At 48.0% G+C, this 72,089-nt stretch overlaps 1 protein-coding gene and 1 pseudogene across 1 annotated transcript; one reads left to right on the top strand and one right to left on the bottom strand.

The window, feature by feature from the left end:
- Nucleotides 1–7,561: 7,561 nt before the first annotated feature.
- LOC126517642 (uncharacterized) lies at nucleotides 7,562–9,427 on the bottom strand (annotated as a pseudogene).
- A 4,890-nt stretch (nucleotides 9,428–14,317) lies between these two features.
- LOC126517641 (scoloptoxin SSD20-like) lies at nucleotides 14,318–67,132 on the top strand. The gene is made up of 4 exons (XM_050167441.1): nucleotides 14,318–14,322; nucleotides 15,119–15,359; nucleotides 63,294–63,407; nucleotides 67,064–67,132. Exons 1-4 carry the CDS (start codon nucleotides 14,318–14,320, stop codon nucleotides 67,130–67,132), a joined length of 429 nt encoding a protein of 142 aa, XP_050023398.1.
- Nucleotides 67,133–72,089: the final 4,957 nt, after the last annotated feature.

Genomic DNA, 72,089 nt, shown 5'->3' with positions numbered 1-72,089 from the left:
CATGACAGAGTAGTTGGCTCCCGTGTCCACTAAGGCAATGATTCCGTGGCCATGGCGAAGCACGTCGAGATCGGTGGTTCTTTGTCTTTTGTTGCAGTTAGGTTTGGCGTGGGATCACGGCTACGTCGTGTTGAACTGAAGCTGGAACGTCACGTCGCCGGTTCGTCTTTCGTCGGCATATTGTTAGGGAGATGTTGCGAGTATAGAAACACTATATTTACAATATATATAGAAAATGACTCGGAGTAGTCAAGATGGCTGACCAACAACTACACGCAGCAGCCAGCGTGCCGCGATCTTCTTCCTATCTCTTCTTTCACCCTTCCGTAACAGGACCCCCGGGTGGTGAAGCACCATCTCGGCGCATGGTAGGCGTATAATTGTGAGCGAAGTATGGCTTCAACCACGAAACGTGCACGACGTCAACAGGCGTCCGACTTGAGGATGCATCAAACTGTAGGGGTGAAATCTCGTAATTTACGACGTTAACTCGTCGTAGCACTTCATAATGTCCGGTGTAGCGAGAGAGAAGGTTCTGGTAGAGGCCCACCCGACGATGGTGACCAAAGGAGCGCCAAAGCACCGGGCGCGAACTTAACATCGCGATGGCACCGGTCATAACGCTCTTTTTGTATATGCTACGAGGCTAATAAACCAGATCGAGCGACTTGACGTGCCATGTGAGCGCGATCGATGACTTCACGAACGTACTCAGTTGCAACACGCGGCACAGAAGGGAGCATAGTGTCAAACGGCAATGTGGGTTCGCGACCATACAAAAGATAAAAGGTCGAATATCCTGCGGTATCATGTCGGGACGAGTTATACTTGAACTTCACGTAAGCTAGCGTGGCGTCCCAGTCGCGGTTATCGTTGGAGACATACATCGACAGCATCCCTGTGAGTGTTCGTTTGAGACGTTCCGTAACACCGTTCGTTTGTGAGTGGTAGGCTGTGGACAGCTTGTGCTCAGTGGCACAAGAGCGGAGGAGGTTGTCGACAACTCGAGATAAGAACAAGCGGCCGTGGTCTGTAAGTAACTGTCGAGGTGCACCGTAGTGGAGAATGACGTCGTATAGGAAACAATCGGCGACGTCTGTTGCCCAACTACTCGGCAACGCATTTGTTATCGCATAGCGTGTCGCGTAATCAGTAGCGACGACGATCCACTTATTCCCTGTAGTCGACATCGGAAAAGGGCCAAGCAGGTCAAGGCCTGCGCGACAGAACGGTTCAGAGGGAAGTTCAGTGGGATGGAGTCGTCCGACAGGTGGCAGAGGAGGTTTCTTCCGGCGCTAACACAATTCGCAAGTTGCGACATAACGACGCACAGAGCGGTAGAGACCCGCCCAGAAGAACCAGCGTCTTACGCGGTCGTATGTACGCACAACTCCAAGGAGTCCCACCGTCGGTGCGTCGTGAAGTTGTTCGAGAACGATGGGTAGCAGATGCCGAGTAAGGACAAGCAGCAACTCAAGGCCGTCAGGGTTGATATTGCGGCGGCAGAGGATGCCGTCATGCAGCACGAACATGCGGCACGCTCCATCGGTCCTGCCAGATTGCACTTCGGCGATGATGGACTGCAAGGATGCGTCCGTTGTTGCACAGCGCGCATATCGGCTATGTCAGCCAAAGCCATCACGTAGGTCACCGGATGATGCGCAACAGGATCGGGAGGATTCACAGGGTGCGCGAGAGGCAGCCAGCGTCCTTGTGGAGGTGTGCAGTCTTGTAACTGATGATAAATGAAAATTCCTAGAGCCGCAAAGCCCAGCGACCAAGCCGTACAGTCGGGTCCCGAACGGAAGACAGCCAGCACAGTGCGTGATGGTCTGTGACGACCGAAAACGTGCCGCCGTACAAATATGGCAAGAACTTGGCCACAACCCAAACTAAAGCCAAGCACTCCCGCTCGGTGATGGAGTAACTGCTCTCGATAGCAGGCGGTTGGCTTAAGCTATCACGCACTCTGTACCATTCTGTTGTTGGGCGAGAACAGCGCCGATGCCATGCCTGCTTGCTTCAGTGTGGACTTCGGTCGGTGCAGATGGATCAAAGTGGACAGGTATGGGAGGGGTGGTCAAAAACTCGATGAGAGCGGCGGACGCGTGAGCCTGATCCGTGCCCCATGAGAATGGCATGTTCTTTTTTAGAAGATATGTCAAAGACCGAGCAACGTCGGCCAAGTTGTTGACGAAACGGCGAAAGTAAGAACACATGCCGACGAAGCAGCGCACCTCAGAAGCAGAACGTGGCATAGGGAAACTGCGTACGGTGCGAACTTTTGCAGGATGTGGTTGGACACCGCATGCGTCAATGAAGGTGTCCCAACACGGTAATTTGACGGCGCCCGAATTGACACTTGGAGTTCAGTTGAAGGCCGGCTTTTCGGAAGACCGCAACAATTGCACCGAGACGGGTAAGGTGGCTGCCGAACGTGGGAGAAAAAACAATAACCTCCTCAAGGTAACCAAGACAGGGGGTCCATTTGTAGCCTTGCAGAATAGAGTCCATCATACGTTCAAATGTCGCAGGAGCATTGCATAAGCCAAAGGGCCTGACTTTGAACTGATATAAGGCATCTGGCGTGATGATGGCCATTTTCTCACGGTCCATTTCATCAACTGAAATCTTCCAGTAGCCGGATCGAAGACCTATGGACGAGAAGTATTTAGCTCCGTGAAAGCAGCGCAAGGCGTCATCGATGCCTGGTAGTGGGTAGACGTCTTTTCGCGTGATCTTGTTTAAGTGGCGATAATCTACGCAAGAACGCCAGGTACCATCTTTCTTTTTAACAATTATGACAGGCGACGACAGGGCTGGCTGATGGCTTGATGACCACTTTGAAGGGCATTTTGCCCACTTCTGATTGGATGACTCGACATTCAGCATGCGATACCCGATAGGGACGCCGACGAATAAGATTCGTGCCGCCTGCGGTATTTATACGGTGGTAAACATCAGATTTCTGGCCTAAAAGCCTGTCGCCGAAATCAAAGATGTCACCGTACGATTCAAGCAGGTGACGTATGTCCGTGGTCTGTGCACAGGTGAGGTCAAGTGCAATCATTTTCGCGAACTCATCCGTTAAGGAACGAAGCTGTGAGCTGCAATTGGCACTAATAAGCAGATCTCGGCATTCAGACTCTCGATGTCAAATTCGGACCCAGCAGAAACACTGGCCAAGAACATGCCATCCGGAATCACTTGAGGGCACAGGCTGAAATTGAGAAGTGGTAGAATGACGTCGTTATTAGTAACCGTGACCAACGTATGCGGAACAGCAATGTTCCGGTTCAAAATAACGTCGATGATGGGGCGAAACACATATTCACCGTCCGGAACCTGTGGCTGGGCGGTCCAATTGACGTAAGTAACTGCCTCGTGTGGCAGACGCGCATTGTGAAGCGAGCACAAGCGGGATGAGGCGGTGCTCGGAGCCTCGGCGAGTTGAGGCAGTTCCAACTGAAGAACGCCCGACGCGCAGTCGATCAGAGAAGAATGAGGGGATAAAAAGTCCAAGCCAAGAATAACGCCGTCAGGGCAGTTGTTGACCACAGCAAAGAACAGAAATAGGGCGGCCAGCTATAGTTCAATGTGCAGTACACATTCCAAGAACAACCAGCACATTGCTGTCGGCCACACGAAGCATTCAGGCAGCTGCTGGGGTGAGGACCTTTTTTGAACGTCTACGTAGGCTAGCACTCATCACAGAAACGTGGGCTCCATGTCGACGAGCGCTTGGACAGGCACGCCGTGTATTTTCACGTCTATTACACTTCTCCTTGTGGGTGCAGACAGAGGATTTGCTGCGGTAGTAGGCACCACCTCCACACCACCTACGTGGGCTGCATTTTTAAGTTTTCCGAAAGGGTGCAGCCAAACGCCACAGGGGACGAAAGTCGACGTGGCTGCGGCGAACGGGAAGATGGACAATGTGTTTGTGGTAAACGAGACTGGTGTCCGCGCATTGACGGTGAGCGACTGTGCCATGTGTTCCTAGCAGAGTTTTCGGCGCTTTTAGACTCAGCGTTGGGCGAAACATTGCTGGCATTTGCATGAAAACGGCTCAGGTTGGTCGACATGCGAGATGTTGAGGGCCATGAGTTGCGATGGTATCTGCCGACATGACCAATGCGGCGACAGGCGAAACAGATCGGCTGGTCGTCCACAGTTCTCCACTCAGTTGGGTTGCGATAACGCGTAAGGAAGCGTCGGGGTGGAGCGAAATCAGTAGAAGGGCGTTCATTAGCTCTGGGATTGTCGACAGCACATACAATATGTAAACCAATGTTTTGTTTGTTTATTTATACTGTCAGTCCAAGGATGGACCATTACAGGAGTGGATAGAAATACAACAAAAAATATACAAAATATCGGTACATGTAGAACAAAGAACAATACAATAGCATTATCTGTAAAAAGTGACATGCAGTGATCAAAGACAAAACACTCGCAATATGCGCATCAGAAACAAATGCTATGATGCAGTCATATCCGGAAAAATGAGATTCTCCAAACCAGCAGTAAAAGCACTGACAGAGGAACATGTGAAAAGTGGATTGGGCAATTCATTTCATTCTGTGATCACCCTAGGAAAGAAACTGTACTTGAATATATCATTCCGTGTAACTGGCGGGTGTATGTATAAACTGTGCTTGTGTCTGGAGCATTGATCTGGTGAAATTATACAGAAATCAGTGAAATTAAGTTTAACCTGGTTATGAACAATTAGGTATAAAAATTTCAGTCGGTCAAACTTAGTCCTTAGTTCTAAAGCGGAGAGGTTTGCACGTCTGCATAGTTCAGTAGGAGAGTGCACACGCTGATACTTATTAAATATGAATCTGGAGGCGAGTCGTTGTACTCTGTCCAATTTTTTAAAAAAAATTATGGAGTTTTACGTGCCAAAACCACCTTCTGATCATGAGGCACGCCGTAGCGCAGGACTCCTGAAATTTAGACCACCTGGGGATCTTTAACGTGCACCTAAATCTAAGTACACGGGTGTTTTCGCATTTCGCCCCCATCGAAATGCGGCCGCCATGGCCGGGATTCGATCCCGCGACCTCGTGCTCAGCAGCCCAACACCATAGCCACTGAGCAACCACGGCGGGTACTCTGTCCAATTTATGACGGTTGGTTACAGTGTGTGGGTCCCATACAACGTTAGCGTATTCTATAATTGGCCTTACTAATACCTTATATGCCAGGCTTTTCACTTCAGGTGTTGCGCTGTAGAGTCTTCGCCTGAGACCCCATAAGACTTTCTTTGCCCTGCTACACACCTGATTGATATGCGCATTCCATCTCAAATCTCGAGTAAATATTAGTCCTAGATATTTATATTCTGTTACTCGTTTTAGTTCCTGTGGACCAATGCTGTAATTGCACCGTAAAGTCACCTTCTTTCTTGTTATGGTCATACAAACTGATTTTACTGGGTTCAGTGACATTTGCCATTCATTACACCATTTTAATATTCTTTGTAAATTGTTGTTAAGTTCTAACTGGTCACTTAAAGATTCGATCCTATTGTAAATGACGCAGTCGTCTGCAAACAACCTTAGTGGAACAGTTATATCAGAAGGCAAGTCATTAATAAATATAAGAAATAAAAGGGGACCCAGGACACTGCCTTGGGGTACTCCAGACAAAACTGGTTTGGGCATGGATTTAATTTTATTTATTTCAACATACTGCTCACAAGACTGAAGGTAGGATTTAAGCCACTTAGTAATATTTGGATTTCTAAATATTGCATTCGTTTTTTAAGAGGCGTTAAGGATGTGACACTTTGTCGAACGCTTTGGCGAAGTCAAAAGAACAAATAGGTCGACCTGTCCTCGGCGATTTAATGTTTGTGAAAGATCGTGAACGGTTTGAACAAGCTGCGTAATTGTAGACAAGTTCTTGCGAAAACCATATTGTGCTGGTGATAATAACTTGTAAGCTTCCAGGTAATTTGACAGATGTTTACAAACTATATGCTCAAGTAGTTTGGAGCAGGTACTCGTAAGTGAAATAGGCCTGTAGTTTCCTACCTCAGATGCGCTCCCACTTTTGTGAACTGGAATTATTTTAGCTTGCTTCCAGGCTGTAGGAAATGCTCCCTGTGTGAGCGATGACTGAAAGGCTATGGTAAGATATTTAGCAACCCACGCAGCATATCTATATAGGAACTCATTCGGAATGCCATCGGGGCCGGGGGATTTCTTGATGTTAATGCGCAGAAGAGGGTTCAGGACTCCTGCCTCATTGATGAGAAGGTCAGATGCTGAAGGGCGGGCAGAGGTGTCATGAAAGTACGGAAGTGTGCCATCATCATTGGTGAACACGGAGGAAAAAAAGAAATTGAAATTTTCTGTACGTTCTCGGTTAATCCTTTTATCCTCGTCTTTGTGTTGTTTTTAGAAGGGTTTAAATATCTCCAAAATTTACTAGGTGCGTTATGAAGAAAATTTTTCAGTGTTACATTAAAGAATCTCTCCTTGGATTCCTTGATTAGACGGTTTAGGTCGAGCTTCATGTTTTGAAGCAAAGTCTTGTTTTGGGCGCTAGGATCTCAAGAACAAGCTTTTAGTTTCCTTTTTATCCTTCATTTGACATGTTATATTTCCCTTGTAATCCATAGGCTGTTTCGTTTACATTTTTAGACGCCTATAGGGATAAATCGCGTAATGCAATGCATCGTAACCTTGGAAAAGAAGTCCCAGAGATCGTCAGTGCCACCATTGGATTCATAAACAGACATAAAGTTATCAAACGACCTTTCAAGGTAATCCAAGACACTAACATCATCAGCAGCTTGAAAGTTTATATATTGGATGCTTGAATCCTGGTGCAAAGGGTACGGTGACATGTTCAAGGACACAATAACCATTTTGTGGTCAGATAGCCCTTCATCAACAAGACAGTCAATCACTTGCGGTGTTAAAGCATTTGAGATTATTATAAGATCAAGTACAGATGACCTTGTTACACACACCCTAGTATATTGGTTAACAAGCTGGGTTAAATTGTAGGAATATGTTAAATCCAAAAACAACTCAGAAGATGTGACATCTGTGTCACCGACTACATATGAATCCCAATCAATAGCCGGGAAATTAAAATCGCCTAGTAACAGTATGCAATCTTTCTGTTTCACGTGCGTTTCCATGAATTCTCTTAGCAGCATAGTGTGTTCTACTGGGGAGTTCGGAGGCCTGTATACCGCTCCGATGAATACAGTGCGATTATTCAATTTTGTAGTAATTCATACAGCCTCAATATTTCCTGGTAAGTCTAAAGTGGAAAATATGATATTTCCTTTCACCAAAACGGCCTCGCCTCCGCCTCTTCCATCTCGATCCCTCCTAACCAGCGCAAATCCGGGTGGCGCTATTTCGCTATCGAGTATATTTTTATGCATCCAGGTTTCAGTGATTACAGCAATGTCAGAAGCGTGATCAATAACTAGAGCTTCAAGCGCATGCGCTTTGTTTATCAGGCTTCTTGCATTTACGTTGATTATTTTGAAACCAGCATGCTGGCCCTGCATGCGTCAATTATCACTTGCTCATGTATCAGTTCGCAGTTTGCACCTTTCCTCACGTTCTTCATTCCACCTGTACAGCGTATTGTTTATTTTTAATTTATCAAAAAGCAGCATTACCTTCTTTCCTGCCTTCTTCTCCTCACTTGCCCATGCCCATAGCTTTTCTCTTATTCCGTGTACTCTTTTAGAGAAATCTTCGCTTACGCTGTAATACGTGTCTTTCAGTTTTATACAGTTCTGCAAAACATTCATTTTATCCCTATAGTCTGCCACCCTCAGGATGACTGGTCGAGTTCTACCAGAAATCTTCTTGCCTAACCTATGAATTCGTTCAATAGAAGATCCATTCACTTTCAGAATAGCGCTGAAGATACCATTCTTTACTTTGCTTAATGGGGTCTCTTCGTTTTCATGGTCCTCTTCTTTAATTCCTCTAATGATAAGATTATTTTATCGTGAACGATTATCCAGATCATCGAAATGTTTGACCAGAGTAGATGTTTCAACGCTGTGGTCAGCTACAATTCCCTCAAGAGTTTCAAGCCTGTTCCGAGTCTCGTCTGAGCTTTGTACCTTACTCTCGATAAGAAGAATCCGGTTCTGCATGTCTAGGATTCTTGTTTCAAACGAGTCTTGCTTCTCTTGCTTGTCTTGAACCGCAGCGAGTTTAGACAAAATGTCTTTCTGGTTTTGGAGCATTTCCCTGCACATTACTTCTGTTATTGGTCCTGGATTTTTCTCCACGTCCCCAGAGAGACTCAACAACAGGCCCGCAATAGAAAAACAGTCGCATATACAGTCAACGACAACCTGTGGACACGGCAGCACTATAAGACCAAGAACATCACTACGGAAGCCATTTTTTCGGTCACCAACGTGCATGAACAGCGGTACGTCAGGCGACATCGTCACGGCGGTGCTGCCGTGTCCAGTGAAGCTCGTAGGCGATGGGCATGCTTTTATAGCATACAGCTGATCCCTTCTGGGCACGCGTTCTGACGTCATCGTGCCCCCAGATGGTAAGCCGAAAAGACCATCCACGTGTCGATGCCCCTGGATACTGGTGAGGTCAGCAAACTGGCCGAAGTATCCGCCCACGCAGAAGTGTCGCGGCAGGCCAGCATCGTAGCGAAGCGTGATGTTTCCAGCGTCGAAGGGTTTCACAGCGCCTCCGGCGATGAAACTAAGGCACGCGCAGAGAACCTGCATGAACAGCGGTACGTCAGGCGACATCGTCACGGTGGTGCTGCCGTGTCCACTGAAGCTGGTAGGCGATGGGCATGCTTTTATAGCATACAACTGATCCCTTCTGGGCATGCTTCCTGACGTCATCGTGCCCCCAGATGGTGAGCCGAAAAGACCATCCACGTGTCGCTGCCCCTGGATACTGGTGAGGTCAGCAAACTGGCCGAAGTATCCGCCCACGCAGAAGTGTCGCGGCAGGCCAGCATCGTAGCGAAGCGTGATGTTTCCAGCGTCGAAGGGTTTCGCAGCGCCTCCGGCGATGAAACTAAGGCACGCGCAGAGAACCTGCATGAACAGCGGTACGTCAGGCGACATCGTCACGGTGGTGCTGCCGTGTCCACTGAAGCTGGTAGGCGATGGGCATGCTTTTATAGCATACAACTGATCCCTTCTGGGCATGCTTCCTGACGTCATCGTGCCCCCAGATGGTAAGCCGAAAAGACCATCCACGTGTCGCTGCCCCTGGATACTGGTGAGGTCAGCAAACTGGCCGAAGTATCCGCCCACGCAGAAGTGTCGCGGCAGGCCAGCATCGTAGCGAAGCGTGATGTTTCCAGCGTCGAAGGGTTTCGCAGCGCCTCCGGCGATGAAACTAAGGCACGCGCAGAGAACCTGCATGAACAGCGGTACGTCAGGCGACATCGTCACGGCGGTGCTGCCGTGTCCACCAAGTTCCTGGCAAACGATGGCTTGTACGAGAGGAGCAGAAAAAGTTCTAGCATCAGGGCTACGCGAACAGAAAGCTGTAGACGCCATCGCATCCACTTCACGTCAAACGATTCGCTCCACGTCCTCTGATGGCGATGCATGCTGCTGTGTGGGTTGATCTTCACAGGTCGACGTTGCGGCAACATTGGGAAGTCTGGCGAATGGTTGCAAGACGCGTCGGCTTTTCGCCTGCTCAAATTGTTGGCACTCTTTAATGATAATATCAACTGTAGAGCAGCTTTTGCACATGAGCAGATTAAAGGCGTCGTCAGCAATGCCCTTAAGCACGTGCGCGACCTTCTCAGCTTCTGTCATGTCGTGATCGGCTTTACGATAGAGTGCCAGCACGTCCTGGATGTACGAGACATAGGACTCCGTTGGGGATTGGGCACGGGAGGCCAGTTCCTGCTTTGCGGCAATTTCACGGCCGGCTGGTTTGCCAACAACTCTGGGGCTTCTGTTTGTATTGGTCCCACCTTGTTAGCTCCTCTTCGTGGTTTTGGTACCACACCTTCACCGTGCCTCCTAGGTAGAACATGTTAGCTTGCGTTAGCGTTGGGTCTCATCTGTTGATTCCACTCACGCGTTCGTACATAGACACCCACTCTTTGACGTCGACGCCATCGGCCCCGCAGAAAGTTTCAGGATTTTTGGGTTGCACAACCCCAACCGAAGGGGACAGTGATGTAGCTGGCGACGGTGACGTCGGAGGCGTCAACGACGATGATCCCGCGTGCTCACCGTCATTCATGGTGCAGACGGTGATACGACGTCCACTGCGGGGCTTCGTTTCCAGCCGTGGTACCCCGCACATCCCACCAATATGTTACGGGGTGGTTGTGAGCATATAAAGACTGTATTTACAATATATATAGTGACTGAGTCAGAGTAGTTAAGATGGTTGACCAACAACAACACGCAGCAGTCGGCGTCTCCGAACTTCTTCGTCCTCTCTCCTCTTTCATCCTTCCATAACAATATCCTTGACTTTCAGGCATCGTCATGATGGCGTCTTCTCTTTGATATGTCGTCGAAAAATTCTTCGGCGTCTGCGTCGGCGGCGGAGAATATTTGTCAGTTCGACGAACAGCAACCGCACCTCCATCGGTTGCTGCTTTTAGTTTTCCGGATATGAGCTTGCAGACCGGCCCCTGGCTGGGCCAGTTTGCTGTCGGCTATGCGGGTCGGTTATGCGCACAATCCCTCTGATCGTTCTCACGCAGGTCGTCTGTGGCCAGTGATTAAACTCTGGCGTAGTTGGTTGAGTTCATGCGCCGGTTGAATTGTCTCTTCCGCATTTCCAGTGTTTTCTCGATGTTAATCGTCTCGCGAAGAAACTCCGGCGGTCTTCGGTAGGCTTCGTATCATTCCGCCGAAAAGTTCTTCCTTCACACCACGCATGAGCAGGCGGACTTTGTTTTCCTCGCACATTTCCGGGTTGGCCTGGCGGAAGATACGGCTTATTTCTTCCGTAAAGATGGCAACGTTCTCGTTAGGTAGCTGCACTCGGGCGTAAAGTAAAGCTTGGGCTCGTTTTCCGCGTACGACGCTTGTGAATGTCTACAGGAAGTTGCTTCGGAGCAGGTCCCACGTCATTAAGGCGGCTTCTCTATTCTCTAACCGCGTCCTGGCGATGTCTACCAATGCGAAAAAGATATGTCGTAGCTTGTCGTTAGAACCCAGTTGTTGAAGGTCGCGTTTCCTTCATACGTCTCCAGCCAGGTTACTGTGTCTTTAGACTATGAACTGTGGAAGGTTGATAGGTCCCGATGTTGCTGCCCCAGAACGGGGGACGCTGGGGAAGCCATTGGGGTTGCTGACTTGGGCTTGATCCCTCTGGTCTTCTCGCGAAGAGGTCCATATTTCAGTAGCAGTCCTTGCTGCCTACGGCTAGTTCACTGGTCCTTGGCGACGTTGGTGTGGTCCTTGAGTTTCAAGCTTGGATCGCGGCTTTGCGGGGGCGTTCGGTACATGAACGCACTAGCACCTCCCCGAGATGTCACATAGTAGTAACGGTGAAGAAAGCAGCAAAACTGGGGATGAAACTAGCATTTTACTGGGCGAACTTGTGTCCTCAAAACAGGCTACACTCAAACAATGGCGACAGCGTCGAACACAGTCGGCGATCGTCGAAAATCTCCTCAGTGCGTCAAGTTCCTCAGCTTTTATACAGCAGTCATCGAAGGTTCGAGAGTAATCGCTGGTGCCCACGTGTCTTCCAGAAAGTTCTACTTCATTCGCGTCGCGCATACATGAAATCAGATTACACAAGGTTCGGTGACAATAGACATCGGATATATCGGCAACATTCAAGAAACTTCCGATGCAAGCAGACGCGTCCCGCGCTGTGCGATAACACTTCTTACGTGGTGAAAACGGTCCCCTGGAAAAGATAAAGAAGTGCACGTGTCAATATCTAACAATGGTAATCGCATGCTTCTTTTCCTTCGCCGTATTTTTTCACTAGCTCCGGCTGCTTTCAAAGTACTTTTGTATAAAACGGTCGTTCGAACATGGAATATGCGTCTTCCGTATAAGACCCTAATATTTAGTCATTGATTAATGCTCTAAGAACTGTTTAGAATCGTTCAACTCATTTTATTTTGACTAACTACTCTCGTGCGTCTAGTGTCACACTTATGAAAAGAATCCTAGAGCTTCCATATCTTTCCATGCGGCAGTGTCTTTCTCAGCTCTACACTTTCCACAAAATACTACACAAACGAATCGCTCAAAGTGTCTTCACTGCTCCAAATTACGTATCATCCCGCATTGATCATCGATTCAAAGTAGGCATTCCAAGTTGCACAACTAACCAGTATTTTTATTATTTCCTCCCCAAGACCAGCTCAGACTGGAACCACCTGCCCGTCTGCATCGTCTCCATTCCTGAACCTGAAGCTTTCAAATCTGCGCTTCTTCGTCACCTATGTTAAAACTCACCTTTATATGGATTTCTATAAATATTTACCACTCCTATCTGTAACGCCTCAACGGCCCTAATAGTAACCAAATAAATAAATAAGTAAATACTACGCAATTTGCGTCGCGTATGCAATCAGGTTATGCAAGGTTCGGTGAAAACAGACAACGGTTAGAACTACTGATAACATTCGGGAAGGTTTCTGATACATGAAGGCGTGTGCTGCGCCGAGCAAATGCGTTTCATTTTTGTTAGTCAATGAAAATGCGGTCACCGGAGCTAGATAAACTTTCCTACTGAATTTTGGAAAATCGTTCATTTCATCACAATTAGGACATGTTCGCCCTAAAATTCAGGAACTGAAAAGCACATTCCATCCTGCATCGTTACATCCAATTCTGATGCTCCTTGGTACAATACCCATCTTGAGCGCCTATGTAACCGCATAAAACGCCTATATTGCTCCGCAAAACACTCGCCAACTGACACAGGCTGGTCTTCTTATAAGTCCGCATTCGACACGTATGTAACAGCACTAAAGAACGCTACATATAACTTTCTATCTAACGTACGTCCATCAATGTTAAAGACTAAGGTTAAAAAGCTAAAGTTTTGGGGTATAATCAACCCATTGGATGATAAGCACCTAACTCTAGAAGACGCATTGGGCATCCTTATACCGAAGGAAGAGTGCGCTGCCGCCCTTAATAACGCATTTGCGCAAAATATTTCTGTCCTCCGCAAGGACCGCCTACCTCCTACTCGTCAGTACGATCATGATTATGCCTCCAGTGATTGTGAATACGGCTGGCGTTGCGAAATTGATGCCCTGAACCAACACTCATTGTCTGGTTACGACTCTATTAACTCAAAATTTGTTAAATATATCAACGCAGTTACTTCTGTTATACTAACAAAACTTTATCAGCAATCACTGGATACATCTACTCAAGCTAGCCCATGGAAAATCGGGAAAGTTGTTCCGCTGCATAAGTCAAGTAACAAAAATTTAACAGCTAATTATCGCCCCATCTCGCTGTCAAGCACTTGCTGTAAATTGCTAGAACATATAATTCTCAAACATATTCCTAACTTCCTGGAATCCAACGCATTTTTCACACCAGATCAGCATAGATTTAAAAAAAGCAGTTTCATATGAAACTCAGCTTGCAATCTCTACGCACAAATTGCACCGTATTCTCGATCGTTGCTCATTTGCAGATTGCATTTTTTAGACTTTGCTAAAGCATTTGGTAAGGTCTGTCAAAATTTCATTATAAACTAAGTAAGCTGAACCTTGACACTAACATGTTGAAGTGGATTGATGGTGGTAACTAGCAAGGACGACGCAACAGCATGATAGTCAGAACAAGAAGAACAGTTGTTTTATTCAAGAATTTGGTTATTAGGCGCGGGACCGTGCGCCGAGAGTATCTGCGCATTTAGGGTGCACAATCATGCTACAGTTGCCTTGTCGGATACGTACCTTTGCGATAAATAAATTCTACACCTTCCCAAAAAGTTGTTGAAAGTTCATCTCACCACAAGTAAGGATTATACAGACACTTGATTAGACCGTTCGTCATAATGAAGACGTTGCGGTGGCCTCATGGTTCGGGTCGACCTTCTCAAAGCTGGCGGTGGTACAAGCGAGGTCGAAGGGTTGCCCGTTGTCGGTGGTTGACGTGTGACTGTTTGCGAGGTTGGATCTGTCGCTGTTGAATGGTAACCAACGTCCTTGTCCGCTGGGGTGGTATCGCTGTAGTCATCGCTTGCCTCTATAAGCCGTTCCCCGGTTTGCAGTAGGCGACGATGGTTGTGCCTGAGGAGCTTCTGGTCCTCCGTTTTTACCAGGTAAGATCTTGGGTAGGGCAGACCCATCACTTTAGCTTTTCGGGACCATGCAGTATCCCTGAGCGTCCCTACGGTACTCCCTTGGGAGGAGGCAAAGGTCTTCCAGCTTGTTTTTCACTGTGCTTATTGATGTCGGTCGCAATCACAGCACTGAGGTCCGGGAGGTTGGCGCGAAGGTGCCTTCCTTGCAGGAGTTCACCAGGGGATCGCCCCTTCTCCAGTGGGGTAGTGCAGTAAGCCAGCAGGCCCAACCAGAAATCATACCCCAATCTGCAGTTTTCTTCAAGATGCGATTCACAATCTGCACACCTTTTTCCGCAAGCCAGTTAGACTGCGGATAATGAGGGCTGGATGTGACGTGTGTGCAGCCAAATTTCCTTGAAAATAGAGCATATTCATAGCTAGAAAATTGCGGATCATTATCAGTACATACTTCAACTGGCACGCTAAAATTGCACGGATAGCACTGAGGGCTGCAATGGTTGATCGCGCCGACGCGTCTGGCAGTTTCAGGACTTCTGGAAAGTTTGATAAGGCAACAAGAACTATGTACTAGTCTCCTGCACATGAAAAAATATCAGTACAAACTATATGCCATGCACAACCTGGAACGGGTCGCATTTGAAGGTTCCTGCGGCTGTTTGTAAGCGTACTTGCGACATGTCGGACACATTTGCACCATAGAAGTGATCGCCGCGTTGAGCCGTGGCCAAAATACGAGACGTCTGGCTCTTTCCTTGCATTTTCGCATGCCGGGATGACCTGCATGAATTCTTTGTAGCATTGCTTGACGCGTGCTTCTCGGAATAATATGAGATCTTTGACCGATCCCCAACTCTACTGCGCAGTTTTGGGGCACTGGCCATCTCACCATCCACTGGCGTGCTGCTCAACAACGAAATGGACGACTTCGCGAATCCTGGAAAGGCGAACACTTTCGGCCTCGTGTCCAGCGCCACCAATTACATCCGGCCCAAGAAACGACCCACGTCTTCCATGTCGCCGCTCGTGATAACAGACGCCGACGGAAGCGTCGTCATGGCCACCTCGTCCACGGGCGCCTTCTTCATTTGCAGCGGACTGACGCAGGTACGCCATATCAGGCAATTTTCTTGCATTGCCTAATTACATAATTATTCATTTATAATTACATAATTACATAAATAATAATTATTCATTAATTGCCTTTTCTGATATTGAAATCAGAGCATAATCGTAAAGGAGAAAACTGTAGGCCATCATGAACAGTTCCTGACCCATCTTTCTGTTGCTGAATACGTGCTAAATCAAATTTTCTTTCCCGCAAAAGCATGCGAAAAGTGCCGAGCTTGGACAAAACCTTCATATAGCCCGTATAGAGCAATAAAAACCTGCATCGCGAACTTTTCATTGTGGCCCACACGTTTCTGGTTGACAATTTTGATCTGATTAGAATATTTTAGAATTAATTATTCACGACTTTCATACTGACATTGAGCGAAAGATACCCATTGACGCCCTAGTCATTGATTTGGAAAGAGCATTTGACAAAGTCCCACATAAGCGTTTAATATTCAAGTTTGCAAAACTTAACCTACACCCCGTTGTCCTAGAAGCATTAAAGATTTCTCTACTTATGAACAGCAATAAGTGCATGCTAATAATGCTCCAAATCGATCTTCCGTTTTATCTGGCGTGCGACAATTAGGCACTGTAGTTGGCCTACTCATTTCTGTAATTTACATTAACGGCCTACCCATCACTATTGCTTCAAGGATGCGCTTGTTCACAGATTATGGCGTCATTTATCGCCTGATCATTGACGTAACCGATAACATGGCTCTCCAAAAAGATTTATTAAAATAAGGTAAATGGTATCGTGACTGATTAATGGTTGTGAATACTAACAAGATATATTTGCTTGCTTTTCATAAACGGCAAAAGTACCCAACATATACATACTCTATAATGACAACGACATCAATTCACATTCTTGAGAAAGTACCTATGCAATAGTATATCCCAGGACTATGACTTGGACAATGTACATCATCATAGTTACTAACGACGCAAAGGGAACTTTAGGTTACCTCAGGCCTCCCCATCTGCATAGCTACTAGCTTACAAACCCTAATCCTACAAGAAACTGGAATATTCAAGCTATGTTTGTGATCCTACTGAACACGTTCTAACTGGTCTTATTGAATCGATACAAAACCGTGCCCTACGATTCACATGTTCTCATTACTGTTACCCTACTCACGTAACTAATCTAAAATAAAATGCACTTTAACGACATATTCCCGTGGTAATATGTGACAGGAAACACAAGAGGGACAGGATAGATCGCATGGCTTCCAACTAGTTTATTTCAAGGCCACTGCCCAAATATATCAATTTTTCACAGGTATTCCCACACTGAGAGCACAGCACGCGCAAACAAACTAAAGTGCAACGCTACCAAAAACTGCACATTCACTCTTGTAGAACAATATTGAAGGCACCCTGGTGTAGTCATTTTCCTTCTTCTTAATATGAAAGGCTTCGAGCACTTTACGTGTTTCTCTGCTCCTTCTTATCACGCACGTGTCCCCAAATCGCGGTGCGCCGCTGCATGAAGCACAATGGAACGACAGGTGTGAGCCCACAGCATTCTTAGTCGATAATACGTGTTCCCTTAGACGTTGATTAATACAGCGGCCTTTTTGGCCTATGCAAACATTGCCACAGTTCAACGGAATCTTATATACGATGCCCACCACGCAACGCACAAGTGGCCTGCGTGTGCTTCTTTTCGCACACAGGCTTGGTATTCTCGGAAGAAATGCGGGCACGAAGTTTCGACAGCTTATTAGCGGCCGAGAAAATCACCTGGACGTCAGACCTGTTTGCAACTTTTTCCAATTGGTGGGCAACCTTATGCATGTAAGGCAGTGCCAGTGGTCTCTTCTTCTGCATGGCATCACGCTTTCTGCTGCAGCCTTTTAACTTCTGAAGAAAAGCTTCCGATGCACTGCTTAAAACCGTAGAAGGGAAGGTGGCTGGAACCAGTCTCGAGATATGCAAATGGAAAGTGCCGTTTACAGTGCCCTTATATGACTTCATTGAATCGGACCGTATACAAAGCGTCGCAATACTTCTTTTCGCGGTTCTAGATTGAGCAGAATCATAAAGCAGGAGGTCCTTACAGGCACAGGGTTGTACATCCAATACCAATGTGGAGCATTTAGTAGCAAATTGTTGTCTATAAACTACAAATATTTGTCTTTAGGTAGTTCATGGGTAACGTTCGACGTTTTCTATGCTGTCTAAAAACATATAGTACATGACTCACATTGTCCCAGACAGTCACGATGTTACAATTCTTTAAAAAATGCATGAAAATTGACCACATACCTAAATGTTCTAGGAAATAGACCCGAGTCGAGGTTTCTGGCAAGCACCTGGTCAATACAAAAAAGGAATATATTACATAATACAGCAACTCCAAAAGACTCAATAGAGATGCTCTTACGTTGTACACAAAGCAAGTCATTAAAAGAAAGAATTGTGCTACTTAGGTAAAATTCAAGCCGTGTCAAAAAACTTGTCCATCGACAAACCGCAATAACTGGTAAAATCGGTGCTTCCATTATTATTAATACATTATCTAATGCAAAGAACTGGTTCATTGTCGGGAACAGTTTAAAATAAATCCCCGAGATCAATACTGAAAGCATAGCCGAAGGTACTTCCGCTGCTCAAAAACTCCGGGACCACGCCTGAATTTTTTTAGACAACCGGGCTATCCTAGTCAAGCTTGTTTAAGTGCTTCAAATGCAATTGCGGCGTTATTTTTTTTCCTATGTAAAGCTAATGAAATATTTAGGTTCCTGAGACCCCCTGACACGCGTCTGGTAGTAGAATTGTTCCTCAAATCCAAAATTATTTTAAATAAGCAAAAAGCCGCAAGAATGAACCGATAACCTGACCGAGCAGCCGAACGAAGCTCTTCGTGTGACGTCACGGCTGTTACTCCAGTGGCAAAGGCGCGCAAGGCATGCCGAACAAAACCGGTGAGGAGCAGGCGCTCTGCGGATGCGTGACCACGCCGCACGTTTGTGACAATGTCAGCTGCACCACCTCTTCCGATCTGTCAAACCGGTACAGCTCTGATTCTGATGAGCTCAATAGCTACGGATCGCCTTTCGCCTTCAACCCGCCAAAACGAGGGCCAGCACGAATGCGCAACACATCGCGCTGCAACGTGTAGCACTAACCTTTGATTTCATACGTGCTGCTTGTTATTTTAGGTGTTTTACTCCTTCTCAGGGAAGTGCTTCACGTACACACTATAAGTTGTGGACCACGACTTTCCGCATTTGTAACCCGCAAGAGCGCAGCTAACAATCATAAGCACTGATCCGGTGCATTTGATTGCACCGGCAGGTACAGCGACCGCTGGTCGTTCTCTTCAGATATAATCCTAGCCGCTCATCGGTGACATGAATTACTGCCAGAGTATATCAAAACATGCAGATTTTCGGCATGTAAACACCGTTGCATCACCCTGAGTCGCGCTTATATGAGCGCGACTCAGACAATTTCTCACTCAGAACGATGCAGTAACACCTCCGACACACCTTCGAAAACAGAGAGCGGGAGACCGCAGTACGGGAGCGTTGTCATGCTGCCTACTTATCATCGTTAGTATTCTCTTCATGCACACAATGTGTTCCGGGAAGTAGACACAGATGAGGACAGTGCGCATATGATGGTTCATTGAGAAAACGCATAGTTTTCGCACGGAAACACCTATGCTAATATTGACAGCGTTGGCAGCTGAATGAGGCGGTTTACACTGCTATATCGTAGGAGCCTCCGCTTGTTGCCCATTTTCGATACGAGGCAAACACTGCATTTGGGAAGCTAAATAATGAGTCAGCATAACAATTAGTATGTAAAGTACACCAATGTACGTAGTCACATTTAATTTAGGGAAACGCCGGCGAGTGCGACAGACCGCCGTCAAGAACGACAACGTACAAATGTTTATTGTTGTGTCGGCTGGCGCTCATCTTGATAAGAGCACTCTGCGAAGTGCGCATGCGCCACTAAGTGTTAAAAGCAGAGTGCCCCTTGCTAGCGGCCCCCACTTTCTTGCCGAGCCTTAAACCACAAGCATGGGTTAATAAACGTCGTTCACCCGGAACTTGTCAGATCCTTTCGGCACGCCTGGCGCAAAACGTAACACATGGCGACGAAGATGGGATATTGAAGAGTTGCGCAGCGTCAAGGCAGGCAAGTGTTCTCGGTATTCAGCCTCTGTTCAGCATCGACGATTGAAGAGTGCTGCTTTTTCTTTTCTTCGCTGACTGATATCATGAACGAAGAAGCCAGTGCAGGTTCGACGCAGTTTGCTGCTCAACTGGGCCAGATGGAACCATTCGACGTTTCCACGAATGACTGGGCGTCGGACGAAGAACGGCTGACGTCGTTTCTAATCGTCAAGCGCGTTCCCGAAGGTGACAGCGCGCATGCATTCCTGAGAATCATAGCACCCAGTACCTACAGTCTTCTGAAATCACTGGTAGCCCCGGAGCTGCTTTCAGCCAAGAGCTTCGAGGTACTAAAGAAGACGCTGGGGGACGATCTGTCGCCGAAACCATCGGTCATTGGCGAGTGAGCAAAGTTCCACAGGAGGCAGCAAGTCGAAGGCGAGTCCATTTCTGATTACGTTGCCGAGCTACGGAAGCTAGCACGAACCTGTGATTTTGGAAGCGCGTTAGATGAATCCCTCCGGGATCGCTTCGTGTGCGGCTTAAGAGAGGACAAACAGCGAGTGCTGTTCACGGAGGATAGCAAGCTTACGTTTCAGAGAGCGGTAGAGTGCTCTGTGGCTATGGAGGCGGCAACGGAAAGCACTGCGGAAGCCCGCACAGGTGTGTCTACAGCCAACCCCTTGCATAAGGTACAGGCGACTTCGAGTGTCCAGTCGCAGGTATGTTTTCGTTGCGGGTCGCCGAAACATTCCGGCAAAGCGTGTCCCCACGTAAATGACAAATGCTATAAGTGCAACAAAAAGGGGGCACCTGCAACGAGTTTGCCGTAGCACCTCCGGCACGTCGCATGGGAAACGCCCCATCAAGGACACTGTAAAACCGTTATCGGTGGTATCCCGCTCGGAAGTGGTAGCCGTAAAGGGCGTATGTGCTTCCAGTATTGAGCCCATCGTGGTACCGATGAAAGTAAATGATGTGACATTTCCTATGGAGCTAGATACAGGTGCCGCAGTCACAGTCATGCCTTTCAAACAATACCGCCAATTTCTCAACCCAACAGAAGTGAAGCTCCGCACTTATACAGGAGCCCTGGTGATCCCTAAAGGCATCCTACAAGTCAAGAAGCACGGTGGCAACACGGCGAGCCTTCCCCTATACGTCGTCGGCAAGGAGGGGCCGCCGTTGCTGGGTCGGGAATGGCTTCGGGCAATTAGGCTGGAGTGGAGATAAATCTGGAATGTCCACCATCTGCCAAGGTTAGAGCTGCCTTTTTCTTGTCGTTTAGAGGAAAGGCTGCACGCTTTGATCGTAAAGTACGACTCTCCTTTTAAAGATGAGTTAGGCATGATTACAGAAGAAAGGGCCGAGCTGTATTTCAAGCCTAATCAGGCACCGAAGTTTCTCAAAGCAAGAAACGTGCCGTTCGCACTGCAAAAGGCGGTTGAGCTTGAACTTTCGAAATTGGAAAAAATAGGCATCATAACAGCCGTTGCCACATCAGATTACGCAACGCCAGTGGTACCCGTCATCAAGAAAGACGGTGGCATACGCCGCTGTGGCGATTATAAGGTGACAGTGAATCCGTGCCTTCACGTCACATGTTACCCGTTGCCGAAGGTCGATGATTTATTCGCGGTTCTGTCAGGAGGCGCACATTTTTCAAAGATCGACCTGAACCGCGCTTATAAGCAAGTGGTCATGTCTGATGCCTCAAAGCAATACCTAGCCTTGAACACGCACAAGGGATTGTTTGTCGTCAACCGATTACCTTTTGGAATCGCTTCCGCGCTGGGGATTTTCCAAAAGATAATGGACATGATGTTGAAGGACCTCAAGGGTGTTTGCTGCTATCTAGGTGATATTTTGGTAACTGGGAAAACACTACAAGACCACTTAGCTAATCTCGACACGCTGCTGGAGCGTCTTCAAAACCGAGGTGTCAGGGTAAAGAAAGAGATGTGCTCGTTTTTTCAAAGCGAACTTCACTGCCTTGAGCACAAAATCAGCGCTGAAGGCATTTCCCCATTGTCAGATAAAGTTGACGCACTTCTCCAGGCACCAGAGCCGAAATCAAAGAAGCAGCTTCAGTCTTTGTTGGGCGTTGTTAACTATTACAGCAAGTTCGTACCCCAGTTAGCAACGATAGCTCAACCATTTTTCAGACTTCTGCAAAAAAAAGGTAGCGTGGCACTGGGACGAGCGTGCTAGAAAAACGTTCAACCAAGTGAAAGCGCTATTGCCACAACCACCTACGCTCGCACACTATGACCCTGAAAGACAACTTAGGCTGTTATGTGACGCGTCTCAGTATGGTGTAGGAACAGTCCTATTTCATGGCTACGATGACGGAAGGGCACGGCCCATTGCTTAAGCTTCAAGAACGCTATCTGAAGCGGAAAATACAGTCAACTGGAGAAAGAAGCGTTAGGCATCATTTTCGGTGTAAAGAAGTTCCACTTCCATCTTTATGGGCGCTCATTCACATTGGTCACAGATCACAAGCCTCTTCAATCAATATTGGGCCCGACAACCGGGATTCCCACCATCGCGGCTGCTCGTTTGCAACGCTGGGCCATTACGTTGGCAGCCTACTCCTACAATCTTATATTCAAGAAATCGAGCGAGAACGCGGAAGCCTATTTCTGCTCGCGTCTGCCGCTGCCAGATCTTGAAGCGGAATCAAAGAAACAGAAGAAATATTTTATTCGTTGCGATTGGACTCGTTGCCTGTTTCTAGTCGAGATATCGCGGCTGCCACATGTAAAGACCGAATTTTTCGTCAAGTGAAGGAATTCACAAATGTGGAATGGCCCGCGTCGATCAAGGATGAACAGTTGAAGCCTTTTTTCGCAGATGCAGCGAACTGACGGTGCATCAGGGATGCGTCATGCTGGGCGCAAGACTATAGCCATGCCTGCAAAGCTGCAAGGGTTCGTTCTGGACGAACTCCATGACGGCCATCCCGGCATCGTGCGCAGCAAAGAACTAGCACGCAGCTACGTGTGGTGGCCAACTCTTGAGGCGGACCTCGCACTTTGTATCAGAAGCTGCGCTAGTTGTCAAGAGCAACGTAACGCTCCAATCAACGCACCTCTTCACCCGTGGTCATGGCCGACTTCACCGTGGCAGCGTGTTCACGTAGACTTTGCGGGACCTTTTCAGAATACCATGCTTTTAGTGGTGGTCGACGAACATTCTAAATGGCCAGAGGTTTTCGAAATGAGATCGACAACTACGGAAAGCACGATTCATTGTTTGACCGAGCTCTTCGCACGTTTTTGTTTCCCTGAAACAATTGTTTCCGATAATGGACCTCAGTTTGTTTCGCAGGAGTTCAATCACTTCGTGCAGGCAATGGGAGCGTGGCACGTCCTCACGGCTCCCTATACCACCCCAGCTCCAGTGGGTTGGCAAAGCGTTTCATCCAGACCTTAAAGAATGCGCTGCGCAAAGACGGTACGGGAGAAACACTGGAGGTAAAGCTGCATAAATTTTTGCTGTCGTATCGCAACACGCCACATGCGACGGCTCGTGAATCACGAGCGGCATTGCTCCTAGGACGACGCTTACGCAGTCGGCTAGATGCTCTAAAGCCTTCCGTGGGGGAAAGAGTAGCACACAGACAGTGCACTCGGGCACTAAGTCGTCCGCGTCGCGAACGTCACTTCTTGGTAGGCGACAGCTTGTTAGCACGTAATTATTCTGGAAAACCAAAGTGGGCTCCCGCTGTGATTGTTGCTCAAACAGGACCTGTCTCTTTCCAAGTACGTGCAACCACCCCGAGGGGCAGCTTCACCTGGCGTCGTCACCAGGATCAGCTGCTACAGAGGCCTGCAGAGGACGTTACCCCTAGGCATGGAACAGCTGGCGAAGTTACGACCAGCGAGTTCCTTGTTTATGCCGAGACTGCCGGCGCACCAGTTCCTTCCAGTCCACAACCACCCATGGTAACTGCGGTTGCGCAACAGGCAACACCAGCACCCGACGAGGCAAGATGCTACCCCATGCGAAATCGTCGCCCACCAGATAGATTCTAAGCTGGACTCTGAATGACTGTGTGCTCCATTGAAAGGGGAGGTGGTGTTTTGTCGGCTGGTGCTCATGTTGATAAGGGCACTCTGCGAAGTGCGCATGCGCCACTAAGTGTTAAAAGCACAGTGCCCCTTGCTAGCGGCCCCCTCTTTCTTGCCGAGCCTCAACCCACAAGCATGCGTTAATAAACGTCGTTCACCCGGAGCTTGTCTGATCCTTTCGGCACACCTGGCGCGAAACGTAACACGTGGCGACGACGATGGGATTCGAACCCACGCGGGCCGTGTCGTCGCTTCTAGCTTTTTGCGTGCGCACTGTACGAAATGAGGTATGGTTTATTTCAACTCCATATGATCAAAACTAAAATACAGTGGTTTTCTTCATCCTAATGGCTTAATTAGCTTCAGGTCAATTACTGACATCCGCAAGCAGTAGGCGCACGAACTCGGCGGCTGTGATAGGCTTAACCTCGGCGGAACGCAATCGCCATCAGCACAAACTATGTGTGGATGGCGAGGGTTGACGTTCGTGCAGCCAACACCACTTGCCAACCCCCATCACTGGCCCGTTCACAGGGAACGCAACTCCTCGCGACAGGAACTTCTCCCGCCAAGCACTAGCTCACAATCATCGACTCCTCCGCGCTCTCCTCACGGTCGTCTGGATGATTCCGGCATCCTTTGCGTAAAACGCCCCTGACATTATACACAATGTGGCCTGTAGCTGTGGAAGAGGTAAGGTAGAGTGTTCGAGGCAATTAAATTGATTTGTCAAAAAAATCGGTGATACTCTCAAACCTGCTTTTTTGAGAACATTGCAGAAGTGTGAAGAGGAATGCACCCATAGAATTCCATCGACATCCGTTGACATTGACAAATCGTCGGAGTTGCCCTCTAAACAAGCAGCGACTAACCTGAAGCTACCATGTACCCTTCTCTGTCACAATAGACCTAAACGGCCTCTCCGAATTATGTATATTTACGGTGAAAAACACTTATAGGGTAATTCCTTTGCAACCACTAATAGATGTTGCCAGCTTTGCTAAATTTAGTTCCTTGCATAGACACACCACGAATTGTTACCTTGGCAGCCTTTGCTATTGAAGGAACAACGTTCTTAGTAGCGCAGGAGGATTTCTGCAGGAAAAGGCACCGAGGTCATAAAACGAAGGCACCGTCCTTGTCAGACTGCAAAAGAAACAGTTCGTTTACCTTGAAGAAGGCCGCAACGTTTTCCGTGGACAACCTCTTTCTGACTGTGTGCTGGTTTCTCGGGATTGAGTCAGTACCCTCCTGAAGGCAATGCTCATGGTCCTGTTCTTGAGCTCTCAAGAAGACGCGACAGTTCAGAGCCAGAAGTTCATGTTCTGGAACCTTGCGGTTAAGGCAAAACTTTGGCCCTTTCTTCAGAATGGAGGACATATTATCAGCAATGCAAACATTTCAGAGAATGTGCACATTGGGAGGCATCCAACGCAGCTTAAGCGGGCACTTCGGAAGTCGACGCAGGATCCAACGCCACCAGTACTCCGTCGTTTCAGCTGCCAAGCGATGGAAGGACATAACTGCAAAACAGCCACCCACTCCGGAAAACACGAATAGCAGAAGGCGTACAACTAATCCTTGCACAAACGCAAACGTACTTGTCACCAAAGTTCGCACTTCATGATCTGCCAGATACGTTTGATATGGCCAAACGAGGAGTGCACATTGCCAAAACGAAACAAGACATCATGGGGCACAATACCTTTCTTCAAACAATATTCGATTACTCTTACACGGTATACTGAGGAGGCATAATTGTGAGTCAACGCCACTGTCGCATTCATCTTTGCCTAATTCCTTGTCCGTTGGGGCTGTTACATTCCAAAACTCAAGACAATTATACGCAGTTTTTAGACATTAAATTGCTACTAAATGCTACAGATTCGTGTTGTACAATGCACAACCCCCGTGCCTGTAAGGACCTCCTGCCTTATGATTCTGCTCAATCTAAAACGGTGTAAAGAAGTATGGCGACGCTTTGTATCCAGCCTGCTTTAATCAAGTCGTATAAGGGCACTATGAACCACACTTTCCATTTGCGTATCTCGAGACTCGTTGCATCCGCCTTCCCTTCTACGATTTCAAGCGGTGTGACGGAAGCTTTGCCCCGGAAGTTAAAAGGATGCAGCAGAAAGCGTAATGTCATGCAGAAGAAGAGACCACTGGTACTCCCTTACATGCATAAGCTTGCCCACCAATTGAAAAAAGTTGCAAGCAGGCCTGACGCCCAAGTGGTTTTCTCGGCATCTAACACGGTGTCGAAGCTTTGTGCCCGCATTTCTTCCCTAAAGACCTCGCTTGTGTGCGAAGAGAAGCACGCCAGGCCACTTCCGCGTTGCGTGGTGGGTGTCCGTTGAGCTGTGGCAATGTTCACATAGGCCAAACCGGCCGCTCTGCTAATCACCGCCTAAGGGAACACGTATTATCGGTTAAAAATGCTGTGAGCTCACACCTACCGTTCCATTGTGTTTCATGCTGCTGCGTACCAAGGTTCGGGGAAAGGAAGCCGACAAAAAAGAGGGTGTTCATAAGCGTTACATATTTCGGGTTACGTGCAGAAGGGCACGTTAACTTGTTCACGTCAAGTTAATCCTAAGCGTTCAATACTCAATGTTCGAGAACAAAGAGAAACCTAGCGTGTTGCCGGTTTCACAATTATTAACTGTAGTAATTGTATTGTAAGACAGATGACAAAAGGCAAATCAAACTGATCACAACAGTAAGTAAGGCAGGTCTACCAGCTTACGGTAAGAGTCAAGTAAAATGGTTGTCACCTCCTATTTGTAAGAAAGAGACAAGAATCAAACCTGTGTTCTGAGAACGTACTTATTTTTCTGCGAAATTTTTTTTCATCTCATTACTACTATTAGATGCCCAGTTCCAGTGACAACGCGGGCGTGCTTTTCTGCACTCTAGTGACGCTAAACGATCTTTATATACATTTTTAACGTTAAAATTATTTTTTTCGAAACACGTGACACCTTGCAGAATTGAATTTCTTGATCTTCAATCGTCCTTGCTTCTGTTCGGATTTCCACAGCAGTACGTCGCAAGCCACAAACATCATGACCTAGCAACAACAAAAACGTACCCAAAAATAAGCTTAAAAATTATATGAACACAGAAAAACGTTAGGGCAACTTTGTAAGCACGCATGCTGTTCATCAAACACCTCGGCGCGGCATGTCCCGCGAATAGATCCAGACGGCTAAAACTGAACAAGCTGACATTAAATGCCTCCAAAACTACATACATGATATTTCGACCTACCAACGAACCATTGTACAGAAACGTAATGCTAAAATTTGAAGACAGCCTAATTAAACATGTTGAAAAAAAATTTCTCCGGCTATGGTTTCAAGACAAACTAAGTTGGTCTCCACATATAAATTATCTCATTTCAGATTTAGCACGTACAGTTGGATGTTTGTACAGGATAAGCCATCTTATACCACTCTGGCTAAAGCGAACTCTTTATTATTCTCTTTTCTATTCCAAACTTACATATGGTTTTCTTGCCTGGGGGGTACCACTACAAAAACAAATTACAACAAGCTTGTAATACTTCAAAAAAAGATTTTACGGTCTTTTGGAAATTACTATGGTAAAGTACAAGATTTAGGAACGGCTCCTTAATTTATAAAACATGGTATACTGCGGGCAGACCAGTTCTATTATTTCAAGCTATGGCAATTAATACACAAAAACAAACTCTACACAAAAGATGAAATGATTCCTAGCTATTGTCTAAGATTCCAGAAACGACCCACTCCCAAAATACGAACTGAATACGGACGACAGAAAATGGAATATCAGGTAGCTGCTGTATTAGATAAGGTCAAAGAACAATTGAATTTCAGTACCACTATATATATTTTCAAAAATAACAATAAAAATGTAATAATCATTTCTGAATTAAAATACTCTCAGCAATAATGTTTGCTGTGGTTCTTACTATTTGATTTTTTGGTGTGTGTAGATATACAAACGCGTGCACTGTGTATGTGTGTATACAAACATCTTCTGATGTTCTATGAATATAGTTACATAATAAAAACGCGCACGTGAAATGTATGTTTAATGTATATATGTACTTCATACATTATGTAAGTAATATAGAAATTGATACTGTTCTTATAAAAGTGTAAAATGGTTATATTCTATGTGTTTTTTCCGTGTTTTTTGTTCACTTGTTCTGTGATGAAAGCGTGACTGTAATCTTTGCCTAAAACCGCTTGCCAAACTGTAAAGGGTCAGAGGCCTTCGTCAGGCATTTTAAGCCTTTAGCCTCTGCCCCTCAAGCAGGCTCTGTACTAGGTCTGTTGAGAATAAAGCATTCAAACAAACACGGGCTTTCTGCACTGGCCAGCCACAGACTCTCCCGTGATTTACGTCCACTTATGAAGCCTCAGCCACGGATGCACTAAGGCGCGCTCAACACCACCTAACCACATAGTCACCGTCACAGCTGAAGCTTCATGTAACATGTTTGCTTATTAGTCATATCATGAGAAGCCAACAAACACTGACACCAAGGACAACATAGGGGAAATTACTTGTGCTTAATAAATGGAATGAAGAACCGATAAATTAATGGAAATTAAAGTGGATGAAAAAACAACTTACCGCAGGTGGGAACCGAACCCACAACCTTCGCATATCGCACGCGAAATGCCTTAACAGTTTCTCGCAGAGGCCTCGTTTCCGCACGGGTGCCCAAACCCATACTTTGTCGCCGACTTCATAGGTAACTATTCTACGGTGAAGATCGTAGCGGCCTGAGTCGTAGTCTTGCTGCTGGCAGATCCGCAAGCGCGCGAGCTGCCGAGCTTCTTCTGCGCGTTGCGCAAACACATCGGCGTCCTTATCAGTGTCGTCGAAGTCGTGTAGAAGCATCGCATCCAGCATCGTTCGTACATCCCATCCGTGAACAAGGGTGAACGGTGTCATGCGCGTCGTCTCTTGTATCGCCGTGTTATAGGCAAAGGTGATATAAGGTAGGATGTCGTACCAATCTTCAACATCCACGTACATTGATAGCATGTCTTCAATGGTTTACTTTAGGCACTATGTTAATCCATTGGTTTGTGGATGGTAGGCGGTTGACTTCCGATGGGCCGTTCCACTTAGTAGCAAGGCGTGATCTAAGACTTCCGCCGTAAATGCGGTTCCTCGGTCTGTTATTACGACGTTTGGCGCGCCGTGTCGCAACACCACATGCTCAATGAAAAAGCGCGCTGAGCGCGCTTTCAGCGTAGCGTGTGAGATATTCTGTTGCGACGTTAGCAAAGCGATTCCCTGCAGTAGAAGTAGGAAATGAGCTCAAAATATCCATTCCAATTTGATCAAATGGTCTTCGAAGAACCTGGACGGGTGGTAGGAGGCCAGCTGGTTTCGTCGGAAGCGGCTTGCGCCTCTGGCAGTTGAGACAAGTGCGAACGTGGTGTTTCACGGCGGTGGTAAGACTCGGCGAGTAGCACCTTTGCTGCACAGTGATTAATGTTTGCGTGTAGCCTAAGTGACGAGAAGCCACCTTGTTGTGGCAAGCTTGAAGTACTTCCGTTCGCAGAGCTGCAGGGATGACGAGCAGATATGGGGGCCCGGTCAAAGAAAAGTATTTTTTTTTGTGAAGGACCTTGGCCCGTAAACAAAATGACAACAGTCCTCTTGCGACAACTCTAGGCCGTTTCGCAGATCTTCCCTCCAAGTAATTGATTACTTCAAGCAACTCAGGGTCGTGCCGTTGTTTTTGCGCGATGGCGGATATGTCCACAACACAAAGAAATGCTGAGTCTTCTTCTTCGGGCGGAGCAGCTGACTCTATCGGCGATCGGGACAAGCAGTCAGCATCCGTATGTCGTTTCCCCGACTTGTACGTGACAGTCACGTCAAACTCGTGCAGCCTTAGGCTCCAACGCGCCAGTCGTCCAGAAGGATCTTTAAAGGGACACTAAAGGGAAACAATAAATCAGTTTAGACTAATGAAACATTGTTTAAGAACTCTGCAGGCAGTCATTTCAAAAAGATAGTTTGGTTATTAGATGAGAAAATGAAAGTCCAAGTATCAGTATTTGAATTTCGCGCCGAAATCCCAGCGCCGGTACGTCAACGTGACGTCAGGGATTCCAAAGTATGTTTTCGCATTCTGGCCGCGTTGGCTGAGCAAAGGTTCCCGAAACTTGCCATGTTTAATATATGGTTCCTTTAGAACACAATGTAGTCAATCTGTACCGCTATACATAATTAGTAGGCCCTAGAAGATGCCATAAAAATCCATGACGTCACAGACACCAGGTGCGAGAACTTGAGTAGGCGTCGCCACTCGCATTTCGTTCTTGCGCTTTTTCTGGCTTACCAAACGTCTTGTCGTTGTAAGAGTGGTGTTTTTGGTGTTGTAGAAAGGTAATTTACTGATGCAGAAGAAATCATTTTTCACTTTAGTGTCCCTTTAAGGTTTGTCAACCAACAGAGTGAATGGTGGTCGCTGATAACTGTGAAGTGGCGGCCATACAAATATGGGCGAAATTTCATAACGCCCATACCACGGCGAGGCATTCTTTCTCAGATGTGGAGTAATTAGCCTCTGTACGTGAGAGTGTTCTACTTGCATAGGCAAGCACTCTTTCTGTGTCTTTTTGTCGCTGCACAAGAACAGCTCCCAAGCCAACAATGCTGGCATCAGTGTGGAGCAATGCAGCAGCGGTCTCATCAAAGTGAGCAAGCACTGGAGGTGTCTGGAGACGTTGGCGCAAGTCGTTGAATGCACCTTGCTCTTCGTCGCCCCATACAAAAGCAACGTCGTCTCTCGTCCGGCGAGTTAACGGCGATGCAATGCGCGCAATGTCTGCAATAAACCGCCGGTAATAGGCACAGAGGCCGAGGAAGCGCCAGACAGCCTTTTTATCGGATGGTACGGGAAACTGTGCGACGGCTGTAATTTTTTCAGGATCCGGCCAGACACCTGCGTGGCTGACGACGTGAGCGAGAAACTGCAGTTCCGGGAAGCCAGAGTGGCACTTCTGCAGCTTCAGGGTGAGGCCGGCGGACCGTATGGACTGCAGAACCGCTTCAAGCCGTTCGAGGTGCTCTTCAAACGTTGCGGAGAACACGATGACGTCGTCGAGATACACTAAGCAGGTTTTCCACTTCAGACCCGAAAGTATAGTATCCATGAGGCGTTGGAACGTAGTAGGGGCAGAACACAAGCCCAAAGGCAAGACTTTAAATTCGTATAGGCCATCTGGCGTCACGAAAGCAGTTTTTTCGCGGTCTTTCTGGTCTACTTCGAATTGCCAGTATCCGCTTTTTAACTCCATTGAAGAGAAGGAACGTGCCTGTCGAAGCCTGTCGAATGAATCATCTATACGGGCAAGCGGGTATACGTCTTTCTTTGTCACCTCATTTAGCTTTCAGTAGTCCCCACAGAAATGCAAGCTGCCGTCTTCTTTCTTGACCAGAACTACAGGATATTCCAAGGGACTCATTGATGGTTGGATCACGTCTCGTTCTCTAGGAGCCACACGATATGGATTTTGGTGAATTGGTCTTGCCGTATCGTCCGTAATTATTCGGTGCTTTGTTAGAGGCCTCCTACCGACGCTGGACGTCGACGCAAAGCAGTCGTTGAACTTGGCCAATAGCGTAAGAAGGCGCTCTCGTTCGTGCTGCGACAAAGCAGTGCTGACGTCAAGTACAGGAGCTGGGTCTTGCGTAGGCACTTCTTTCAGTACTGAACATTAGCCACGAACATCCGCAACGGCGTCAAAATAAGCCACAGCCGTGCCCTTGGGAAGGTGCCGTCGCTCAGTGGTAAAATTTGTTAGCAACAGGTTTGTGCGCCCGTCGGTGACATTCACGATTCCTCGTGCGACCGAGATACCGTGAGTAAACAACAATGTGGTTATTTTGTTTGCAACTCCTTCGCAACAAAACGGTATGTCACATGCTACCGAAACAAGAGCACACGATCGAGGGGGGATGGCGACGTCGTCTTCTGTTAGACGAAAGGAGTTGTGCTGCGGCGATAAGCAATGGACTAAACCGGAGCTCTTATAAAACGTCACCATGCGGTCCGGGATGTTAATTACGGCGCCATATTCTTTCAGAAAATCCATTCCAATAATCAAATCTTTACAGCACACAGGCAGAACGATGAAAGCGGCCACGAAAGAAGAATCCCAGATATTAATTCTAGAAGTACATCTTCCAGTAGGCATCAGTAATTGGTAGCCTGCCGTCCTTATGTGACGTCCCGTCCATGGCGTCCTTACTTTCTTCAGTCGGAGGACGAGTTCCTGACTCATTATAGAGAAGTCGGCACCAGTGTCGACTAACGCTGTCACCGGCTGCCCATCCACGAAAACATCAATGTCGGCGCTCACAATTTCTTCATTGTTTATCGGCTTCACGTCGTTCTGCAGCGAGAATGTTGGGGGCTTTTCGGTGTCTTGCGACGGGCCTGCAACCTTGCCCCCAGAGGTCGCCGCCTTCAGTTTCCCCGACGGGGGCTGGGCGACCTTCGTCCTCGGAGCTCCGCGAAAGCACGTCCAGTAGATGAAGCCATCTGACGTGGAGGGGTTGGAGAGCGCGACCGACGGCCGAAATCGGACCGATCATTGGTCACGGATTCTTCACTCGGGTGCGCTACTGGGCGTCCCTGAAAAGCAGCGTCGTCGCGCCGTAGCATGGCGTCGTCATTTGCACGTCGACCATAGGACCACGGACGAAGAGGTGAAAATGATGTGTCACGATGCCAGCAATGACGCGAAATATGGCCGGCGTTCGGCAGTGAAAACAGAGTGGACGCCTACCGACAGTGCGCCATACGTGGGTTCTCCAAAGTTGCGGCCGTCCCGCAGCTTCGTTTTGCGGTGGTGACCAAGACGCGGCGAACGACGGCTGGCGGTATGACCGAAGTGGCATAACGGCTGCGCGCTTCGAAGCCTCCTCTTGCGGTGGCGACCAAGGAGCGGCTGTCGGAGGCTGAGGGTACGGCGATGTGGTTGCAACCGGTGGCGGACATCGGACAGCGGCGGCGTAACTCAGGGGTCGCTGGTGGTCTTGAAGATTGGTTACCGAGAACGCCTGCCGGATTTCATCACGCACCGCTTCGGCGATTGACGCGACGGGTCTATCTAGTGTCGGTGTTAGAATCTTTTGAATTTCCTCTCTATTGAGCTCTCTGACCAACTCACGCAAGGAGTTCTGATACTCGGCAGTCACTGCGGCGGCATTGATTGTACTGCTGGTGGACTGTCGATCGTATTGCCTGCATCTTTGATGAAGGGCCCGCTCAATAGTCGTAGCCTCTTTGATAAACTCAGCGACAGTGACTGGCGGATTGGGCACAAGCCCCGTGAACAATTGCTCTTTAACACCTCGCATGAGGTAGCGCAACTTCCTATCTTCGGTCTTGTTCGGGTCGGCTCTACGAAAGAGGCGGGCCATGTCCTCGGCGAACATTGTGACCGACTCATTAGGTTGTTGCACGCGTAGCTCCGTCATTTGCTGGGCGCGATCGCCTCGGTCGGCACTCGCAAAAGTATCCGTGACCCTTTGCCGAAAGTCATGCCAGCTCGTGAGACTACCCTCGCGGTTCTCGAACCAAGTACGGCCACTGTCGTCAAGGGCGAAATAGACGTGGGAGAGCCTTTGCTGCTCAGTCCACTGATTAATCTGTGCGACCGTTCATACTTGTCCAGCCAGTCTTCAATGTCTTCGAAGACTGCACCGCGATAGCGATCGGGAACCAGCGGATGCAGAACGGTTATATTGGTTATTGGAAGGGTTAGCGTCAATATTGAACATTTATGTACAAATGGGAAAAAGCTGTAAGAAACAACAGAGAAACAAAAACAAAGGGAGTGGCCATGCCTGCAGTGACAATACATACATAGTGATGTTAGTTTTGAACGCTTTGAATGATTTACTTTCCTGGATAATATTTACAGCAGGATGGTGATCGTTTAAAAAACTGGAAATCTGTAGCTAAGTTTCTGGGTGCCGTAGTTCGTACGTATTTTTTTCCTTATTGTAACATATGTGCCGGGTGTTGTAGGTGTGTGTTTTCGTTAGATACTGATCAAAGAAAGCCGTAAGATCGGAATGCACTTGTAGGTAACCAGCTAACGCTATGTTTTTGTTTATAACATTCCACGGTGTAAGCAGTGGATGTTTTCTAAAGAATTCACATTGAAAAAATGATAAAAATGACCTAACTTTCGACATTTGCGTTCCCAAGGGTAGCGACTAAATGCATTGCTGCCCCAGTTATTTTTGAGCTTCAGTTCATAAAAACCTAACAACTTGTTTTGTTAAAGAAAAGTTACGTTGAACACCAAGTACTTTTATTGCCAGTTCGGCAGCGCATATCATAAAAGTGGTGTTCCAAATTCGTTCGAAATGAATCTGCTTTGTGAAATCACTGGCTTCGATTTGTAGCTTTCAATATTTGTGCTAAAATAATTAGTTAAAAAGTTGGTTAGCGAAATTGTGTTACTTAAACATTTTTACATTTGATTTGCGCTGTAATAATGTCTGCCTACCTGAGTAGTCCAGCTGTGCTATATGCCACATATTCTTTTTTTAAATGTTGCTAACGCTGAATTTTATTAAACTTAAGTATATACATCCGGTCTGACACAGCTTGTGGACCGCAATAGCATTTTGCAATTCGTATGCGAAGCTTATCAGAAACAAGCACAGCGAAAAGCCACTGAGCAAGCACGTATCGTCATTCAGTTCAGTTTTGACTTCAATTTTATTTCCTTAATGACCTATTTACTAGGGGTATTACATAAGGGGTGGATGCAGTTGATGATGCAACATAAACAAGGGTATACAGGAAAGTTCTACAACAAAGCTACATTTTCGCAAGTGCATAAAAACAAAGAATCACGCGTGAAAAAAGCAGGTTACTTTTCAGCCAACAAAGACCCATTTTGGAAAAACGATGTCGGGCAAGTGATTTCAGCGACGTGGTTGGGAAGGGCGTTCCAGTCTGTTGCTGTGCTGAAAAAAAAAGACGAGGAAGAAGTAGTTTTATGGGAGCGTGGCCGTAAAACTTGGAATGGGTGCCCACTCCGTAGCGATATGCGTTCGGGTGGTGTGATATATCGCTCGTGAATTAGGGAACTGTAAAAGAACTTAAGAGGCAACGACTGGTTGTAGCGTGGCTGTAGATCAGATTTTGCTCTTAAGGATGATACGCTTACGTCATATGAGTAGGATGAATGGATGTATCTGATGACGGGTTTTGAAAAGACTCGAGCGGGTTAACAAGATAGACTTGATATGGGTTCCTGATGGGTGATGCGTATTCAATTTTTCTTCTGATAAGGGATTTGAAAGCTACGAGTCTTACGTTCTGCGGGGCCTCACACAAGTGTCGTCTTATGAAGCCAAAAGTTCTGTTAGCTGATGAAAGTATGTTGGAAATATGCGTAGCCCAACTGAGATCACGAGAAAGTATGACGCCCAAGTACTTAAATGATCTTACTGATTCTATGGGTACGTTTACTGTTGTATAAGAGCACAGGAAAGGGTTACGGCGGCGGGTGAAAGATATATGTTTACATTTCTTAGGATCAAGAGTCATCAGCCAAAATTCACTCCAAGACTGCACGATGTTAAGACTTTTTTCTAAGGTTGTTTCGTCAGTAGCATTAGAAACTGGATGGTAAATCACGCAGTCATCGGCGAAAATTCGTATCTTGAAAGCTACATGTTGCGGTAAACCATTAACATAAATTAAAAAGAGAAGAGGACCGAGAACTGATACCTGGGGGACGCCAGAAGTTACCGGGAGGAGGGTGGATGATTTGTCATTTACAGAGACGAATTGGTAGCGATCAGTAAGGAATGCTTCGAGCCATTTGAGTACGTCACTGTGTAAGTTCAAAGAAGAAAGCTTTAGAAGTAAGTGGCGGTGAGAAACCTTGTCAAAGGCCTTTTCATAGTCCAGAAAAATAGCGTCAGTTCGTTGGTTAGAGTCAAGGTTTACATGTAAGTCGTGTAGAAAGAGAGCTAGTTGCGTTTCGGTAGAAAAACCCTTGCGGAACCCATGCTGTGCCGAATGAAAAAATTGATTCGCATCCAAATGATTTATGGTCAGGGAGTATATGACGTGTTCCATGATTTTGCAAGGAAGGCTAGTTAGAGAGATGGGTCGATAATTTAGCGGTGTGTTCTTATTACCAGACTTGTAGATGGGAATGACCTTACCCACCTTCCAGTCGTGAGGCAAGGAATCTGTAGAAAGTGACTGCGAGAATATAAGATACAAAAATTATGAAGGAATAACATTTGTATTTTTAGCACTTTAGAGTTTATACCATCTATACCTGCTGAGGATGAAAGTTTAAGGTTTTCAATTATGCGCAACACACCATCAGGATAAAACACCACGCTCGGCATGCTAGAAGCTATGTTTCAGGGCACATTAGACAATGAAACGTTATTATCATTAGAAAATACTGACGAAAATGCGTTGTTAAATATGAGTGCGCTCTCAGTTTCAGGCATGATTTCCCCTATATCATTAACAAGAGTTATAGTGCGTGTGTTACTTGGGTTGATAACTTTCCAAAATTTCTTGGGGTTGTCTGTTAACATTTTAGGTGTGTCATTATTGAAAAAGGGCCATTTGTCATTGCGGACAGCACGTAAGTATTCTTTCTCAGCGGCGCAGTATTTATCCCATGAAATTGGGCTTGGTCTCTGCTTGGCATTACGAAAAAGCCTTCTTTCTTATTTTCCAACCTCTTTAAATTGTTATCGAACAAGTGGCTCTGATGATTCTCACGGAATGTTAGTTTCGGAATATACTTGTTTGCTAGTTCGTTCATTTTATTTTGAAACAGTTCCGAGTTGTCTTGAACAGATCGTTCATTGTATGAGGTTTCAAAGAGTGGAAAAAAAGTGCACAATTCTTCATTTATAGCTTCGAAGTTTGCTTGGTCATATAGGTTGATAGTTTTGCTGGAAATAACATGCGGTGCTGGGGCAAAGTCAAATGGGGCATGAATTAAACTGTGGTCGCTGATAGGACGAAGGTAGGTAACCGATGATAATGTCTCTGGATGGTCAGTAAGTATAAGGTTCAAAATTTTTGCGCAGTCGCGCGTTACGGGTGTCGGCTCCGAGATCAGCTGAGATAAGTTAAAATTCAAACAGATGTCGACGAAGTCCTTCGCCTCTATTTTATTTATTGCCGAAGTCAGGTTATGCCTATCAATAATGGGGAAGTTGAAGTCACCGAACAGAAGTATATGAGCGTTAGGATGGCTTGCTGTAATCTGGCATAAAGTACTGTTAAGTTGTGGCTAGAAGTTTGGATTACTGGTAGGTGACCTGTAGCACACGCCTAGAAAGACATGTCGAGGGGAAGAACGAATAAGAAACCATAGTATTTCTAAGTTTGAAGAAATCATAAATAATGTCCAGGATAATTTACGACTGCAAGCAATCAGAACGCCACCGCCGCGTGCCTCTTGACGGTCACAGCGATAAACATCGAAGTTTGGCAAGTCTTGGACTACTTCATCGTCCCTAATTTCACTAGTGAGCCACGTTTCCGTTAGAACTAGCAAGTTGCTGTTAGATGACGTCACGAGATTTGATATTGCGTTACGTTTGGGAATGAAACTGCGGGCATTAGTGTAAACAACAGATCAGGAAAGGTTCTTAGGGGCAGAAGAGCGGTTATTACCTGCACGTATTTTGTGCAATGATTGCTACTGAATCTTTTCACTGATTTCGTCAAATTGTCGTATTCATAGCGCTGGGAACCAATAACGAGTGTTTTGAAAGGCATGGAAAAAGGCATAGATTGACTTTTAGCGTAGGCGAAAGATGTTTGCGGGCGTTCCGAACTGCGGGTGAAAAATCTTCGCTCACGCTATAATCTGTGCCTTTCAGTTTGCGGTCTACGATGCGCTTTTCGTTCTCGCAGTCTACGATGCGCGTGCTGATCGACCGGCCATATCTACAAATAGTACGCTGAGATCGAGCCCTGCGCTTCATTCCGTGGCTGGCACTGCACGGCAAAAAAAAGAAAGATACGAAAAAAACGCATGCTTGAGCGATCTTGCACGATTACAACGAACATTACAGTGAAGCTTTCTTTTAATGTGAAAGCTTCATATATGCACCATTACAAGAAAATCCGGCGTTGTCGTTGGCGGCGTGACTAAAGAAGGTACCAAAAATGGCCGACGGTGCGACGGGGAAAAACCTGTAAAAAGTGCTCGGATAGACCTCAAATTTGTCACGCAGGTTTCTGCAAACAAGGTCAATTCATGGAATTGAAAAGAAAATTTGGTGCCTGTCTACCTGGGTAGGAATCGAACCCGGACCTGCGAGACGAGCGCGCGTCCCCGACGCCACGGTAGCTCCACAGTTATGGTTGACTAAACTTGTGCCTGTGTATAGCACATGCGCTGTTGCACACGTCACGTCACTGCTTCCGACACTGTCTTCCGCGTGTCACTTGCTCTTCGGATTTCATCAGTGCTGCGTCTACTGCGATGCCCTCTCGACGCCGAATCACGATTGTATAAAATGAGGTTACCTAGTGCGCGCGTCATTGCACACGTCACTTCGCTGCCTCCGGCGCGTCACTCGCTCTTCGGATTTTATCGGTGCTGCGTCTACTGGGATACACTCCGAAGCGCCTACTTCAGCGGCATCTATGAAACGCAGTTGCCCATCGAAGAACGCCGCAGCAGACGAAGCAATGGAGCACAAAAAACAATTCTGTGAAAATTTACAACGCGCATGACGACATTCAGATGAATACCTAAGCGAAAACATTTCCCCAAAGTGACTACGGTGCTTTCGCATTCCCACACGTAAGCAGTCCTAAGTCTCACGGCTGCTAGCCTGCGCCGGCGATGTAACTCTGAAAAAAAAAAAAACAGCCGCTCTCACAGCTCCACAGGTGCAGACATTGCTATACAAAAAGAGCAATAGACGCATTGAAGGGACAATCCCGCGACGCCGCCGCGCTACTGACGTCATTCTTTCCGCCAATAGCAGCCGTGTGTCTAACTAACGTGAGAGGAACGAGTCATTCTCGCGTGAGAACACTATCGGAATGAATGAATCAATGAATGAATGTATGGTGTTTATTGGCGCAAGGCGACACTATCCGAGCTGCAATAGGTTGGCCGTGCGTTGTGCGTTTGGCCGAAGAACAGGCGGCGTTTGATGAATGCCGCTGGGAACTCACTCGAGAAAACGCTCCTTGGTGCCGACCTCACCTTAACATAGTGCGAAACCGAGGCCTTACGACAACGAAAAGCTGCGGATCTCGAGCTAAAGGAACGTGAAGCAGAAGGTCGTCGACAACGAAGAAGTCTTGGAGTCTACTCCAAAAACAACGGAAGCCTTACGAACGGTAGCGTCAACATTCCCAGCGCGAGGGCCAGAGTTGAACGCTGTAATCAAGAAGAAGAGCAGAAGAACAAGGCCAGCCAGATCGTCTGTCCCATGCCTATGCCATGGTTACGAACAGACACTACCACCTGAGCTGTTCAGTACACCCCATTACAATTGGCGGAAGGTGCGGGGTATTCAAGAACATCTACACCCTGGAACTCCGGTCTCGGACTCTGCCTCCGGTCATGCCTGACTCTCCCCAGCCGACGTCGCTGCCACCCTCCGCTGCATGCTCTGGCGCTGTCCCGCAACGCTATCCAGCGGTTTTCAGTGGTACGGATGAATAGGACGTCAATGACTGGTTGTTTACCTGCGAACGACGGGTGAGCTTGCACAATCGATGGAAGGATACCGCCGAGTTAAATGACGTCAGCTTCTACCTTGAAGGGAGTGGCTCACCTGTGGTTTAAAAATTGCGAAGCAGACGTTCAGTGCTGGTCCACCTTCAAGACCAGTTTCGCTGGAGTTTTCGGTCGCCCCGCCGTCCACAAGTTGTGCGTCGAGCAACGGTTACGAGAACGAGTGCAACAACCCGGTGAAACATTGATCTGTTATATCGAAGAGGTTCTCGATCTATCCAAACGTGTGGATGCTTCTATGCCCGAAAATGACAAATTGAAGCACATTTTGAAGGGCATCGCCGATGACATTTTCCAAATGTTGATCGCCAAGAGTCAGCGCACCGTAGCAGATCTCATAAACTTGTGCCAAAGCTACGATGAGTTGAGGAGGCAGCGCGAGTTGAGCAGGCACCCCTCAGTGGCTGACGAGGCCCTCTCTTCCATGACAGCCTTCTGTGATCGCTCCCCCTTGCTCACACAAATCCAAGTTTTCGTGCGGGAGGACGCTTTCTCTACTACCCTTCGCTGAGCTACCCCAACAGCAGCCGCTGCCGCAACAGACGCCTACACAACTCGCGCCTACGCTCCGGCGGGTTAATGAATACCAAGTTGCTGAGGCTCTACCAATGCAGCATCAGCAGTATCCTGTCGCCACGCCACTTACTTGCACTTCCGTTGCCGCGCAGCCTCCTCGTCAACCACTCGTTGCGTTACATCCTCGGCCGCTACCACCCGTTCATCATCCCGTTCATCAACCTGCTCCTGCGTTTGCTAATCCTTGGAGCACGCAAGACAACAGGTCCATATGTTATGTCTGTGGTATTCCCGGCCATGTTGCAATACTCTGCCGCCGCCGCATGCTGCACTCTGAGGAGTTTGCGTAGTCGCCTCCCTACGGCGACGTGCAGCCTTTCCACGACACTTATTTTAGTCGACAGTCGAACAGGCCACCAGCCGAGCACCCGGTCCTTACATGTCATTCACCTTCCTCGCGTCACTGCTGGTTGTCCCCCATGCGTCGGCACCCTTCACCCACGCAAGTGGAAAACTAAGCGCAGCAGTTCAGGAGGCAGGAACCGCGTCGCCATCGATCTGTACAAGTCCTCCATTGTAGCCTTCGAACGTTGTCGACCTTACTGTCGACGGTGTCTATACCATTCCGCTAATTGATACTGGAGCAGCCGTGTCTGTCCTAACCGAACGCCTCTCTTGCGCTTTACGAAAAGATACGACGCCACTTTATGGGTTGTCTCTTCGCACAGCAAGCGCCCAGCCAGTTCAGCCTTCAGCAGCATGCACAGCTATAGTTGTTATTCAGGGCGTTCTCTGTATTGTGGAGTTTGTGGTTCTGCAGTGCTGTTCTCACGACGTGATACTTGGGTGGGACTTTCTTTCGCGAAATAACGCCGTCATCAATTGTGCACGTGCTGAAGTCGAATTATCGCCTCTGTGTGACGTGCCACTCGTGGGCGCCGCTTTTCTTCCCGCTAAGCGAGTTCTTCGGGAAGACATCGCCATACCGCCGTACTCGTCTGCCGTTGCTCCCGTCTTCTGTGGCGCTGTCTCCGAAGGCGCTGTTCTCTTCACTCCTTGGGAACTCTTCATAACCCGCTAAGACGTTCCCCTCCCTTTCGCTACGCTTGACATTTCAGCCGGTTTCAGCGCCATCGTTGTCTGCAATCCGCTTCCTACAGCCCTGACGGCTCTTTGCGGCGAAGCACTTGGCCATGTTCAGCCGCTTGATGACATATTTATAACCGACATGCCGGATGCTTTGTATGCAGAGCTCACTGACTTCAGTGCACTTTCCACTTCTGCTCCGCCATCACTTGATTTATTCACACCTTTCATTGCCGATGACTTTACTTCCGAGCAGCGCCCCCAGCTTCTTCGCCTGCTTGCCCAGGTCAACTCTTCTTTTGATTTCGCTAAGCCTACTCTGGGTCGCACGTCAACCGTCAGCCACCACATTGACACTGGCTCCAATGCCCCATCGCGGCAGCGCCCGTACCGCGTATCCGCTAAGGAGTGTCAGGTGATCAGTGAGCACGTGGACGACATGCTTCAGCGCGGCGTCATTCGACCTTCCAATAGCCCGTGGGCATCACCGGTGGTTCTCGTCACAAAAAAAGATGCTTCTATTTGGTTCTGCATAGATTATCGCCGTCTTAAAAGATAGCGCGAAAAGACGTCTACCCTCTACCGCGCATTGACGATGCTCTGGACAGCTAGCAAGGTGCTAAGGTCTTCTCTTCGTTGGATTTACGCTCGGGCTACTGACAGGTCCCAATGTCAGCAGTTGATCGCCCTAAAGCTGCATTCATTACTCCAGATGGTTTATACGAATTTATTGTGACGCGATTTGGCCTATGCAATGCGCCTGCTACGTTTGAACGAATGATGGACAATATCTTGCGTGGCCTAAAATGGGGCACGTGGTCGCGCTACCTTGACGACATCGTTGTGTTCGCCCCTGATTTCAGCACGCATATTCTTCGCCTTCGGCAAGTTCGCCGCGCGCAAGCTCATGATTCTAGGTCACGTCGTATCACAAGACGGCATTTGTCCCGACCCAACAAAACTTCCCGCTGTGGCACAGTTTCCGAAACCTAAGACACTGAAAAAACTCCGCGCCTTCATCGGCCTCTGTTCTTACTTCAGACGCTTTGTTCGCAATTTTGCCTCCATTATATCACCTCTGACAAAACTCTTAAGTGGCGCCAACGACCTATCCTCCTGGTCTCCTGCATGCGACACCGCGTTCGTGACCTTATGCCGTCTCCTGACGTCTCCGCCTATACTGCGACACTACGACCTCATCGCCCCAACTGAAGTGCATACCGGTGCCAGTGGTATTGGCCTTGACGCTGTCCTTGCGCAGGACAAGCCTGGCTACTCCGAGTACGTCGTTGCTTACGCCAGTCGTATGCTGACCAAAGCGGAACGCAATTACAGCGTCACAGAAAAAGAATGCCTGGCCATCGTTTGGGCACTCGGGAAGTTTCACCCTTATTTATACGGCACGCCTTTCAATGTGGTTAGTGACCATCACGCCCTTTGTTGGTTATCTTCTTTAAAAGACCCCTCTGGACGCCTTGCCCGCTGGGCTCTGCGCATTCAAGAATACGACATACACGTCATATACTGCTCAGGTCGCAAGCACACTGACACTGACGCTCCGTCCCGCTCTCCGCTGCCAGCCGATACGGCCTCCATCTCCACCATTAAGGCGGTTTCCTCGCTCGACATCGACACCTTCGCATCAGAACAGCGCAAGGATCCTTCGGTGGCCTCTCTTTTGAATCCCCTTTCTGGGTCGCCTGCATCTCCCATCTCCCGCTCCCTGTGTCAGAATCAAGCGTCCTTCCTTTCTTTAGATCACTATCATCGCCAGGCTGTCCATTTCGCTGTCCAGGATAACCTCTTGTATCGACGCAACTACCAGCCCGCTGGTCGCAAGTGGCTCCTGGTTATCTCTAAGACTTTTCGTTCCGACATGTGTGCGTCTTTTCATACTGACCCACAATGTGCACACGCAGGCGTTTTGAAGACGTATGAGCGCCTGCGGCAACGTTACTACTTGCGAGGAATGTTTACTTTTGTCCAAAGTTTGTCCGCACGTGCCCGCAATGCCAACGCCGCAAATCTCCGCCTCATCCGGCCCACGGTTTATTACGGCCGCTTCCGTGCCCTACTCGTGCCCTCGACCGCGTGGGAATTGACCTGTACGGGCCGCTACCGCTAACACCCGCTGGAAAACGATGGCTTATTGTCGCCGTTGACCACCTTGCACGCTATGCTGAAGCCGCTGCTCTACCTGCAGCGACCGCCAGTGACGCTGCATCCCTTCTGCTCCATCGTTTCATTCTTCGTCATGGCCCACCTCGGGAGCTGCTGAGTGATAGAGGCCTTGTGTTTCTGCCGCAGATGGTTCACGCTCTGCTTGCTCAATGCCGCATAGTTCACCGGACCACCACGGCGCAGCATCCTGAAACTAACGGGCTTACGGAGCGTTTAAATCGCACCCTTGTTGATATGCTCTCCATGTACGTTTCATCGGAGCATACAAACTGGGACCTCATCCTCCCATTTCTCACGTGCGCATATAATACGGCTACACAAAGTACTACAGGATTTTCTCCATACTTTCTTCTCCACGGTCGCGATCCTTCCCATACCATCGATACGGTTTTGCCTTATACACCAGACCCGTCCGAGTGTGCTCTCGTTTCATCCGTCACCCGATACGCCGATGAATGCCGTCAATTAGCCCGAAAGTTCACCTCCACCAACCAACAACAACACAAAGCCAATCGTGATGGCGAGGCTATGAATTCGAACTTCGCTTCCGGCACACTTGTCTTGTCCGTGCCTTCTACCACGCCTGGACTTTCGACAAAACTTCTCTCGCAGTATGATGGACAATACCGCATCGTCGAACGCACCTCTCCGGTCAACTATGTCCCCCCCACCCCCTCCTCCGTAGCGCCGCTTACACCTACATCCGACAAGCGCCGCCGTGGACGGGATGTTGTTCACGTTCGTCGCCTGAAATAATTCTATGACCCGCTCGTCTCCACGTCGTAAGTCGCCAGGATGGCTCCGCTTTTGCACCGGGGGTAATTGTAATGAGGAAGAAGAGCACAAGAACAAGGCCAGCCAGATCGTCTGTTCCATGCCTGCAGTGCAACCAATGGACCAGTAGATCGCCAGTGCTTAGCACGAGTGTGAGCCGTTCTGGCAACCAGCTGTTCCTGCTCTGCGTCACCTGCCTTCTCGGTTACCAACAGACGATACCATCTGAACTGTTCAGTACACCCCATTACAACGCGAATTTCTCGACCGGAACTTCGGGGCCAGCTGCAATGTGTGTGATCGGTTGTGGTTTGGTCACGAAATCGTTATCGTCAGTGGTGTTCTACATGGTGTTGCGATGCTTCTATAGTTACACAAATAATAGTCACACAGCTTACCACACGCTGTAATTATGAATAAATAAGGTTACACTAAAGATATACACATTAAAACACAAGCATTAAACGAGTCAACACAAGCTTCGCTTCCACTCCTCTTAACAGTACTTGAAGGGCGGTCAATTTTTTATTTTATTTTTTTATTTTTTGATAAGCTGTATTGGCATTTTTTTTACTTTGAAATAAACCGCGCATTTTGTCGTCCGTGTCGTTTCGCGCTGTCAATAGCTTTCAATATGAATTACCAACGGCTCAACATACTTTCCTTTTGGTGCACTTTAAAAATTCGTCCGCAAATGACCCATGGAACGTCTCTATTTTTGTACATATGCAAACTTGCTGTCACAGTCTTTTTTTTTTTTTTTGTCAATCAGAGCGCAACACATGTGTATGACGCTTGTGCAGTGATTTGCACCAGGGGAATAAATAACTCACTGCAAAGACCACAATTAAGCGACACGGTTTAAAATTGTGTTGTGCACGATTCCTACTATATGGCCTCTATTTCAGAGCAATACAAACTTGCTGCTACATTTTCTCCTCCCAGGGCACGGGAAAAGCACGCGTACGTTTTCAAGTGTTTTTATGAAGCTCTAGAGTATAGAGCAAGTCACCACAGCGACGCGGAACCGCTCTACAGAACATATATATTGCAAGCAATAATGATGGGCTTTGTTTGCATGTAATGAGGCAAAATGTGTTCTAGCCAGCTTATGCGAACCCCTTCAGTTCATTTCTACATAAATAAATGTGGTGTGTTCAGCCTTATTGATACCATTGTGATCGGATCTAGGTTAATCTTTTTCGCTTGGAACGGGTAAGGAATTCAGCTCTAATTCATCCACAACTGGTATACTGCAATTTATTCCGGGGCACACGCAACAAAACCGATCCACCCAGATTATTTTCATTAAAGAACGAGCTTTAAGCGCTTCTTCTCCAAATCCTTCCATGGGTGACCGCTTATTTCAGGCCTTTCATGTTCCTGCATTCCCACTGTGACATGAGTATTCTGTTGCTGTTCATATTTATAATAAAACTAACCAGGACATCACATCTTTTCGAAACACATACCGAGAAAACAAACATAACTTATGTCTACAAGTTACTTCCCTCGTTTCCCCTCGCGCCCGGACTAACTACGGCATCCAACACATTGTTACGGTTCACTGTATGCGGCGATGAAGGAAAAGCTTGCCAAGCGCCTGAGACACGACGTTCCGAATCGTCCCGCTTGTCAAGATGAAAAGGCTTGTCCGTCGGGTGTGTGCCGACGGGATTATGCTCCAGCGCAAACCCTACTCTCCTTTGCCCCTACATTCACCCTCTCTACGCCAGGGAGTGGTTTCTCTCCGAAATCCTGTGCGGGTTGACCAGTGTGTTGATCCGACGCCACCTACACTCCCCACCTATACACCATTGGGTTTTTTTCCGGTTCCTCTGTGCGAACCCACCAATGTCTGACAAGGTCCTCTACGAGGAAGCAACAGAGAATGCGGTTGGCCGATGCTGTAGGGCATAAGAAGGCCAGCGAGACGCCACGGACGCATCTTCTCTGCCCTCGTAGGCAGGAGCACGCACACCGAACGTTCCTGTACTTTGTGTGTCGGAGCGCACCACTCAGCCGTAATGGTGTATTAAACTTCTGTTATTGTTTTACATCGTCTCTTCTTCCATGCCGCACCCTCTCCGAAGGTCAATCTGGTTCGAGGTCTAAGCAGACGCTGTTGAAGGTCGCCGAAACCCCGTCCCCGTAATAACTGGTACCATCTTGTAACAACTGGTGGCAGCCGTAACAACACAGATAACCAAATTGCTACAGTATGCAATGTGTATCCTTGAATAATTGATCACGCTGTAACCTGTAAAACTATTTTTCAATTTAAGAAGAAAACAAAGATGTATTTTCGCTTAATTCTGATGCATGAAATACTTCTAATATGTAGTTATTGTAGTGCTAACCTTATTCCTACTATCCTTTGTGTCGTGCATTGTTAGGTTACAGATGTATTTTCTTTTTTTATATAATACGATGTGTCTTGATTAATTGCCAACCATGGCAAAACTAAACTGCAGAATTTTTGGGGGGGGTAAATGAACATGTTTGCCATTCTGGCATTCGTATGTAACCCGGGGTGACGCCACGTCAGAGAGTATGTTATCAGTTTTTTCAATTTGCTTCACCACATGGGTATGTTCTGCGTAGACATGTTCATGCTCGAATCAACTGATGTGACTTGATTTGAACTCGCAATACATGATACCAGCTTCGGTCGTATTGTATTTCACACAAATAAATTTTCCTACTAGAAAACGCTAGTCGCCATTCACGAATAAGTCAGCACAAACTGTGCGCAATAAATTAGTAGCTCTCAATAAACGCACGGAAGCTCAAATCGCTGCTAAAGTGCAAAGGCAGATTAGCAAGATTATGATTATGAGCAAGAGCAAGATTATGAGTGGGAACATCTTACGCCTAGGTCAAGCATCTTCAGTTCACCTGCTTTAGGGAAGGCACAAGTCGTGGGTAAATTCTCGCGGTACTCGCGTTGGAGCGTTCAAGTGCAGCGTCTAGGATGCCCCAAACGTTTGCTACGAGCAAAGGCCGTCGATAGCGCTCGTAGCAACAGAAAAATTATCGGCTTGAGAGTTGAATGGTAGCTGACGGGCAGGGTTTAGGCTGCTCTTCAGTGTGTCGTAGTCGCTACAAAGTGAATAGCCATTACCATTAAAACGAAAGAAAAATTATGCAAATACCGTTCAGGGCGAGGGGGGGGGGAGTCAGTGCTACGCAAATTACGACATTTACAATAATTAGTTCTATGTATGTTGGCGTGTGTGACTTTATGTGACCATAATGGAGAAACATGGCACACAAGGTCACTGGCTTCCTTTCGTCAAAATGTCTATGGACTTGGTTGGATGCCACGAGCAGATTCACACACATAAGGGCGCTATGTTACCCTCGACCCCAGACGTAGGTTGCATGCTTGTCAAGCAGGCGACATAACGGCTCGGCAATTGTTGCCTCGCGGGGTAGGAATGCGTGGTAGAAGTTGACGAGCCACAGAAAATCCTCCAGTTCGGCTGTGTTCGTGGAGGGAGGCGCGCTTATGATTGCGTGTGTCTTGCTAGACATTGGCTGGAATCCTCCGGCATCGATAAGGAATAAAAGAAATTCCACGCGATCCGCACAAAAATTGCACTTGTCCTTGTTAACCCTCAGCTCGACGTCTTGAAATCTACTGAGGACATCGCGGAGCCGGCGAGAAAGAGCTTGGTGCGAGGCGTCAGCTATGATGTCATAAAAATGCGGGACAACGCCTGGTCTGCCGCGCAACAGGGTTTCCATCAGATTTTGAAAAATGCCGGGCGCGACACTGGCTCCAAACTGAACTCTTCGGACGCGGAATGCCCTCCGGTATATCACTAGTTTATGCGTCCGCAGCTTCATCGGTCATGGTAGCTGTTGGTACGCCTGGACAAATCTAGTTTTGCGAATACTTTCCAACCCGATAGGGATGCAATAAGATAGCTGATCCACCGGCACAGGATACGTGCAGGGCTGCAGGGCCTTGTTAATAGTGCACTAGTAGTCAGCACAAATACGGATAACTCTGTTAGCCTTCAAGGGAATTACAATACGTATTTCTCATTGGGCGTGGTCTACGGCCTCAAGAATTTCCTGTGGTATCAGCTTACCTAGTTCGGCATCGATTTTTGGGCGCGGCGCAAATAGTCCTCTCTGAGCCTTCAGGTGGACTGGTGCAGCGTCCGGGTGGAAAGCGGACTGCACCGGTGGTCCACGGTAACAACCCAGCGCTCTGTCGAATACAGAAACGAAATTTTTGAGCATGCTTCACACGTAGCTGGCGGCTGGCCGACATGTTGCACCCAGGTGATACTGGTGCCTAATGCCAGGAACCAATCCAGACCGAACAGGCTCGGGCGCTCGCCTTTGAAGAGCACCAGTTTCAGTAGCCCATTGAATTTTTTGAATGTCACTCTGACTATGCTAATTCCGTGCACGGCAGCGCGGTTGTGCTGGTAATCTGTCATTACAATATCAAGCGGTTGCAGCTGTGGAAGTCGTCCGTTCGGAAAATCTTCTTAGCTGTGCCATCGGAAATAATTGAGAACGTCGATCCCGCGTCCACTTCCATTTGGCACGCTGCGCCCTCGATGCTGACGGTGACATGCACCTTCTTCTTTGAGGCTTCCGCCAGTACATGAATGGAGGTTGGCACACCGTCGTCGCAGTACGAGCTATTTTCGTGAGAGGCGCCATTCAATTGATTCTTGCTTCCGTTTTCCCAGTATGCTCGTGGGTCGGACCACCCTCGGGAACGACGTACGTTGGCAATGTGCCCAGCCTTTCCGCAATTTCGGCACTGTGCGTCCCTGAGATGACAGACGGCGCTGACGCGACCCGCCACACCTAGCGCAGGATCCACCGTGCAGTCTCTCTTCGTCCTTCCGCGTACCAGAAATACCTCGTAAACGTAGAACATCCTCCTCCATGACCTCCTGCTCTTCGGCATTGCCGCCGTCGTTCCTTGGTGCAGTGGCTCTATTCACGTTGCGGCTGTGCCTGAGCGGGGCAGAATATCAGCCTCCCAGTCCGCAACATCAGCTGCGACGGCCTCATCCATGGCGCTGACGAGGGCCACCTCATTTTTCGCTAGCAGTCGACTCTTCACATTTTCGTTGTAAAGGCTGAACACGACATGATCCCGAAACGCTGTGTCGAGGGGCGTGAAACTGCAGTGCACTGTTGAGTACCGGAGGGCAGCAAGGCGACCGGCAGCCGACTCACCCAGCGCCTGGTTTCGGCGATGTAAATCGAGACGCCAGTTCGGGCGGTTTCGGAGCAAGAGATTCTTGCAGGGCACACAGTATCGTTGAGAGCGTAGTGTCCTTCAACTGTGCCGGTGCCACAAGGGCTTTGGCTAACTGGAATGTCGCGGAACCGCAGCGGCTCAGGAGGGTGAACCTCTGCTTGTCGGAGTTCTTTATGTGGTGGCTTGGTTCTTGGTTGTGGTGGCTTATGTGGTGGCTATGTGGTGGTTGAGTTTGTACTAAGATTTTGTGCACGTTAAAGAATCCCAGCTAGTCCAAGCTACCAGAGTCCCTCACTCCGTATACCTTATATCAGATCGTGGTTTTGGCACGTAAAAACCGACAATTTAACCTTTGATACATTTTTTTTTTCGAATCGCTGAGTGTAAACTTCCCAGTCGTCCGGCCGACATAAATGGAATGGCTCGATATAGCCTTCCATGGCGGCGCTCATCAAATTTTCCGATGGCGTGTCTTGTCCTATTCCTTCAATTGAGCTCGATGGTAAATCTACGACGATGAACCGGATCAACTCCCAGTGATAGCATTCTGTTAACTAGGCACCGATCCCATCCTCGTCGCCAGTATTGTACCGCAGAAGCAACGAAGCACTGACACGCAGTTCGACTCAACCGAAGAAGGCGCAGCTGCTTACTGCGTGCCGTGTACTGCGCGGGCGGTGACGCGCGCTGGCGCGCAACGTGACGAGCAAGAAGACCAACGGGCTCCGGAACAGAGAATGCTTTATCCGGAACAGCGCGTGCTTCTTGTACGCGCTCGCGGTTGTTCATCCTCTTCTGATAACAAAAACTGAATGACGCCTGTCGGCGCTATCACATTCCTTCCCCCACAAGTTAAGTTCCTTTGCGAAAGTCCTCCGACTCGTAACGAACAGGTTGGTGCCGTTGTCGTGAACTTCTACGCGGTACGGCAGGGGGCTCGGGTGACGTGGGCTGGCCGGGTGCCTGGCACAGGGGCCGTGCTGGTGTGAGGGTCGTGGGCAGAACGGTTGCCTCATCCTCAGGATTTATTTGAAAATACTCTCTTTGACCCATTGGCTGACGGTCTCCATCCATGGGCTGGTCCCACTCGGGCACACCCGTCGTGCTCCCGGGCATACCCGCCGGGACTGTCTAGGGGCCCGCGTGCGGCATGACTGGCATGGGGTAGACGTATCTGCGTACTGGGAATAAGTGGCCAGACGAAGATGATTAACGTGAACGAAATGCACTTTGCTCATCGTGTCCACCAAGTACGTCAGAGGGCTAATGACCTTCACTATTCGGCCTTCAGTCCACGCTGTTTTCTCCCCTCTGACAGTTTTAACGTAGACGCGGTCCCCTTCCATGAAGAAGTGCCATGGAGAGCGACCTCGATCGCGTTGAGCCTTGGACAATTGTTGCCACTTTAGCATGTCTTCTTGAAATGATGGCTTTAGCAGCGACAGCTTTGTACGCGGCGCCCTTTTTAGAAACACTTTGGCTGGTGAGCGGCCTGTTACTGCGCATGGAGTTGTCCGATACGCAAGCAAAAAATGGTCTAGGTGTTCTCGTAGCGTCCTGTGGCTGCCGGAAGCGCTATCATGGAGTAGTTGCTTACGCAAGATTTTCTTTACTGTTTGCACACACCTCTCAGCTGCTCCATTAGACTGCGGGTGATAAGGTGGGCTGTACGTGTGACGCACTCCCCATGACTCGAGAAAGTAATTGAACTCTCGCGCCGTGAACTAGGGGCCATTATCTGACACTAGCTGTTCCGGCAACCCGTATGCAGCAAAGAGGGTACGAAGCCATTCAATGGTGTTCAAGGCCGTTGTCGATTTCATGTGCAAGACATCAATCCACTTCGAATAAGAGTCGACACAGAGCAAGAATGAAGCACCTTCGCCCTCGAAAAAATCAACGTGTACTCTTTGCCAGCAGCGAGCGGGAAATGGCCAGGGTTCCAAAGGGGCGTGGGGAGCGCTACTCTGCGTTGCTTGGCAGATTTTGCAACTTTTCACGACGGTTTCGATGGCTGCGTCAAGCCCAGGCCACCACACTAGGCCGCGAGTTAACATCTTCATTCGGACTGCTCCAGGGTGCTCAGCAAGAAGTAATATCAACACATATTCTTGCAGTTTGGGCGGATTAACAACGACCCTGCTATGTCATGTCACGCATCCTTGCTCTAGCGATACTTCCATTCGTCTGGTGTGGTATGGCCGTAGCTCGGCTTCTACTTGCAGTGGCCATCCACTAAGTATAAGTTCAGCAACCTTGCACAGCATTTTGTTCTGTCTGGTAGTCTTGGCGACATCTGGCCAACTGCAGCGTCGTTTCAAAAACTGCCAAACAGTCCGCCTCTTCATCCTTTCCATTGACTTGGAAGTGGCAATCTCGAAAACGCATCGGGCACTTCCATTTTAGACCCTTTCCGATACCTAAGCTCGTAACGATATCCCGCCAAGATCGCCCTGCGCCCATCGTTGCATGCGCGCAACGGCCAAAGTTAGCATCGGCTTGCAGTCACCTAGAATGCCGAGTAACGGCTGGTGGCCCGTGAAAAGCGTAAAACGACGGCCGTACAGATATCGATGAAACTTCTTCAAACCATATATTATGGCCAACACTTCTCTTTCAAATTGCGAGTACGCGCGTTCCGCTTCAGATAATGTTCGAGAGGCAAACGCAATGGGGTCTTTCGTTCATGTTTGGTTGCACATGCGAAATCACCGCGCCCAGTCCGTACTGGGATGCATCGCAACTGAGTACAAGCGGTCGCTTTGGGTTGTAGTAGCAGAGTATTGGGCTCGGGACGTGAGCAGCTTCTTTGTTTTCTGGAAAGCAGCAGCGCATTCTTTGAACCAGTGCCAGCGCAGGCCTTTCTTTAAGAGAGCGTACAGCGGTGCTGCCACGGTCGCCAAGTTCGACAGGAACTTGGAATAAAAGGTCGCCATGCCGAAGAATGATTTCAATTCCGTTGCATTTGAGGGTTCTGGCACAGCCGTAACTGCTTTAAATTTTGATCCCAAAGTCTGGATTCCGGCTGGAGATATCCGGTGGCCCAGGTACCGAACTTCTGTTTCAAAGAACGTGCATTTTTCCTCTTGAAGAGTTACATTGTAGGCCTGAAACCACTGAAGTACTTTTTCTAGCCGCTCTCGACAGGCCGACGTGGTGGTACTCCCTATGATTACATCATCAATGTAGCATCCTACGTGGGGAATACCACTGAGAATTCTGTTCATAAGCGACTGGAATACTGCTGGAGCGCATGCAATGCCAAAGGGCAGACGCTGGTATTGGAAGAGCCCTTTATGCGTGTTTATCGTCAAGAGTGACTTGGAGTCTTCGCATATCTCCACTTGCTGGTATGCAGAGGCTAGATCCAAAACGCAAAAAAACACCCAAGCCCTCTAAAGCTGCGAACTAGTCTTCTGGTAGTGGAAGCGGGTAATGCTCTGTTTTCAGCACGGGGTTCACAGTGAGCTTATAGTCACCACACAACCGGACGTCTGCCCCTCCGTCTTTTGGCACAGCGACCAAGGGTGTTGCCCAATCGCTCCGGTTACTCGCGTCACGACGCCCGCTTCCTCCCAAGTATCCAGCTTATTTTCCACTGGTTCAACAAGAGTGAAAGGTACCCTACGTGCTCTGCAGAACACGGGTCTGCTGTCCAGTTTTATTAGTATTTGCGCTTTGAACCCAGAAATTGTTCCTAACTGCTTCGAAAAAACATGCGCAAATTCCTCTTTCAGCTCAGCTACAATGTATACTGACCCTATGGCAGCCACTTCGTTCCAATTTACCCTTAGTCGACTCAGCCAGTTTCTTCCCAGTAGGCACGACCACTGCTTTCCTGCATCATCGACTATTACTAGGGCAAGGACGCATGTCTGCTTGTTGTATTTCACTTGCACGTCGACCGAACCAAGAACTGGGACAAGCTCGCCCGTGTACGTTCTTAGCAGATCAGCCACGGCCTCCAGGGGCAGGTGCGCCCAGTTCTGCTGATAGATTGGCTTTGGCATCACTGTCACTGAGGCGCCCGTGTCTATTTGCATGGTCACGTTGTAGCCCTCTACATCGACGGTAACATAATACGCGGACTTGTTGCTGGTGATACTACAAATCTGCAAATCATTATCCGATTCTTCCGTGGAGTCGTCCACCCAATTTAGTTCTTTTCGTGGTTCGGTTCCCCGCCTGCACATCGTCATGAGATGACCTTGCGTGCCACAGTTGTGGCACTTGTACCTGCGGTATCGACATGTTGTTTCCAAGTGTTTTTTTTTTTTTCCACATCGGAAACATTCTATCGGTTCTGTCGCGACTCCTCGCCTGCGGTTCTCTCTCACGGGGCGTTGTTAGCCTGAGAGCTTGCCTATTTGCCTGCTCTGAGCTGTCAGGTCCCTCTGACGAGCTTCTTCGTCAGACTTAATTTGTTGCGACTGCTTCGATACCATTTCGTGATTCAGAGCAATTTTGCAAGTCCCTTCAAAGGTCAGAACCCCGGCGTCAGCCGCAAACAGCTCTCGCTGGGTGTCCGCGTATCGCAGCCCCGCTACGAGCCTGTCCCTCAAGGCTTGGTCAAGAAAGTAACCGAATGCGCAACTTCTGGCTAAGTTCTTCAGCTGGAGTATGAAGTCCGTCACGCTTTCTTGTTCAAACTGTACGCGGTGGTTGAATTTGCACCTTTCCGCCACAATGGCTTTCCGGGGGCTGTAATAGTTCTTCACAACCGCTTTAGCCTCATCGTACGTTTTACTGGACGGCGCATGGGGTACGAGCATGTTTTTCGGTATTTCGTATGATTTCTCTCCTACGACCGTCAAGAATACGGCTAATTTCTTGCTGTCGGCTACTTCATTCGCCTCCACATACAACTCGAACCATTCCACGTACGAGTCAAAACTTTCGGCCTTCTCGTCGAAGCAGTCGATTCTTCCCGCCTTTGACATGTTGTCGTTTCCTCGAGGTTCCGCCGTCCTCGCCTGGTTGCCTGCCCCGCTTGTTGTCAGCATCCGCCACGGTCCCGGAAAGCCACTTGCGTCGATCTCATCCTCATCGCCATGTGTCGTGTCCTGCGAGGACGGTGACGCGCGCAGACGCGCAGCGTGACGAGCAAGAAGACCAACGGGCTCCGGAACAGCGAATGCTTTATTTGGAACAGCACGTGCTTCTTATACGCGCTGGCGGTTGCTTATCCTCTTTTGATAACAAAAACTGAACGACGCCTGTCGGCGCTATCACACTGCGGCCTCTCTTTATTCAATTCTGTGATGTCATCACCAAAACCAAGCAATGTTGCAAACATCATAAAAATAGTCCCGGCATGGAAGCGGCTGTACCATGCAAACATAACAAATGCAAAATTTCACTGTCAACAATTTTACTTGAAAGCCTGGCTTCTGTTAATGCTACCACATTAGAGACACGTTCATCAATGATGGAAGACAAATTATCTTGCTTGTTAACAACACTCCTTATGTCAGTGAAAGCAAAAGATAGGTTACGTACAGTAGGAGCCCCCTTCTTAAACTTATGCGATCTTTTTGGTGGTTTGTCATGCTGTGACGGATGAACATTCAACGAAACAGCGGATGGATCTACAATCTGGGGAAGTTCGTACATATTATCGGTTTGCGGAGTCTACATAAGCGTTTTTTTTATTTATGAACCGTCTATTATGTCGCAAAAAACACTGCTGCCCGCTTGATTGGCCATGTTCCATAAATTTATTTAGAGAATTACGGGTTGCCCAACCTAAGCCTTCACAATTGCTTGCACCTGATCTTTTAAGTTGGGCCTTCTTGGGAAATATGGCGTCTTTTGTTTTGAAACGCGAAAATTTGACAATTATGGGCCGACATTTGTCAGTCACGTATGCTCCTAACCTCGGGGCTCAAGATATGCCATCAAGTGAGATCAAAATACCTGAACTATTGCACACAAGAGTCTAAACATTTTCTTCCGATTCAACACAGGATTCATTGGACGGTGGGGAAAGCTGTAGAAAATTGGGTTCTATCTGCGAACGCAGTCTTCAACATCGTCTAGCCTACTGAGAAGCGCGGCACTTTCTTCGCGAACTGTCTGCAACCACTCGCTGTAGTCCATTAGTTTGGCTCTCGTCCGCATTATTTACGTGATCATCCAGGGCAGCACGCCTAGTGTTAATGTCGGCTACCGCTTGTTCCAGCGCGGTGTTACTTTTTTTGACGTCGTAAAGCATTACTCCAAGTCACTCATGACACGAGTCCACATGTGAAACAAACAATAGTTGTAACAGCAACAGCTAACTCCGGTGGCAAATTGCATCAGCTCCAATGTTTTTTTAACGTCACTACACATTATTAGTAGATTGTCTGTCATGAAGCAATCACAAATAATTGCGTAAAGGACACTAGGGCATGATAGGAGCAGCAGAAGTGCATTATATTACTTTTTACAATGCGAACGACCTTCACCAAACTGCACAAAGAAAAGGAAGGGATTTACGGCTGGTGGCACCCCTGCTGCTCCAATTGAAGACTCACTGCTGAACCTCCAGTGGAACGTTCAGCAAGCCACTCGCCTTTTAGAGAGCCAGGTAATGGCACGGACGATAGTGAAGCGTTGATCAGACAAGGCAGAACTCGGGCGCAGAAGACGTTCGCCGGTGACGCGCATGGAGAAGTAGACAAGAAAACTGGACATTGTGCAGGTGGCAACGCATCAGGTATGGAGTAAAGCTTCTCCATCAGCTTACACCAGTATGGATGGCGTCTCCCCAGCTGCTGTAAGCTGCTCTGACGACGTGGTTGCGCAGTGCAGAACTGATAGCGCCACGGACAGTCACTCGATCCCCCTCGGCCGCTTTGACAGGCAGCTGTTAATTTCCGATGTAAGTGCACCTAGTAGAGGAACGGATTTACGGCTGGCTGCATCCCTGCTACTCCACAAGTCCCTCGGAAAGGAATCGTTCTCCCATGGGCCGTCAATAAAAAAAGAAAAACTTATGTCCTTCAAGGAGGCGAGTTCCTCCTTCAGACGCACTTGGAAAAGGTTTCTCTCTTGCATGCGTATCAGGTACGTGCGTCGCCGCTGCCGCTGACTCGAGCATCGGCCACAGCTTGTTTCAGCGAAAAACGATGATAGCGAGCATAACCTGAAGTCTAAATTGTATCTTTAATAACAGGCGAGCATCAGTGTCCGACCTAAAGCCCGAACGGGCGCTGCGCGAAATGAGAAAAGTTGAACTTAGAACCAGCGTAATACTCCGGCTGACCGCGGCTGCCGATGCACATCGAGACGAGCCCGTACTCGAGCCTCTCTGGCTACACGCCGCAGGTATCAGTCACCCTCCTAGAATTTCAAATTAGGACGACCGGGAGGTTCAGCTAGATAGAAGGTATGCATTGGTGGTCGTCAGCGCCTTGTTTTTGAAGAGAAACCACAAGAGATTCACTAATACCGTCGACACGCAGCCGACCGTTGTGAACGCATCACCGCAGCAAGCGACATAAACGTCGTCACCGAAAAGCTTGGTTGAAAGTTTGCACAATAATCGCCTGTGAAATTCAAGTGATGCACAAATTGTATCATTTGCGACATGCCATGAGCATTATCTAACATCTAACATAAACAGGACCTGCGATACCACGAACGGTAAACCACGGGCACAACTTCGGCAACCGCCGGTACACACAACGCGAACCGGGTCGCATGCAGCGGGGTAGCTGTCGGTCGGTCGGACTGCCTAATGTCCTACCTAGGCTAAAAAAGAAAACAAAACACGATGACTTCGCATAACCAAATTTCGTGACTTCCTTTTCTACTATTCTTCTCCCATTCTTCCATACGCATCTTACTAATCCCTATTGCGGACACGCTTACCTTTCCCCTGCTCTCGATGAGCCCAAGGGCTTCAAGGAGGCCAGTGGTGCCTAATTTGACCGCTGGGCAGATATCTTCACATTCTAATAAAACATGCTCCATCGTTACCGCAGCTTTACCTCAGCAAGCACATGCTTCTTCTTCCTTCTTATATCTCGCTTTATAGGTGCACGTTCTAAGGCATCCTGATCTCGCTTCGAAAATTATTGAGCTTCCCTTTGACTTATCATAAATTGTTTCTTTCCTGATTGCGTTTATTCCTCTTAATTACTCATGGCAGATTTCTTTTCCATTCCCGCCACCCATGATATTATTTCATGGTCTCCGACTTTCAAACTTAAATTCTCGCCTTCCTGTCCAAAGGTATTAGCCAGACGTTGCAAATTACTTTGCTTGTAAGCTAGGAACACAATGTCGTCCGAAAAAAAAATAAACCTGGAACTGCTGCTCTGCTACTGTATCCGCCAGTTTGTATGAGTGATTAAAGCCGATATTACTTCCTTCTAGTGCCTTCTACATCCTCACCATCTACATCACAGCTATAGCACTGAAGGACCCTCTACGTTCCAATATCTTTACAGACTCCAGATCGGCAGCCCGAGCTTTCGCCTCCGGCTCGATCTCAAAGGAGGCGGCGGCCATCCTCGGCAGCGAGGGGGCTGCTGGTTTTCATAGTATCAAATGGTTCCCGGCCCATATGGGAATCAATGTACACTCTGAGCTTGTTAACGCCAATGAGTTGGCCCATGACTGTGCGCGAGGTCTTACACACCGCGGCGGTTCAGGTGGACTCACGGGCGGCGACTTAGGGCTGTACAGGGATTCGCTTCTCACCTTCCATGAAATCTTGACACATTATCAACTTGCTCGGCGGGCCTTTCCGCTACCACACCCTAAACTTAATAGACCACAATCGTCGGCGTTTCGCATGCTTCAAACGGGGTCATTTCCCTCCAGGGGCAGATTCAGTCACTTCGCGCCTAATGTAGAACCCCACTGTCCAGACTGTGGGGAGGCGTACTGCTCCTTGTCCCATATGCTCTGGCAATGCCCTGCGTTACGCAGCTCATCGCTAACCACTCTAACCGACTGGGAGGCAGCCCTTAAGAGCGGCGACCTCTCAGAGCAACTACGGGCTGTCCAGAGGGACTGCGACAGGGCGGAGGACCACGATCTTCCGACCCCGACGTGGGTGCGGCCCGCGACGGCTACGGGTACTCCCTGAAAAGGGAGGTACCCTAACGCCGGTTCCTCAGGACCATTAATAAAGTTCTTTGTCTGTCTGTCTGTCTGTCTCCTCGCTCCTCATCCCTTCCCATTCAACGCAAACAATATTTTCTAGGCAAACCTCTCAAAACATGCCAACAATCGTCGCCTAAGCCTTCCCTTTCTAGAATATCCCACAAAATGTTGCGGTCTACGTTGTCATAGGCTCCTGTAATGTCTAAAAAGGCCACATGTAACAGTCTGCTTTCTACTTTTGATATTTCAATACAATGAGTAAGAACAAATAAGTTATCATCCAAACGTCTACCTATTCTGAAGCCATCCTGAAGTTCTCCCAAAATGCCATTATTATCTGCCCATGCTTGCAGCTTTCATTTGATTGCCTGCATTGCTAGCCTGTATATTACCCATCTAATGGCCAACGATCTATACAAGTGAATTCTATCTTTCTCCCCCTTACCTTTATAAATTAGATGCATTCTACTTTGTCGCCAACTGCCTGGTATTCTATCTTTCAAAGATTTTTCCACAGCTTTCACCAGAGCTTCTTTACTTTTTGGTACTGCTTCATTATTCAGCCTAACGGGAACCTCGTCTAGCCCTGTGGCTGTGCGCTTAGGATGTTTCTCTTCGGCTTTCTTCATGTTGAAATTTCTGAGCACCAGCTCCTTTTCCACCTGGGTCTCTTTCATGCTCTTTTTTTCTTCAAATACAACCTCGTTATTACCTTGGAAAAATTTAGCTGTCACTTTTCGGATGTAATTTATTGCCGCTTGTCCTTCCAGTCTGTTTTTATCTTCGTTTAGATATGTTGTTGTATTGTTGTTGGCTTCCTGCCTAATAACTTTATGTGGTTCCAAAATATCCTAGGTGCAGCCTTCTTTTTCTCACGTATTTCTGACAACCAACGTTCACTTTCACGCTTTAATTGTGCTTGCACCAGTATTTGAACCACAGACTTTTTCTCCTGGTATATTTTCTATTTGCTGGTTACTTTATCCGGCGGCAACTGCGCCTTCTTTGCCTGCCTGTGCTCTCGGGATGCTTTCTGTCGTTCGCCGATCGCTTCTCGTATGTCCCTGTTCCACCAGCTTTTCGGTTTCTTTTTTTCCTTTCCAACGAACATGTTGTTTCTCTTTCCGTATTTCTGTAGTTATTACACTTAGAAGCTCAATATACTCCCACTCTTTACATGGCCATTCGCCAAGTTCTTCCTCGAATCTAGTGACTACATTTGTTATTTGTCCGGCGTTCAAATTCGGACTGGCAATTTTGCATTTCTCGCTCTCTTTTCCAACTACATATTCCATTTTGAAAGTGATGCGTTTATGGTCACTCATTTTGCTAATATACCGTTCCTCATCAAGGACCATTTCTCTCAGCTTATCATGAATTCCTTCTGTCATCAGACAGTAATCAATGGTCCATTGCGGTTTCCCACTTCTCACGTGATCTTCCCTTCACACTTAGGCCCTGTATTCACGATAACGAGGTTGTCTTGGTCATAAAGATCTAGCATTGACTTCCCGTTGTTAACAACATATCCACCTAGATCCCGCATGTAGGCAATCATGTCACCTAATAAGATAATTTCAGCACCATTCCCGAAACCCTTAATATCAGCATTTATGCATTCCACTAACTCTCGATTCTTCTGTTTACAATTATTCCGGACCAGAAGTACGTAACGCCCAGCCAAGTTTTCTTACCGTTCATTGTACCTGATAACCAAAGATCCTCTTGAAATTGTGAATTTATTCCTTTCCATTTGGCTCCCTGATGGACGAGCATTCCGACTCCCCCCCCCCCTCTTTTCTTCCGACTTAGTTTTGTGGCACCCTTTCCAAACATAATTCTCAAACACTGGCGCCTGTTCCGAGTCTCTGAGGTGAGTTTCTGTAACCGTATAGACCCCTATTTGTTCTCTATTTAACTGCTCCTCAATTTCTGCGCACTTTTTTTTTCTTCTGCCACCCTGTATGTTCTATCACATGGCGAGCTTTCTTTCTTGTTTTACTCCTTTTTCTGCTATTGACGGCGATGCTCTTCTGAGGTTCCCCTGTGGGACCTTCTTCATTACTACCTACTCTGCCATCTTGAGCGCCCGTGGGCCCCTTAAGAAGCAAAATACGACCAGCAAATCGCCAGCCCACTTCTCGTCCGAGCCTGTAATTGAAGTGTATCCCGTCTCTTTCAAAACGACCACACCTTCTCACTTCTCTGTTTCCTTCGACAGCCTCGAAACCTTACTCTCGACTCATTTTCTATATAGCCTCATTAGTAGCCACTACGGCTCTTTGTACGTGACTGTCACGTACAGGCACCTCCGGCACCGTGCACACCACGATCTGCAATTGAGGGGACAGCTCGCGCAAGTCGTCTACCTCCTTCGCCAAGCGCTGGGCCAGTCCTGTCGCTTTCCTGTTTAGGGCGTCATTTGGCCCACCTGCTACTATGACAAGGTTGCGCACGTGGGAATTTTCCGCGAGGTTTGCTTTTGCTCGCCTCATGGCAAAACTCAGTGTCCGCCCTGGAAATGTCCCTACCGGCACTGTTTTATGGCCTTTAACCTTCTCCACATTTGTGTAGGAGCACCTACCAAGGTTTCAGTCACCGGCAATAATCACCATTTCACGCTCTTCTACGCCTCCCTGCTTCCCTTTGCCATTTTCCGCGTAGACCGAACTTGACAAGGGGCAATGTCCCCGCGCTCCTGCTTTTTTTGTGCGGCGGCCTCAAGGTAGGTGCCACTCTTTCCAGCTACCCCCTCCCCACGTTCCACGCATTACACATGCTTTGCTGACATTCTCTCTCCTGTCACGTCGGGGGACTGCGTTCCATTGTCACGACCATTCTCGTTCGCAATGGCGGTCCTGTTCAGCTTTTCCTCGGCTGCTTGATGTCTGCTTTCCAATACCTTCCGTGCATCACACTCCAGATTTAGCTCATTTTTGAGCACTTCTTCCTGTTCGACAAGCTCATCCTGGAGAGCCTCCATTTTCTTCAGCCTAGCATCGACATCACAGTGTGTGCTGATGACTCGATTCCATCTCCATTCTCATCCGTCCACTCATCTGCCTGGAGGGACCCCCCGCATACTGCACGCTTTCCCAGCTTTCTTGCCATGTATTGTACGGCTTTTTCTAATGCAAATACTACAATACATAATAATGCAGAGTACGTGCCTTCTAGGAAAGACCAATACGCACATAATCTAAATCCATAAAATGCCGCAAAGTAATTGTCACCAATGTTTTAAAAGAAATCAGTGGCGCATAGACTTAAGGTATGACACGTTTTCGCACGTGTTCAACCACGTGGCCACGCTCTCTATTTCCTACCAAAGGAATATTGACGGTAGCAAGGCACGCAGAAGGAAAACCAGTAATAGCTATTAGTCTTGCCACTTCGAAGCTGCTATTTAAAGGCTGCAAAAACTTAACGTCCCACATGATTGGACGTGTTATTAAAGCACGTGGCACGAAAGGACGCTCTGACCATCCTGCAAAACGAAACGTACACGAAACACGCCCGCGCACATGGAAAAAGAGCGACAAGAAAAACTACCCAAGTATTATTTAGAGGCCGAAAAAACCAGCAATTCAAAAACAGAAGCAAGCTCAAAGCATATATAAAAAAACACGATTTCGTCGCCGCCACGGAGCCCTGGAAAAACACGTCCATTCGCCACAATATCTCACGCAACTCCGCTTTTTGAAGGTGTTTAGCGACATCTATCTGTTGTAGCAACTACAACGGTTTTTGATTTTAAGCCTCTCAAGGAGTGCAGCATGCCTATTTAATATGTAAGTTGTGTCAAACATTATATCGCTGCATCGATAATTTCGGGGGGCTGTCGGAACAGCTCCTAACCCTCCACGTGGTTACGGCCCTGGACGTAGGGCGATTTGGCGCCTGGCTCTCTTTGTGCCAAAAAAAGGACAAAATATGTAATATGTTCGAACGAAACAGCGTGAAACACGGGCCGCGTCGAGTAGCAACCAGAGCCTTAGAACGCGAGTCTTGTCGCCGTGACGCGTGTTTTGCGCTGTTTTGTTCAAACATGTTGCCTTCCAACTAGCTCGGATTCAGACTTTAATGCTGTATAATGCGTTTATACTATTACACGAGGTGTTTTTCTATCATGCATAATGCTCAAAAACTGTCTGTGGCACATAGCGCAATTGAGGTCTCTGAGCTATATTACTCGCGCGAGAAATCAAAATGCGTAATCTTGATGCTTCCCAACGTGCGTGACAAAATACATGGGCGTCCCATTTACCTTTGTTCTTCAATGCAGAAACCTGTGGTTTGTTAAGAAAGTAAGTGGAACAATGGTGCATTTTTCGCGCAAGTATCACGGCACATATATTGAAACTGGTGTCTTCCGGCTACAATTCGTAAATTGCAATATGTGCCATAAATCACTTAATTAAAATTTATTTAGTAATTTTTGTTAATTAGTCAATGACGCATTACGTTTTCTCATGCAAGTAATGTGCGCCTACTTGAGTAATACAGCTCAATGACTAGGAGGTACTATTCACGTTTAGAAACGTAACAGCGCTCAACGGACAACGACTTGGCACGAAGTGTCGTCTTTTAAAGGCGAAAAAGGATCGCCACTTCACACGGGGCGTAAGACGAAGGAGTGGACAGGACGAGCGGTATACGGTCTACTCCTTCGTCTTTTAACGCGGTTCTTTTAACGCGAAGTCGCAGTTCTTTTCCTCTTGATGCATGTCGGACCAACTGGCCCAAAGTTCCCCCCTCTTGTCGCCTTTGCATAAGTCCTTGTCCGTTTATAGCTGTTACTTTTCAATGACTAGAATTATGCTACTTGCCATAAACGATATTTAAAAATTCTTTATTGTCTAAAAACGACACCCAGTCATGCGCTTGACGGGCGGCCGCCACTGTCCTCGCCCTCCCAAAAACAAATCCCGGCTACGCCGTGCAGGCGCCACGCGTGTGTGCAGGCGGGGATGAGCGAGTGACGGCAACGACGCTTCGCGTTCCTCCTTGCGCAGGTGGTGATGCGGTCGCTGTGGATGAACCACACTGTCAAGGAGGCCATCGACGCCCCTCGAATTCACCACCAACTACCCGCTCCAGAAGTTCTTGCAGAGGAGCACATCGACCAGGTCCGTCAACGCTCCCGCCAATTCGCGCCGGGTGGAAATCGCGGCAAACTTATTCAACGCTCGTTGGTTCTCGTTCATAGCACGCGAATCGACGAGACGAGTTGGCGACACACACAGCGCATATGTTTTTCACCTCCATTCGCATTGTTATTCGTTAACTGCAAAATTAGGCAGCGATTTCGACAACGCCAGCGCTAGACGCACCCAGGGCGATACGATAGGCGACAATTGAGGCACTCACTAGCAACTGATTTACTGCAAATGAGAACAAAATATATGCACAATATACACACAAGCGAAATTCCAGTCACCGCAAGCGAACTTATGCAGAGTGTAAGCCTTTGCGAATGCATCAAGTGGCCCGCCAATCCACTCTGGTTTAGTTATTCAAAGTGCACGGCCAGCGGATGCGAAACACAGAAAAAGGACCTCGAGCAATATAATAAGTAACTAAAAATATATTGAACTTGAAAAAAAAAAGTTAAAGCAAATTTTGTGAACCCTATAGCAGGTTGTCGGTTCGCTCTTTTCTAGATTACGCTACTGTCCGCCATTGGTAGTCTGTGCGGCTGTGTGTGTTTTCTTTGAACGAAAGATGTGCTGATGCCCTGGCACAGTCACTGTCTGCGTCATGTTAAATTGCGTTTATTTCCCCAAACAAACAATTTATGGAGGCTTTAAGAGAAAATTTGCACACAGCTACTTGACGGGCCTTGTATTGAGACGGCTTCCACAACTTCACGGCACACCCCTTCCCGTAGCGTATACATCCCATAGCAATTCACTGTCCACTTTGTCGTAAGCTCCCTTATCTAGAAAGACTACCTATGACAGCCATGGACTTGTCCATTGAAATGTCGACATATTGAGTTGGGACAAAGGTCCCCTAAGCGCCTGCCTGCCTTGAATCCATTCTTTCGTTCTCCCAAAATATTTATGCGCCCACCATGACAGCACAATTTTTATATCTTCTATTGTCATTCTATAAAGGGTGATAATTGTTAAAGTTTTACTTCATATTTAAACATCGCCTGAGACAGATAGCATAGTTCTTGTCATTGAGCTGTATTATTCAAAGAGCCGCACATTACTACCAACAGAAATCGAAACAACTATTCAACCAATGAACGAAATCTCACTAATAACCTCCATAATTATTTACTTTACAGCACATATTGTAAATTACGAATTATAACCGAAGAGATTGCTAGGTGTATCCACTTCAAATGAAGTTCCTGGATTACACCAGTTTACAGATATTATTTACCAAAGTGTAGGACGAAATACATGGGCATTCCAGTTACTTCTGTTTCCATGCATAAAAGAGCGTTTTGTTAAAAAATCAAGTCCAACAACATGGCATTTTTGCGGCGTGTTTGATGGCGCATATCTCCAAATTGGTCTCATTGTGGAAATGCGTTCTAAGTGGATACGCCATGGAAACTCACTTGTAAATTTCCGTATGTGCCATAAAGTAAAAGATTTATTTATTTATTTATTTATTTATTTATTTATTTATTTATTTATTTATTTATTTATTTATTTATTTATTGAACATACCTTACAGGCCCCTTGACAGGGCATTCAGTAAGGGGGGTAATAAAAAGTACAAAGTAACTTGTCCCAAAGTAACAAGGTAACATATGGCTCAAATTTGCAATTTAACACAAAGGAGAGGAAGCGATGATAATGTGGTATGACGGCAAATATAAGGATGGGCGGGAAAAAGGATAACACGAAAAAAAAATAAGATATTGGTGGCATTATACATATGGCAAAACTGCACACAAGAACTATAAAGTATACCAATCACAATGACAACAGCAAAAAGAAAAGAAACTACAACCAAAGATAGACTGCCAAATATGCGGGTTCTAGGCGCAGGTACAGTTGGCAGGGTTTCAAAGACGCACAATGGTAGGGCATGATAAAAACGTAGGAACTAATCGCGTGCACAGTAAACACATTTATCAATATAAAAAATGCAGTCGGACACAAAGTGGTATACTGAAAAAAACAACAGAAGAGCACGTGTAGTGGTACAAGAAATGACGCCTGTCTTTGGTCTTAAAGCTGTCAAAATAACAAATAAATAAATACATGGGTGGTATAAGAACATGGCACCGGAAGTAAAACAATAGTGGAAAAACTAGTGGCAAGTTTTTATTGCGAAAAGGAAGAGTGCAGAAGTTGACAGAAACTATCGTGATCTGGTTTGGATGCGATGTTGTCTGGAAGACCATTCCACAGACGTATGGCGCGAGGAAGAGCAGATGAGTTGAAGGCGTGAGTTGACCCATATAATCGCGCGAAACTTAAGTGATTATGCAACCGACGTGATGTGGTGGAAGGAGCATCAATGTGAAGTGGGAATGGTCTGTTGCTGTATGCGTATTTGTGAAAAAGGCATAAAAGGGCAATGTCGCGACGAGCACTAAGGGATTCAAGTGAAAGATTGAGCTTAATTTGCGTTAGGCTGTTATGGTTGTCATAATTGCGTGAAATAAAACGGGTGGCCCTACTTTGGACCGCTTCAAGCATGTTAATTAAATAATTGTGGTAGGGGGATCAGATAGATGCGGCGAATTCAAGCTGTGGGCGAACGAAGGTCTGATAAGCTAATTGACGAACGTGAGTGGGACAGTTATGTAAATTTGGACGTAAATATCCTAAAGATATTGAAGCTCTTGCGCATATGGTGGTGATATGGTGGGACCAGGAGAGGTTGGGTGTGAAATGAATACCAAGGTACTTATAAGACGGTGCCTGCGACAGTTGGTAATTGTTAATGGAGTAGCAGTAGTTTGAAATGTTTTTCTTGCGTGTGAAGGAGATTATTTTGCATTTTTCTGTATTCAGCGACATAAGCCATTTTTTACACCAGTTGGTAATGCGGTAAAGGTCGTTTTGCAGCGTTAAGTGGTCGTCGGCACAGGTTATTGGACGATATATGATGCAATCGTCAGCAAAGATTCGCATGCAGGAAGAAATGTTTTCTGGCAAGTCGTTTATGTAGCTTAAAAACAATAAGGGGCTGATGACGCACCCTGCGCACCCCCATGTTGCAATGTAGATCTGTACTTAATTCTAGTTGCTGGGTTTCGCAAGAGAAACCTTTCCTGAATCCGTGTTGGTTGTTAAAAAAGAAATTGTTAGATTCTAAATGTCGGTAAACATGAGAAGCGCTTATGTGTTCAAGACGTTTGCAGCAGATGCAAGTTGAAGAAATTGGACGGTAGCTTTCGGCAGTATGTTTATCACCGGCTTTAACCACAGGCACTATTTTACCAATTTTCCAATCGGAGGGAAGTTGGCCTGTCGCTAAAGATTGCCTGAAAAGGCGGTATAATATGTTAGCAGAAACGGAGGCAGTGCTCTTAAGAATTTTAGAGTTAATATTGACACAATGCTGTGGGGCTCCCGCACCGCAGGACGGCGTGCGCAACGGCCGGCGCCATGGAAGGCGACGAAGCGCGTACGCTTCACGCTCTTCTTCTGGCCCGCCATTTAAGAGAAGCGTATATTTTGTAAGACTCGTCTTAAATCTACGTTACATTTTTCTGGTGGAGGTGCGGGGTACATGCTATTACGCCCAGATCGAACGCCGTCTACAAGCCCAGTACGAAGTCCGGTCGAGCTGGCTCCTGTTCACGTAGGGACAAGCCGTCGACTTCAGGGACTACCACCTGAGCACGAGCCTCTACCCAATCGAGTCGGAAAGATGAGTATGTACATCAGTTCCGTCTTCTTCCTCAACGGCACCGACTGAGGTCGTCCTTAACCACCCGCGAATCCCCACATCCTTCCATGGGGACACTTTCGAGGATGTTGAGGACTGGCTCGATCACTTTGAGCGTGTCGCAGAATTCAACGGCTGGACTCCAGAACGCAAGCTACGCAACGCCTACTTTGCCCTCTAGGACTACGCGCGGACATGGTTTGAGAACCGTGAGGTGGCCTTATCGACATGGGACGAATTCCGATGGCAGCTAATCAGCACATACGCCAGCCTCGATCGCAAGGAGCGAGCTTAATCTGCAACTCAGGCGAGAGTACAGCGGCCGAACGAAAGCATCGCAATGCTTGTCGAAGATATGTGCCGACTTTTCCGACGCGCGGATCTGTTCATGCCGGAAGAAAAGAAGGTCAGGAACCTGATGCGTGGTGTCAAGCAAGAGTTATTCGGTGGCCTAATACGCAACCCACCAAAGACCGTCGCAGAGTTTCTCGCGGAAGCCATATCAATGGAAAAGGCACTGCAGCAACGAACAAGGCAGTACAACCGCGACGTGTCGACCCTATCGCCTGAGCCTCTCGCTATACCCTTGGACAATACCGACGCCTTGCGGGAGCTCATTAGGCTTGTTGTCCGAGAGGGGCTCCAAAAGCTTCAGGTGGCTCCGGTATCGGTACCGCGACTTGCTCTGACTGAGGTCGTCCAGGAAGAAATCAGGCAGGCAGTACAAGTCCCGGAACGAAGCGAGGCACCACAGCACGAGGTACGGCAGCCACGGCCTCGCATATCGTATGCGGAAGCTCCGCGAAGTTCGTTGTCTCCGACTTTTCACGATGCGTGCGATGTCCCGGACTTACATGGTGTGCGCGCCGTTGAACAAGCAACTGCCGACTTCAGGACTCGCCGCACGCCATTCATGGCTGAAACACGACCACCCCGCAAGAGCGACGTATGGCGCACTGCAGACCGGAGACCCTTGTGTTTTCATTGCGGTGAAGCCGATCACCTCTACAGGGCCTGTCCTTACCGCCGAGCTGGGCTCCGTCGATTTTCACTGAATGCGCCTTGCCCACGCCATGGTGAACGCCCCCTCGAGATTGAAGCCTACCTCGCGGACGCCAGGAGCTCGTTTGGCCCACTATTCCATGACCCCCGGTCACCGTCACCTGCCCGATACAGGTCTTCCAGCCCGGTCTTCACGCCGAGCGCAATAAGGCGTCGCTATCCCAGCCCTGCCTCCCCGTAAAACTGAGTCCAGCGACCTGCGGAGGTGAGGTCGCTGGCGTTGCGAACGCTGAAGATCCTCCCTTACGACGACCACGAAATGACGTAATTGAGACGCAGAGAAAGCAGTGTAGTTTGGTGTCAGTATCTTGCGACGTACCAGTTACCATAGATGACCACGAAGTCACGGCGCTAATCGACACGGGTGCGGACACGTCTCTTATGAGCCCGAATCTCGCGCGCACACTGAACAATGTTTCGACGCAATGGACCGGAACTCAAATTCGTACTGCAGGAGGGCACCTCATAACTCCAATGGGCCGGTGCACGGCACGAGTCAACGTTCGGGGCTTCACGTACAATGGCGATTTCGTCATTCTTCCTGAATGTTTAAAGGACCTTATACTTGGCGTGAATTTCCTTCAGGCGAACGGTGCCATCATCGACCTGCAAGAGTCCAGTGTTAGCTTCGCTACTACGCAAGCCATAGCGAACAGTAATGACAACGACAGTGACATCGCGCTTCGCGTAACCGACGATCACGTCACGTTGCCACCCAAGAGGAGCGTGCTTACTCTTGTCCGATGCGACATGGAAGACGATGCCGAAGGAATTGCTGAGGCCAACATCCCCCTGCTTCTTGAGCGCCACATTTGCATAGCTAGCGGGCTTCTTCAGGTGCGAAACAAATATTCAGTCGTTTTGCTAACAAACTTTAGCAACGAGTATCGGCATGTACCGCGAGGAACGACAATCGCATTTCTTCGCGAAATCATTTATGTCACTGACACTGCCACATTGGAAATTGCATCGTCTTAACAATCTGAGTTACCCAGCCTAAAAGAACGGATTCACGTTAACGCTGTTCTGCCACACCATCAAAAAGACTATCTACTGTGTCTCGTGAATGAATTTGCCGAATGTTTTTCAATATCCTCCAAAGTACGGCGCACGTCCATCACAAAGCACCGCATTATTACGGACGTGTCTGCACGTCCTGTTCGTCAGCATCCTTACAGAGTGTCTCCAGTGAAAAGGGAAGCGATCAAGCATCAGGTGAAAGAGATGCTCCAAGACGACGTGATCCAGCCGTCCACAAGCCCGTGGGCCTCCCCTGTAGTGTTAGTCAGAAAGAAAGATAACACACTACGGTTCTCTGTAGATTGCACGAAATTGAACAGTCAGCAAGCGCGATGTTTATCCATTGCCCCGCATCGACGACGCATTAGATCGTCTACAACATGCCAAGTTTTTTTTCTTCGTTGGACCTTAAATCAGGGTATTGGCAAATCGAAGTTGGTGAACAGGATCGTGAAAAAAACAGCGTTTGTGACACCTGACGGGCTTTATGAGTTCGAAGTTCTCCCCTTCGGTCTCTGTTCCGCACCTGCCACTTTTCAGCGGATGATGGATACCGTGCTTGCTGAACTCAAATGGCAAACCTGCCTCGTATACTTGGACGACGTCGTCGTGTTCTCGAGCACGTTTGACGAACATCTCGCACGACTCGAGAGTGTCCTCGCTGCGATCCGCACTGCCGGCCTCACCATCAAGCCTGAAAAGTGCTACTTCGTGTTCCAAGAGCTCAAATTTCTTGGTCATGTCGTTGGTCCTAAAGGCGTCCGACCAGACCCCAACAAGTTAGCTGCCGTCGCCGAGTTTTCGCCACCCACAGACAAGAAGTCTGTCCAACGCTTCCTTGGTTTGTGCGCATATTATAGGCGCTTTGTCGAGGGATTCTCGAGAATTGCTGAGCCTCTGACACGGCTTACGCGCGACGATGTGCCTTTCATTTGGGCGGACGAGCAGCAGCAGTCGTTCAATGAATTGCGCCCGCGTTTGCAAGCGGCCCCGATACTTGCTAATTTCGACGAAGACGCTGACACTGAAATCCATACTGACGCCAGTAATACGGGTCTCTGGGCAGTTCTTCCGCAGTGGCAAGCTGGTACGGAACGCCCCATTGCTTATGCAAGCTGCAGTCTCACCAAGGCTTCGGAGAACTACTCAACCACTCAAAAAGAATGCTTAGTGGTTGTGTGGGCCATCGGCAAATTCCGACCCTACTTGTACGGTAGACCCTTTAAGGCTGTCAGTGATCACCACGCCCTGTGCTGGCTTGCCAACCTTAAGGATCCTTCAGGCAGACTAGCCCGTTGGGGCCTGCGCTTACAAGAGTACGACATAACAGTTGTCTACCGATCTGGGAGGAAGCACAGCGACGCTGACTGCTTGTCACGTGCACCACTCCCTACGACGTCATCGGACCCTGACCATGACTTGCCATTTGTCGGCGTTATTGACGCCATAAAGGTGGCCGAGCACCAGTGCGCTGACCCTGAGCTGCTGCCGTTGATCGAGCACCTTCAAGGAGTTGCAGGTGTTTTACCCCGCTCGCTCGTCCGCGGCTTATCATCGTACCGCTTGCACAACAGCGTCCTTTACAGGAAAAACTGCCGGAGCGGTCCCAATACGTACCTCCTTGTCGTGCCGTCGGCGCTGCGCCAAGACATTTTGCAAGCCTGCCATGATGAGCCATGAGCGGGACACCTGGGATTCACTAAAACATTGGCAAGAATACCACAGAAGTATTACTGGCCCCGGCTTTATTCTTCTGCGAAACGGTACGTGAAGACCTGCCGCGATTGCCAGCGCCGCAAGAAACCACCAGTTAAACCGGCTGCCTTTCTCCACCCTGTGGACCCTCCTCAAGCACCGTTCCAACAAATAGGAATGGATCTACTTGGGCCATTCCCCGTGACCTTTTCGCACAACAAATGGATTGTCGTCGCTACAGACTACTTAACTCGGTACGGCGAAACCGAAGCTATTCCGCAAGCAAACTCGTATGAAATGGCCAAGTTCTTTGTACGCCACATCGTCCTACGACATGGTGCACCATCTGTTGTCATCGCCGACAGCGGTACAGCATTTACAGCCGAACTTATGTAGGACGTTCTCCAGCTGACGCATTGCTCTCACCGCAAGAGCACTCCGTATCACCCTCAGACCAATGGATTAACGGAACGTCTGAACAGAACCCTGGCGGATATGCTCTCCATGTATATCGACGTAGAGCACAAGACGTGGGACGAGATTTTACCCTATGTGACCTTCGCGTATAACACTGCTGTACAGGAGACTACGCAGTATACGCCGTTCGAGCTTGTATACGGCCGTCACGTCACGTCCACACTTGACGCCATGCTACCTCTGGCTGATAATAGCCCCACCAGCGAACACGTAGAAGAGTTCGCAAAAAGAGCTGAAGAAGCCCGCCAGCTTGCTCGACATCGTATCCGGAGCCAACAGCATGCCGACACCCTTCGGTACAATCAGGGTCGACGCGACGTCCATTACAATACCGGCGCCTTCGTGTGGGTCTGGACGCCCATCCGTCGCCGTGGACTCTCGGAAAAGTTGCTCCGTCGGTATTTCGGTCCCTTCAAGGTTACACGCCGCCTCAGTGACGTTACCTACGAAGTCGTCCCCTGCAGTTCTGACCCCGGTTCGCCCCGTCGTCGTCCTGGCGCTGAAGTTGTTCATGTAGTGAGCATGAAACCCTACTATGCGCGTACGTGAACGCCGAGCTGCACCTGAGGAGCTCCATTTGTTGTCGTCGCTGAAAAAACTTTTTCACGCGACCGAGACGGTCGCTTTTCGCATGGGAGGCAATTGACCCAATGCTGTGGGGCTCCCGCACCGCGGGACGGCGCGCGCAA

This window comes from Dermacentor andersoni, chromosome 11, assembly GCF_023375885.2.
Source record: "Dermacentor andersoni chromosome 11, qqDerAnde1_hic_scaffold, whole genome shotgun sequence".
Taxonomy (NCBI): Eukaryota; Metazoa; Arthropoda; class Arachnida; order Ixodida; family Ixodidae; genus Dermacentor; species Dermacentor andersoni.
This window is presented reverse-complemented; position numbering and strand designations above follow the sequence as displayed.

Bases quoted from the DNA above. Each gene is read 5' to 3' on its own strand.
- LOC126517641 (XM_050167441.1), top strand. The intron at 15,360-63,293 runs GTACGCCATATC...CTCCTTGCGCAG, and splicing joins TTTGCAGCGGACTGACGCAG to GTGGTGATGCGGTCGCTGTG. The intron at 63,408-67,063 runs GTCCGTCAACGC...CTGTTCACGTAG, and splicing joins CAGAGGAGCACATCGACCAG to GGACAAGCCGTCGACTTCAG.